Source organism: Tamandua tetradactyla, chromosome 10 (assembly GCF_023851605.1).
Source record: "Tamandua tetradactyla isolate mTamTet1 chromosome 10, mTamTet1.pri, whole genome shotgun sequence".
Taxonomy (NCBI): domain Eukaryota; kingdom Metazoa; phylum Chordata; class Mammalia; order Pilosa; family Myrmecophagidae; genus Tamandua; species Tamandua tetradactyla.
The window spans coordinates 51893256-51949131 of NC_135336.1; the positions used below are offsets into that span (position 1 = coordinate 51893256).

Below are 55876 nucleotides of genomic sequence, written 5' to 3' on the forward strand. Positions count from 1 at the left end.
CAGATGCCTATTGTCAACCTAATTTTTTGTTTTTTTGTTTTGTTTTTAATCAAAGCAGGAAATACCTTTTCCATGTATAGGGAAATTTAAACTCCTTTCTTTTCAAACTCCATTTTCCATGGGGACAGATTTAGTTTGTTGTCTATTCTATCTTATCATGCAATAGGTATTGTCAGGAACATTAACACCTACAATTCAGATCTTTTCCCTATGTCTTTGTGAAATTTTCAAAAGTTGCTTTTGTATACTTCTTGGAATATAAGTATATTTTTATTTTTAGTTTTATATATTGCATGGGCAGGCTCTGGGAATTGAACCTGGGTCTCCGGCATGGCAGGCAAGAAGTCTACCACTGAGCCACCATTGCCCACCCAGAATATAAGAAGACAAATGAACTGTAGCTTATGTAGAGTGATTTCTATAGCATTAAGTTTTAAAAATCTAGATTCTTTACAGTACTTTTTGTAGTATTCAAATATTACAAGATAAAAAAAATTACAAATGAAAGAAGAAAAATAAATTTTTAAAAAATGAAAGAAGAGGACGAAGTAGGGAACTCTTAAGAGAACAGGGCCTATAAAATATAAATTATTTAAATTGGAAGGTAAAATAATATTTAAATATGTATATTTAATTAATATTTTAATTTATAGTGATTCTTCCAACTAGTCATTACCATCAAATGCTAACTGCATGAACAGTCATAAGACACAAAAATTCCAGAAAGGTCTAAACAAAATTTCTATGACCCATTACATCTTGTTTCAGTCTATAAGCTCTAGCTCTTCATGTCCTTATCATTATTTAATTCAATATTTATTTCAATTCATTATCAAGCCTTAAATTAAACTTACCTTGTTTTAACCACCCTACTCTCAAAGCAAACAGCACTGATAGCACTCACCCCTCAAAAAGGCCTGGTTTAGGTTTTGACTCTCCCCTAACTGAGGGCAGTTTTAACTGACACTTCCTTAAGCCTGTGTGCTCCAGGAATGAGCTCTTATTACCCTTCTCCTGGAAAAATCTGCAAATTATCTCTAAATTAATCTGCATCAATTTTCTCACTGTCTCTACCTTGCAAGTCCAAAATGGACCTTTCCTTCTCCCCTAAATAAGGTTAGCTTCAGAAGTCAGTATGCTCAGTTTTTAAATGCTTTTTTAATGATCATTGACCCCAAGTGTTAGCTTTTGTTTTTCCTTTCTTCTCTTTTACCATCGTCCCACCCTCTTTTGTCCCACCCTGAATTCACTTTTGATTCCTTTAGGTTCATCCCCTCTCCTCCCAAAATGCTGAGCAGGCTGCTCCTCGTGTTAGTGCCAGCTAACAGTGACATTGATACATCACAGACATACCCCAGTGGGCTCAGTAACATTCAGAACAGACTAAGAATCTAATTCAAAATATTTGCTTATTAAAGAAACCCGTACAGTAGCTGCACAATTCCCTATAGCCTAGTGTTATGTTATAAATGAATCAATCTCTCTATTCACCCTGACCCTGACCCACAATTACACATGGCTGATGCTCCCCGATTAATGCAGAGCAATAATACAATGCAACTCTCTTCTGAACCTAAGAAAAATAAATTAGTTTGTAATTAATTGATGATATCTGCAGTTTACTGAGACATATCATTTATTTGTATAATAAATGCCTGTGGTAGTTAGGTTCAGGTGTCAACTTGGCCAGGTGAAGGCACCTAGTTCTGTTGCTGTGGGCATGAGCCAATGGTACGTGAACCTCATCTGCTGCTCATTACATCTGCAGTTGGCTAGGAGGCGTGCCTGCTGCAATGAATGATGTTTGATTTAATTGGCTGGTGCTTAAATGAGAGAGTCAATGTAGCACAGCACAAGCAGCTCAGCATACCTCATCTCAGCACTCCCAGCTCAGCCCAGGCCTTTGGAAATGCAGAAAGAAATCACCCCAGGGAAAGTTGTTGGAACCCAGAGGTCTGGAGAGAAGGCAGCAGAGATCACCCTATGCCTTCCCATGTTGGAAAGAACTTCAGATGAAAGTTAGCTGCCTTTCCTCTGAAGAACTAATGAAATAAATTCCCTTTTATTAAAAGCCAATCCATCTCTGGTGTGTTGCATTCCGGCAGCTAGCAAACTAGAACAATGCCAGAATCACATGTTAGTTTAAGAAAAACTTGACTATTGTTGGCAAATACAAGACAATAAGATTTAAACAATTGTACAACTTCTATTGTCATTACCCACACCTAATACTTGGATGAAGCTAGGAAAATTTCTAATCACCCAAAGTATTCAATGTAGCGTCTGAGTGCCAAACAAAACATGTTATTGATCAACCAAATTTTTTTCCTGTTAATTAAATGTTAATATCGCTCTTTGCTCTCCTCCTCACCTCCCTAAAACTAGGATAAACATTAAGAATTCAAATTCCTGAGCCCCACTGAATCATAATCTCTGGAACTAGGTTTAACAAACTTCACATGAGATTGTTTTACACACTAAAATTTGAGACCCACCATTTCATGGTATTCTTTCTATCTGTCAAACTGAGAGATAATTATCTATCACTGTGCCAGGATCTCTGACAACTTGCTTTCTACTGATAGCCCTAATATATTCTGGATCCAGGTATTGTGGAAAATGTAGCTTATTGGATTTGGGAAGTCTTCTTTAAGACAAATAATTCAAAATTATAAATAGAAAATTACTTATTGTTCTAGTTTGCTAGCTGCCAGAATGCACTATACCAGAAACGGAACGTCTTTTAAAAGGGGAATTTAATAAGTTGCAAGGTAATAGTTTTTAGGCCATGGAAATGTCCCAATTAAAGCAAGTCTATAGAAATGTCCAATCTAAGGCATCCAAGGAAAGATACTTTGATTCAAGAAGGCCGATGAAGTTCAGGGTTTCTCTCTTAAGTGGAAAGGCACATGGCGAACACAGTCAGGGTTTCTCTCTCAACTGGAAAGGCATATGGCCAACACAGTGTCATCTGCTAGCTTCCTCCCCAGCTCCCTGAGAGGCATTCTCCTTCTTCATCTTCATCTCCAAAAGTCACTGGCTGGTGGGCTCTCTGCTTCGTGGTTCTATGGCATTCTCTGTTGTGGCTTTCTCATGGCTCAGTTGTTCTTTTCTGCTCTCTCTGACTCTCCCCCTTCCTCCAAAATGTTTCCTCTTATATAGGATTCTGGTAAACTAATCAGGACCCACCTGGAATGGGAGGAGACACGTCTCCAACTAATCCAGTTTAACAACCACTCTTGCTCAAGCCACATCCCCATGGAGATAATCTAATCAAATTTCCAACATACAGTGCTAAATAGGGTTTAAGGGAAATGGCTGCTCCCACAAGGTTGGACTAGGATTGGAACATGGCTTTTCTAGGGTACATACATCCTTTCAAACCAGCACACTTTTGAAAGTCAATATTTTTTTAGGATGATAAAGGAAATCACACTAACATACTCAACAATGGATTTCCAGTTTCCTTCCTCCTGAGATCTCTTCAGGTGATTTACCAGAGTGCTTACATTGAAATGCTTTCTGATTATAACCTGGCTTCCCATCCTCACCTGAGCACTCTGTATTTCCCCACAATTCTCAACATTTGCTGTAGTCCATGTGAGAAAGAAGCTCCAAATCTTCCTGAAAATACTATATAAGCCTTTTTCAATCAGTCCTGAACTAATAATATTGAAGTGGCCTTCCTGTGCCATATTTTGACTGACTTTAACTTGTCTTCTTTTTTCTCTGCCAAAGATTTTGCAATGACTTTTTATCTCAAGCATTACTGGAAAGATGAGAGGTTCTCCTTTCCTAGCACAGCAAACAAAAGCATGACCATTGACCACAAATTGATCAAAAAGATCTGGGTGTCTAATATCTTTTTTGTCCATTCTAAAAGACCCTCATCCATGGAGAACATCAGATACTGTGAGTACACCCCAGTGGAAGCTTCCTCTTCAGTCTCAGGTAAGGAAGGCTGTTGTCTTTGGTTTCTTAATACCACGATGTCTACACCAAAGTTGTTGGATCACGCTTCAGACAAAAATCACAATAGAGTTGTTTAGTGATTGTGTGCAAACAGTTGATATGATTTTTCCTGGTTCTAACATCCAGATCATAAAGAATGGTTTCCTATTCTAAGTATACACACTCTGGGTGAATGTTCAGGAATAATAGGAAATAAGGTTGAATAAGTAGAGTGGAACTGAAATATGGAGAACCTTAAAAGTCTGCCACACAATTTTATAGGTATGCCAAAACTGCTTTTCCTCCTGCTAACTCCATCCTGCCTCCACCTCCAACAAACAGCTTTGGAGGCTTAGATTAGCTAGGTGTTTTCTAACCATCTCATTCATTTTTCATAGGTAGGCATAGCTATCATGCAAGTTATCTCTAATTCCTTCACTTCCTTTTTCCTTTTTAAGAATACAAATAATTCAAGGGTGCATGGGTGGTTAAGTGGTAGAACGCTCACTTGCCATGCAAGAGACCCAGCTTTGAGTCCCAGATCATGCACCCAAAATAAATAAATTAATTAAAATAATTTGTACTGATGTTAAACTGAAACAGTCCTCTATATGAAATATACTGTCTTCTTTTAGCCTGAGACCTGGGCATACTCAATTGTTTATCATAGTTAATTCCAAAAATGTTTGATAATGTCAAGCAATTCCATTTTTTTCATATCCTAGAAATACCAAAAAGATTCTGCAATAGGCTGAAAAATGCCCCTCCCCAAAAAATATCCATGTCCTAATCCCTGAAACCTATGAATACTAGCATTTATAGCAAAAAGGGATCTTCACAGCTATAATTAAATTAAGGATCTTGAGATGGGGATATCATCCTGGATTATCCAGATAAGCCCTAAATGGTATCATAAGTGTCTTTATAAGAGGGAGTCAGAGGGACATTTGACACACAGAAGAGGAGAAAGCAAAGTGGCAGAAACAGATGTGAGAGTAATGTGGCCACAATCCCAAAAATGCCAGCAGCCACTAGAGGTGGAAGAGGTAAAGAAAGGATTCTCCCCTAGAGCCTCTGGAGGGAGCACAGTCTTCCTGACTCCTTGATTTCAGCCCAGTGATACTAATTTCAATTTTTTCACCTCCAGAACTAGGAAAGAATAAATTCTACTGTTTTAAGCCACCAGTTTTGTGGTCACTTCTTGCAACAACAATAGGAAACAAAGATTCATCTTGTTCACTAAAAATGCCTTACTCACATTAGCACAAAAGAACTATTACCAACCATTTCATAAGAAATGGCAAAACTTTTAAAAATGCAATTAAAGAAAAGAACTGCTTCCAATGAGAATTTTAAGTCAGGAGTAACATAGGAGTACTATGAGTATTAAAATGAGGCTTCACTAGGAATCAGAAGCAGAATGGTACCCCAAAGAAAGTTGCTCAACTCCTGGGAGGTAATCACTCAGCCCTGGAATATCCTGCCTGATAAGTTTGTTTGTTTACCTGGGGGCTTTGGACCATATTAGAGAATCTATGCTTCCAATGTGATTTATGGTGAGAGCCTTGGACCATGCAACATTAGCTTGACCTCTGAAGGAGATGGAGACTAAAGTCAGCTGCTTGGGCAATCAGCCACATCTATGTGACCAATTACCCAATTAAAACTTTAAATGCTGAGGCTCAGTTGAGCTTCCGCGGTTGGCCATGCTCCATGCATGTTGTCCATATCATTGCTAGAAGAATTAAGTGCTGGCTGCACAACTCCACTGGGAGAGAACAACAAAATATTTGTACCTCGTTTCTCTTGGACTTTTCCCTATTCTGCTGATTTTAATCTACATCTGTTTTCTGTAATAACCATGTATATAATAGCTTTGCTGAGTTTATGAGTCCTTCTAGTGAATCATTGAAACTGAAAGTGGTCTTAGAGATGCCTGGTCATAAGGGACTCAAAATTGTTGTCTGCACAACTTTTTCCAGTCGACAGCAGAGCCAGTCCAAGCCTGAAAACATTCAGACACCTCCCCACCACCTAAATCCTTGGGTCATTAATTTCTTCATGTGTAATATGAAGGCAGTGAACTCAAGAACTTCAGAGATCTCTTCCAATTTTAAAGTACACCAGAATGACTATGTTTCATTACATGAAGTCATCCAAATACACCCCTGGCTTGGTGTTTTGCTACTTGACTACTGACGGTAGAATTCAGCCCACAGCGGATAGAGGTTCTACCCTCTGTTTAACTCAGCAGCGCCATGGGTAGGAGCATCTGTTGCCTTTGTTTTCGCAGACTTGCTCAGGGGCCTTTTATGAACCTCTGATCTACTATTGTGGGTACCAGTGTTTCCACTTTGAGGCAGGATCATAGTACCACAGCCTCTGCCTGAAGCCAGGAAAATCTAGAAGGATATAAAATTTTAAAAAAATAATCCTCATCAGTATGCAAGCCTTTTGACTGCATTATACATCGTGCACATCGATCTGCAACTAAAATTGTTCTGAGCTTCCCCTTCACTACTGGAGAAGAGAATTTCTTCAGATAGATTTGCTTCCTGAAGGAGTCCTTTACCATGGGTTTTATTACCACCATCCCAGTCCTTTATTATTAGAAGCTATTTAAATTTAGATCTTCCAAAAAGCAAAACATGCTTACATCAATTTAAAAGTCTTCTTATTTTAAGGTGTGCTTTGCTGAAGACATCAAAGTCAGAAAAAACAGAAGGAGCTGACCAGAGATGGTGAGGTCAAAATAATTATTAGAGCTGGAATTCATTCATAAACTCTATGTCTTAAGCAAATCACGAACCTCCCTAGATTTGCTTCATTCCATGTTATTTGTATGTGAAATGGCAATGCCTATTTTGCATTATTCTTGAAAGGCACACAAAACTGGAAAACAATAAGAAAGCCTCAATATTTCATGTTTATTTGGCCATATGGCTGATTTTACACAGTTTTCTTTTTCTTGTTCTTTTTCTAGAATAACTGTTTCAGCCATGTGCTTTGTGGATTTCAGCAGGTTTCTTCTGGACACTCAAAATTGTTCCCTTGAATGAGAACACTGTAAGTCTTACTTCCTAATGGAGTGAGTACATGAGCTACACACACTAGCACATACCTGCATGTAAAAAATATGCTCTCAAGAAGCATTAAAGAGTTGACAGAAATTAAATGGATTTATCTAAAACCATCAAAGTTTTTGTTTACTAAGGATGATGGCAATTTGCCATTCAAATGAGAAGTTTGGGGTGGGGCCAATGCTCTGATAATTGCATATTCTGCAGTTTCCACAGTGTCTTAATGGAACAGCTTGCTAAAAAGGTCTATTTTTACTACTATTAGCATAGACTCACACAGATCTTCCAAATTAGTGAAGCTCTGTGATTTATGTGCCTGTATTAGCTGCAATCCTCCATGAAGTGCACTTGGCCTCCCCAGAATAACCCAGCTCTAGACATAGGCATTCTAATCAAAGCCCTATCAGAGGCCATCTGAGATGGCTCTACATCAATCACTTTGACCCATCAGCTCTTATTGATATGATGTTTTAAAAGCTGACTGCAATTTTTCATAATGTATCTAAAATGCTGAAGATCTCAATAGGTGTTTCCGAACACATACTCTTCCCCAAATCCACTGGAAACTTTCTATACTGTTATTTAATTTTAGAAAAAAAATCAGTATGAGTTAGGCCCATTTTGTAATTACACCCAAGACAACTACAATACTAAAGGGACCTACATATGAATGTAGGACAGTGCCATGATCTCACTATGATCTGAGTCCTGCATTAATATTGTAGGACCTGTATGTAAGAGAGTGCACATAGCTAGAGGAGCATCTAATAGGATAGTTTTAACTCACACATGGACACAAGAAAAGCCTCCAACAGTACACGGGTCATCAGAATCTGTTTTGGAGATAATTTTTTCTTTTTGAAGGTGTGAGTTTTATCAATGTATCAGCAAACTTGTTTGGTGAGCACATAATATATACATGTCATTGAGCTAACCACTTGAGATAGAGCTGTATAGACCTCACAGAACTTCATATTTTGTTATAAAAATGCTATTTTCCTTTTTTTTTAAGATACCGACGGGGTGGGCCACAGTGGCTCAGTGGGCAGAGTTCTCACCTGCCAGGCCGGATACCCGGGTTTGATTCCCAGTGCCTGCCCATGCAAAAAAAAAAAAAAAATATATATATATATATATACTTACAATGAGGAAGACCTAATTCTATACTGGAAACAAGTCCCTAAACATTGATGAACACATCACCCTTTCTCAGTTCTTCATTGAGGAGTTCAATGCATCTAGTGTATTTGCTTTCTATAGCAGCACAGGTACAGCATTTTACTTGATCTATCCGTCACCATTTATTGAGTATCTACAGTATGCAAAGTACCACAGCATGTGAAGAGACCTGAATCCAAGCAAGTGACCCATTTGGCCAGTAGCATCATCCTTCTCCTTTAACAGGCAGCCTCCTCCATCGCTCCAATATATCACTTCTCTCTTCCTTATGCAACTGCCTCTACCTATAGCCCTTGTTGCCCCTCTAGACCTCTCAGTCTCCTCTCAATACATTAAACAGAGTGATTATCTGAAAACATAAAGACCACAATTCTTGTCTGCTCAAAACCCTCTAGTGTTTTCCCATCACACTTAGAACAAAATCCAAGCTTCTCAACATGGTTTACAAGGCCCTACCTAATGCTCTGACTGCACCCACCATCACTGCCCCCTCCACATCATCCTCTTCCCCCACACTGACCTTCTGGCTTGTCCTCAGATACGTCTCGTTCTGCAGGGCTTCCACTGTGGCTTTTTCTTCCATAAGCTCAAAAGCTTTTCCAAGATCTTCTCATGGCCAACTCCCTCATCGATCTGAGGCTTTGTTCAAACACTTCCTCAAAGAAGAATTTTCTACCATCCTGACTAAGACAGGCCTCCATCACCATTCCCTGTCCTCATTTGTCATCACGGTACTTTTCACTACCTGAAATATCTATTTATTTGATTACATTATTGTCTAAGTGCATCACTAAAAAGAAAGCATGGAATCTATCTGTCTTGTTAAACACTCCCCCAGCACCTGGAGTATAACTGTGCATGATAAACACTGAATAAGTATCAGCTGAATGAATCAATCCGTAGCGTGCATCATCTCAAATAGAAAATCCATTCAAAATATACTATGACAGATAGAATGGTTTGGCAGCATTTGACGTGTTCTTCAGTTGTACTAGATCTCTGTGAACTAAAGTTATAAGTAGCTTCCATCTTTTCCCCACCACTATTACCCATCCTCCACCATCATTCTGCTGCTGATTATTAGCATTCTGCATGGTTTCAGGGAGAACCCATCTAAAATACCATTTCAGGAGAGTGAAGCCATGCTCAGACCTGTAAGTGTTCCCACAGGTGGCCCTGAGTTTCAGAACTGCCCTGGCCAGAATCCTTTTATCTGTTCTGCTTTGATACCAGTGACTTTTCTTCCCACCACTGCACAGAAGATGTTCTACTCTGCTCTTAGAACTTGAAGAGGAGTTATCACATTGTTATCTAGAGACTGCATCTTCAAGAGAGAGATCAAAATTTATGTAAAAGAATAGTTAAATGGCTTTCTGGGACCAACAGCTATTTAACTATTTAGATCTATCAGAAATGCTCTATTTCATCCCATTATTTGTCTACATTACTGAGATTCAGGCGATGCTGCTACTAATTTTAATAATGTTTATTGCCTTTTCTGATTACATAAGTAACACATATTCATTTGTCTTATTCACTGATATAATCCTAGGCTTTAGGAGATGTTCAACAGGTAATTGTTAATGAATAAATAAATAGTAGATAATTTAAAAGGATTCAGAATAGTTTAAGGAAAAAAGTCTTTATAATCCCACCTCATAGAGATAAACTCTTATTATTTTGATATATTTGTCTGCTCCTCTTCCTTCTCCTTCTTTGTCCCTTTATCATTCTCCATATAAATAAGTATAAATCTGTTTTTATCAGGATTTCTAATGCTCTTAGTCCTACAAAGGATACAATTAACTTTTAAAAAAAGGAATGCATGCATTGGACAATGACTTATTGAAATATAACTTATAGGGTTTTTTTTTTTTTTGCATTTTACCAATTCTATGATGAAATAACTTTGGCACATGATAAATTTTGAATGGGAATTTGGAATTTTTCATATTGAAATGTGATACACATGAAGCATAGAAATCCAAGAGTATTGTTTCCTGTACAGAAAATATACAATATGTATATTATAATAGTGATGACATTTCTTCAGATTTTGAAGCTCAAGCATCCATGAACATATGCCCAGCTTTTCTGTTAAAAGAATAGGCAAAATTTCATTTCCAAATTTTAACTCCACCAGTAACTCATTCCATTGGTTATAGTTTCTTTATTTAGGCTTGTCAGTCATTTTGGGGCAGGAAATTTGAACACTGACTGAGTGAATATTTAATGATGAAGAATTATCATAGATGTTATTATATAAATAACATTTTTTAATTTAATTTTATTTTTTTACTAGAGACGTTATAGATTTACAGAACAAACGTGCATAAAATACAAGATTCCCATATACCACCTATGGCAGCCAAGGCCCAGGCTCCTTCCTAACTGGAAATGAGCCATTTCCCATGACCCAAGCAAGCAACTGCCTGCTTGACCAACACAGAGGCCAAGAAAGAAAGCAACCTCCCTGGGAGGAAAAGAATGTAATCACAGATGTAAAGGAACAACACTGATTGTATCTTAGTCTTAAACATTAATCCAAGTAAAACGTCACTTTTTAAGCCCCTTTAATGATTACACTAGTGACCAAATGTCCTCATACTGTATGGGACATCTTTGCTCTAAAATCGTATACCTATTGCCCCTTGCACTCCTGCCTCTCTGTGGAGTGCTACCCCTCCGGACTACTACCACAAGAGACTCTCCTATTCGTAAATCCTAATAAATCTATGTCTGCTTCTGTGCCTGCTGTGTGTTTTTGGTCTCGTGGCAGCACAGGCTCGTGTGCTTCACAAACTGGGTCTGGGCCCAAACACCATCCTATTATTAACACGTTGCATGGGTGTGGTACATTTGTGACAATTGATGAAAGCACATTTTTATAATTGTGCTATTAACTATAGTCAATGACTTAATTTAGGATTCATTTTGTAGTGAATTCCATGGCTATTTTTAATTTTTATTTTTATTCTATTACCATAAAGCAACCTAATATTTCCCCCTTTTACCACATTCAGGTATACATTTTAGTGCTACTGATTTCATTCACAATATCATGCTACCCATCACCACCATCCATTTCCAAACCATTTCCATCATTCCAAGTAGGAACTCTGTACAATTTAAGCCTAGTCTTTTTGAGCCCTACCAGGCAGGTCCAATACCAGTTCATTTTTATCTTCTCCTAGTCATGTTTTTTAAGTCTGTCTAAAGCCAGGCCAAGTACTTGTATTGAAAAACTTGCTGCTTAGAAAGATGCTTTTAAGTATTTTAAAAGGAACTACAAATTCTTAACATTCAAGTGTCATTACATTCTTAAGAAAGAGAATGTTGATTTCTAAGAAAAATGAAAAATAATAGAATTGGGTTCAAGTATACATGTTTTATGTAGCATGAGATGGAGAGTCTCCCATAATAAATTAAAATTTTAAAAGGCCAAATTATAGAAGAATGCATAATATAATCCCTTTTTTATTATTCAAAAAGAATTTATTCACATGTGTATATTCTTTTAAAGTCTAGAAAGATTAACTGTGGTTACCTCTGAGATAATATATATATATAGATTAGGAAACTTTAAATTTAATTTTAGCACTTTGTTTTTAATTTGTTACAGTATACTATTGTCAATTTTTTAATAAGAAAGATTAAATGGGGGTCTGAGACTAGAAAAATATATGAATAATGCATGTTGGAAGCTTTATCAAATATCAAAGGAATAATCCTATTTGGGTACATTCAACTATTCATTAGGTTTCAGAAAGATCAGCATTTAGATATTTATCTTACCTCATAAATATGTCATAATTCCACTTTCACACCATCCAAGAATTAACTAGAGTCTCCTGAGACCAAACTCAAGTGTTTTTCATTAAAAATAATTTTTGTTATTTTTCTTCATTGCTGTCATTTCAACTACCTCTTTAAAGGCCACATTCAATTTGACTATAGAGAGTATATAACTCACTCCAAATCACTGTAAAAATGTTCACAATGTTTTAGACCTTAGTTTCATTTTATAGTTTAATCAAAGTGTTCTCATTTTTTTCTTAATATTCACCATCTCCATTGCTGTAGTTCAAAAATCACTACTATCTGGCAATGTTAGCAAGTAGGTGAGAAATTCTGCCTCTCATCACTTCCAATACCCCTCAATTATGCACTGTAGGTTTACGAAGAAAAAATAAATGACTTCTGCCCCTAAGGGATACATCAAACAATTTTATTTTAATTTCCCAGAGCAATGAGAATGAACAATAACTCTTTATCACAGCATGAGGTAGTGGTTAAAAGTACAGACTCTGGAGGGAGACCACCTGAGTTCAAATCTTGACTCTGTCACTTACTAGCAATGTGATCTCGGACAAGTTCCTTAATCTCTCTAAGCCTCAGTTTCCTCTTCTTTAAATGGATTTCATAATACAATACTGTCTACCTCACAGGGTAGATATGAGGTAATGTGAGATGAATGTATACATGAGTTAATACAGTTAAACAGCATAAAATGGACTGCATATAGTAAACTCCCAAAAAATATGATTGTCATAACCATTTTCATCACCATCATCATCATCATCTAGATTCTATCAACATAGACAAGATTTACAATCAACAGGTCATTTAAGGTGAGTTTCCAGGTGTAAAAACCTTGAATTTTGCCTTGGGATTGATGCTCCAGCTGCTATCCCTCTCCTCCCTTTTTCTGCCTGCCAGCTCTTCAGCTCTTGTCTCTTTCATAAATTCCTTATTACCACTGTGACTACCTGGAAGAAGCAGAATGGACTCCCCACCAAAAATTTAGTTCAGATGTTAAAATTGATGAGCCACAACGAGCAACAAGAGGGTATAAAGAGCTTGTGTGGTTTGAACTTTCCACTGGCGCCAAAAAACTTTCTACTTGGTGCTTTCTTATCAGTTTGCCCAGATGTGGGGCAAAAGGGCCAAACTGAGTGGTGGGTCTTTGAAAGCTGTCAACAGACATCGGTAGAATCAGAATCTTTATTACACTACCCAAACCAAGGGCTCCACATCTTTCTAAGGCAGTACAACCTTTCCTGTAGGTAAAGGGAGCTCCTCTGGCCTGTAGCTCCAGGCACAAGACTGCAAGTTAGTCTACCCTTCTCAGAAGAACCACATAAAGCAGCATTTCTCCTACTTGGTGGCCAGAGGAAAATAATTATTCTTCAGGAAATACTAGTAAAGAAAGACTGCTGTTAACTGATTTTGCTTCAAGATATAATAATGAACAGAAAATTATATACATTAACAGTATCTTTCTTTTTGGACTACTTTCAGAGCTTTTTCTCATCTCTTTTTAACCTCACAATAATAATATGACACTATAAGTTCAGAGATGCTATTATCCTCAATCGAAACAGAACTCTCAATTGCACACAATAATAAAGAAGGGCTCTGCCATGGCTAATACAAAACAGCAAGTAATTTAAAATAATGTCTATTTTGACTTTAGTATACATTATGTGAAATAACTTTTCTTACCCTTGGTAATGAAAATATTTGGTATTTGCATGGGTTTGAAAGGATGTATGTCCCCTAGAAAAGCCATGTTTTAATCTAAATCCCACTTCAAAAAGGCAGAATAATCCTTATTCAATACTGTATGTTTGAAACTGTAGCCAGAACATCTCCCTGGAGATGTAATTTAGTCAAGAGTGGTTGTTAAACTGGTTAGGTGACGACATGTTTCCACCCATTTGGGTGGGTCTTGATAAGTTTCTGGAGTCCTATAAAAGAAGAAACATTTTGGAGAATGAAGGAGATTCAGAGAGAGAGCAGGGAATGCTGCAGCACCGCAAAGCAGAGAGTCCACAAGCCAGCAGCCTTTGGAGATGAAGAAGGAAAATGCCTCCCAGGGAGCTTCATGCAACTGGAAGCCAGGAGAGAAAGCTAGCAGATGACACCATGTTCACCATGTGCCCTTCCAGCTGAGAGAGAAGCCCTGACTGTGTTCGCCATGTGCCTTCTTGCTTGAGAGAGAAACCCTGAACTTCATCATCCTTCTTGAACCAAGGTTTCATTCCCTGGATGGATGCCTTAGATTGGACATTTCTACAGACTTGTTTTAATTGGGACATTTGCTCAGCCTTAGAACTGTCAACAAGCAATTTATTAAATTCCCCATTTTAAAAGCCATTCGGTTTCTGGTATATTGAATTCTGGCAGCTAGCAAACTAGAACAGTACTCCTAGAGAATATGGCAACTAATGATGGGAGAGAACCTCAGAAACAAGTAGGGAAAAGTTTCATAATCAGCCACTCACTTGAGAATAGGATACTAAGACTAGTGTCTCTCAATTGAATCTGGATTTTTCAGGTGTATATCTTAGACAGAATGCCTAAATGTTTACCACATATATCTGAGAGGAATGTAATCTTGGGTTTCTAAAGAAATTATTACTGAGACTAGTACAGGAGTTCTCTAGTTTTGTAACACCTATGATTTTGTTTTGTTTTTTTAACCTACAGTTACTGTGTTTTGAATAATTTTGTCTCTTAAGTAAACACAGTTTTCAAAGAAAAATTAATCTTCCCACTTATTCATTAGGGGCATGTTTTCAGTTTTATTCATTTCATTATTCATTGCCTTGTTTCAGTAAAGATTTAATAAGATTGGCATCATGGTTAATGGGAAAATGCAAGATAAAATGAATTCGATTGTGTGATAAAGAAAAATGAAAAACACTTTTTTAAATATTTTTTATTGTGAAATATAACATGTATACAAAAAAGCAATACATTAAAAACACATTATAACAAGTAGTTATAGAAAAGATTTCTGAGTTTTGTATGGATTATAGTTCCACAATTTTAGATTTTTCCTTCTATCCATTCCAAGACACTGGAGACTAAAAGAAATATCGATACACTATCTCAGCATCATACTCATTTGTTAAATCCTGTATTTTCTGTTATAACTCCCCATTCTCCTTTGATCTTTCTCCCAATTTGGACTAAGCTGATTCTAATTTTTCATGTTGGAAAGGGCTGTCAATAATATGGGATAGGGGGATGGAACTAGTTGATATTCTTAGAGGCTGGCCCATTGGGGTTTTAGGACTAATTTGGCCTGGGAACCAATCTGGAAATTGTAAGTATCCAGAAAGAAATCATAGTGCATGGAACCTTTGTAGAATCTCGTTCAGCACCTTCAGCGTTCTCTAGGGTTGGCAAGAATGGTTTTGGTTGGGGATTGGCAAACCATGGTAGATAGCAATGTCTAGCTGAAGCTTCCATAAGAGTAGCCTCCAGAATAGCCTCTAAACTCTATTTGAACTCTCTTAGCCACTTACACCTTATTTTATTACATTTCTTTTCCCCCTCTTGGCCTGGAAGACATCGTCAATCCTACAGTGCCAGGGCCAGGTTCATCCCTGGGAGTCATGTCCCAAATTGCCAGGGAGACTTTCACCCCTGGATGTCATGTCCCACATAGAGGGCAGGGTAATGATTTTATCTACAGAATTGCACTGAGAGAGAGAGAGGCCACATCTGAGACAACAAAAGAGGTTTTCTGGAAGTAGCCCTTAGTTATAAATATAGGTAAGCTTAGCTTCTCTGCTATGGAAATAAGTTTCACAAGAGGAATCCTCAAGATCAAGGACTTGGCCTATTGACTTGGGAGTTCCTAAGGTTTGAGACAGTATCTGGCATTTCCACAGTGGTTAAGCTTAATAGTTCTATATTTTTTCTCCTATCCCTCAAGGGACTTTGTCAATACTTTTAATTATCTACCCAACATACTCTGGAGTGTATCTGGGAATTTCATTAAGCTATACCAAATTACAAGCCCTCATTCCCATTCTGGGCTCCATGTGTTTAAATTGTTTAAATGAGCTACCCAGACAGGATGAGTTACATTATGTGCTACAAAAAATTTAGGTTTGGGACAAAATAACTCTTCCATTGGTATCATACAATAGGTGAAGTTCTGAAACACAATGTCCTCACTCCCCCTGTATTCTGATTTACCTTAGACCCAACACGATCAGCTTCATTCTTATATCTAATTGAACCCTGATCTCTTCTTCAGTTACTTTATCAGTTTTTGTATGTAGCGATGCTGACATTCAGAGATGCATAATTCCAAATCTGAGTCTTAGTGTTCTCATAGGTAGTCAAAGTTCCAGGGAGATACCAGGGTATACTTATATAGCACAGCATCTTAAAATAGAAATAACATTTACAGCTCCAGACTAAATGTGACTGTTGTAAGAGCTTATAATCTAGGCCTCAATTATCTTATAAATATTTTCTAAAAGACACCATAAAATATTAGGTCTCGGGCGGGCCGCGGTGGCTCAGCGGGCAAGAGTGCTTGCCTGCCATGCCGGAGGACCCCGGTTCGATTCCCGGCCCCAGCCCATGTAAAAAAACAAACAAACAAACAAAATATAATAAAACAAGAAAATGTTTAAAGATGTTTCCCTTTCTTCCTTCCTTCCTTCTCTGTCTTTCCTTCCCTTCCTCCCTCTTTCTAAAAAAAAAAAAAAAAAAAAATATTAGGTCTCTTGGAGTTCCGGGCCAAGATGGCAGCTTATAAGGTACGCGTGTCTTAGTTCCTCCTCCAGAGCAACTACTAGGTGACCAGAAACAGTGCAGAACAGCTCCCAGGGCCACAGCAGGGACCGGACACACAGCATACCCCAATCTGGACTGGCTGGACCAGCTGCGAGACTCCGCTGCAGTGAGCTCCCCGAGAGGCGCACGCTTCCCCGGGCCATGGCGGCTGGCAGCCAGCGCCCCTCCCTCCCTCCTTCCCAACCAGCTTAAAGTCTCAGAGAGGTAAGTTCCCCAAGCCGTGGCGGACGGCAGCCGGCACCCCTCTCTCACGGGCGGCTTCCCAGACCGGCTACGAATCTTGGATCAGCGAATTCCCCAAGCTGTGGTGGCCGGCGACCGGTGCCCCTCCCCCACAGGCGGCTTCCGGTCCAGCGGTGAGTCTCAGATCAACGAGTTCCCCAAGCCGCGGCGGCCGGTGGCTGGCGCCCCTCCCCCACAGGTGGCTGCCCAGAGGGAGAGGAGGGAGTCTCTGACAGGGGCAGGGACTGGGTCCAACCAAACACCAATAGTGGCATTAATAAAGGAGCCATAACATCTTTTGCTGGTGGGACCCGCAGACAGACAAGCGCCACATATTGGGCAGGATAAGAAAAACAGAGCCCAGAGACTTCACAGGAAAGTCTTTCAACCTGCTGGGTCTCACACTCAGGGAAATCTGATTAAATGTCCAGACACCAGCAAAAAAAACAAATCACACCAGGAAAACTGAAGATATGGCCCAATCCAAGGAACAAACCAATAGTTCAAATGAGATACAGGAGCTGAGACAACTAATTCTGAATATACGAACAGAAATGGGAAACCTCTTCAAAAACCAAATCAATAAATTGAGGGAGGACATGAAGAAGGCAAGGGATGAACAAAAGAAGAAATGGAAAGTCTGAAAAAACAAATCACAGAACCTAAGGGAATGAAAGATACAGTAGAAGAGATGAAAAAAACAATGCAAACCTACAATGGTAGATTTCAAGAGACAGAGGTTAGAATTAGTGAACTGGAGGATGGAACATCTGAAATCCAAAAAGAAACAGAAACTATACGGAAAAGAATGGAAAAAATTTGAGCAGGGGCTCAGGGAATTGAATGATAATATGAAGGGCACAAATATATGTGTTGTGGGTGTCCCAGAAGGAGAAGAGGAGGGAAAAGGAGGAGAAAAACTAATTTAAGAAATTATCACTGAAAATTTCCCAACTCTTATGAAAGACCTAAAATTACAGATCCAAGAAGTGCAGCGCACCCCAAAGAGAATAAATCCAAATAGGCGTTTTCCAAGACACTTACTAGTTAGAGTGTCAGAGGTCAAAGAGAAAGAGAGGATCTTGAAAGCAGCAAGAGAAAAACAATCCATCACATACAAGGGAAACCCAATAAGACTATGTGTAGATTTCTCAGCAGAAACCATGGAGGCAAGAAGACAGTGGGATGATATATTTAAATTACTAAAAGAGAAAAACTGCCAAACAAGACTTCTATATCCAGCAAAATTGTCCTTCAAAAATGAGGGAGAAATTAAAGCATTTTCAGACAAAAAGTCACTGAGAGAATTTGTGACCAAGAGACCAGCTCTGTAAGAAATACTAAAGGGAGCGCTAGAGTCAGATACGAAAAGACAGAAGAGAGAGGTGTGGAGAAGAGTGTAGAAAGAAGGAAAATTAGATATGATATATATAATACAAAAGGAAAAATGGTAGAGGAAAGTATTACCCAAACAGTAATAACACTCGATGTTAATGGACTGAATTCCCCAATCAAAAGACATAGACTGGCAGAATGGATTAAAAAACAGGATCCTTCTATATGTTGTCTATAGGAAACACATCTTAGACCCAAAGATAAACATAGGTTGAAAGTGAAAGGTTGGGAAAAGATATTTCATGCAAATAACAACCAGAAAAGAGCAGGAGTGGCGATACTAATATCCAACAAATTAGACTTCAAATGTAAAACAGTTAAAAGAGACAAAGAAAGATACTATCTACTAATAAAAGGAACAATTCAACAAGAAGACATAACAATCATAAATATTTACGCACCGAATCAGAATGCCCCAAAATACATGAGGAATACACTGCAAATACTGAGAAGGGAAATAGACACATCTACCATAATAGTTGGAGACTTCAATTCCCCACTCTCATCAATGGACAGAACATCTAGACAGAGGATCAATAAAGAAAGAGAGAATTTGAATATTACAATAAATGAGCTAGACTTAACAGACATTTATAGGACATTACACCCCACAACAGCAGGATACACCTTTTTCTCAAGTGCTCATGGATCATTCTCAAAGATAGACCATATGCTGGGTCACAAAGAAAGTCTCAACAAATTTAAAAAGATTGAAATCATACACAACACTTTCTCAGATCATAAAGGAATGAAGTTGGAAATCAATAATAGGCAGAGTGCCAGAAAATTCACAAATACGTGGAGGCTCAACAACACACTCTTAAACAACCAGTGGGTCAAGGAAGAAATCACAAGAGAAATTAGTAAATATCTTGAGGTGAATGAAAATGAAAACACAACATATCAAAACCTACGGGAAGGCAGCAAAGGCAGTGCTAAGAGGGAAATTTATTGCCCTAAATGCCTATATCAAAAAAGAAGAAAGGGCAAAAATTTGGGAATTAACTGTCCACTTGGAAGAACTGGAGAAAGAACAGCAAACTAATCCCAAAGCAAGCAAAAGGAAAGAAATAACAAAGATTAGAGCAGAAATAAATGAAATTGAGAACATGAAAACAATAGAGAAAATCAATAGACCAGAAGTTGGTTCTATGAGAAAATCAACAAGATTGATGGGCCCTTAGCAAGATTGACAAAAAGAAGAAGAGAGAGGATGCAAATAAATAAGATCAGAAATGGAAGAGGAGACATAACCACTGACCTCACAGAAATAAAGGAGGTAAAAACAGGATACTATGAACAACTTTATGCTAATAAATACAACAATGTAGATGAAATGGTCAAGTTCCTAGAAAGGCATGAACAACCAACTTTGACTCAAGAAGAAATAGATGACCTCAACAAAACATCACAAGTAAAGAAATTGAATCAGTCATTCAAAAGCTTCCCAAAAAGAAAAGTCCAGGACCAGACGGCTTCACATGTGAATTCTACCAAACATTCCAGAAAGAATTAGTACCAACCCCGCTCAAACTCTTCAAAAAAATTGAAGTGGAGGGAAAGCTACCTAATTCATTCTATGAAGCCAACATCACCCTCATATCAAAACCAAGCAAAGATATTACAAAAAAAGAAAACTACAGACCAATCTCTCTAATGAATACAGATGTAAAAATCCTCAACAAAATTCTAGCAAATTGAATCCAGCAACACATTAAAAGAATTATACATCATGACCAAGTAGGATTCATCCCAGGTATGCAAGGATGGTTCAACATAAGAAAATCAATTAATGCAATATACCATATCAACAAATCAAAGCAGAAAAATCACATGATCATCTCAATTGATGCAGAGAAGGCATTTGACAAGATTCAACATCCTTTCCTGTTGAAAACACTTCAAAGGATAGGAATGCAAGGGAACTTCCTTAAAATGATAGAGGGAATATATGAAAAACCCACAGCTAATATCATCCTCAATGGGGAAAAATTGAAAACTTTCCCCCTAAGATCAGGAACAAGACAAGGATGTCCATTATCACCACTGTTATTCAACATTGTGTTGGAGGTTCTAGCCAGAGCAATTACACAAGAAAAAGAAATACAAGGCATCAAAATTGGAAAGGAAGAAGTAAAACTATCACTGTTTGCAGATGATATGATACTATACGTCAAAAACCCTGAAAAATCCACAGCAAAACTACTAGAGCTAATAAATGAGTACAGCAAAGTAGCAGGTTACAAGATCAACATTCAAAAATCTGTAGTGTTTCTATACACTAGCAATGAACAAGCTGAGAGGGAAATCAAAAAATGAATTCCATTTACAATTGCAACTAAAAGAATAAAATACTTAGGAATAAATTTAACTAAAGAGACAAAAGACCTATACAAAGAAAACTACAAAAAACTGTTAAAAGAAATCACAGAAGACCTAAATAGATGGAAGGGCAGACCGTGCTCATGGATTGGAAGACTAAATATAGTTAAGATGTCAATTCTACCTAAATTGATTTACAGATTCAATGCAATACCAATCAAAATCCCAACAACTTATTTTTCAGAAATAGAAAAACCAATAAGCAAACTTATCTGGAAGGGCAGGGTGCCCCGAATTGCTAAAAGTATCTTGAGGAAAAAAAACGAAGCTGGAGGTCTCGCACTGCCTGACTTTAAGGCATATTATGAAGCCACAGTGGTCAAAACAGCATGGTACTGGCATAAAGATAGATATATCGACCAATGGAATTGAATAGAGTGCTCAGATATAGACCCTCTCATCTATGGACATTTGCTCTTTGATAAGGCAGTCAAGCCAACTCACCTGGGACAGAACAGTCTCTTCAATAAATGGTGCCTAGAGAACTGGATATCCATATGCAAAAGAATGGAAAAGGACCCGTATCTCACACCCTATACAAAAGTTAACTCAAAATGGATCAAAGATCTAAACATTAGGTCTAAGACCATAACACAGTTAGAGGAAAATGTAAGGAGTATCTTACGAATCTTACAATTGGAGGTGGTTTTATGGACCTTAAACCTAAAGCAAGAGCACTGAAGAAAGAAAGAAATAAATGGGAGCTCCTCAAAATTAAACACTTCTGTGCATCAAAGAACTTCATCAAGAAAGTAGAAAGACAGCCTACACAATGGGAGACAATATTTGGAAATGACATATCAGATAAGGTCTAGTATCCAGAATTTATAAAGAGATTGTTCAACTCAACAACAAAAAGACAGCCTATCCAATTACAAAATGGGAAAAAGACTTGAGCAGACACATCTCAGAAGAGGAAATACAAATGGCCAAAAGGCACATGAAGAGATGCTCAATGTCCCTAGCCATTAGAGAAATGCAAATCAAAACTACAATTAGATATCATCTCACACCCACCAGAATGGCCATTATCAACAAAACAGAAAATGACAAGTGCTGGAGAGGATGTGGAGAAAGAGGCACACTTATCCACTGTTGGTGGGAATGTCAAATGTTGCAACCACTGTGGAAGTCAGTTTGGTGGTTCCTCAAAAAGCTGAATATAGAATTGCCATACGACCCAGCAATACCATTGCTAGGTATCTACTCAGAGGACTTAAGGGCAAAGACACAAACGGACATTTGCACACCAATGTTTATAGCAGCATTATTTACAATTGCAAGGAGATGGAAACAGCCAAAATGTCCATCAACAGAAGAATGGCTAAACAAACCGTGGTATATACATATGATGGAATATTATGCAGCTCTAAGACAGAATAAACTTATGAAGTATGTAACAACATGGATGGACCTACAGAACATTATGCTGAGTGAGACTAGCCAAAAACTAAAGGACAAATACTGTATGGTCCCACTGATGTGAACTGACATTAGAGAATAAACTTGGAATATGTCATTGGTAACAGAGACCATTAGGAGATAGAAATAGGGTAAGATAATGGGTAATTGGAGCTGAAGGGATACAGACTGTGCAACAAGACTGGATACAAAAACTCAGAAATGGACAGCACAATACTACCTAATTGTAATGTAATTATGCTAAAACAGTGAATGAAGCTGCATCTGAGGTATATATTTTTTTATTTTTTTATTTTATTTTATTTTTTATTTTTTCTCTCTATTATCGTTGTATTTCTTTTTCTGTTGTCTTTCTATTTCTTTTTCTAAATTGATGCAAATGTACTAAGAAATGATGAATATGCATCTATGTGATGATATTAAGAATTACTGATTGTATATGTGAAATGGAATGATTTCTAAATGTTGTGTTAGTTAATTTTTTTAATTAATAAAAAAAAATATTAGGTCTCTTGTTTCTGGCTTGTTTTGCACCATGTAATGTCCCCAAGGTTCATTTACCTCATTGCATGCCTCACGACTTTGTTCATTTCTGTAGTTGTACAATATTCAATTATGTATACATCACAATTTACCATTCTATTTCTCAGTCAATGTATCCATCAGCCACCTCTATCCACACTGGGCATCATGGATAACATCCAAAGTCACCAATCCATGTCTCACATTATCCTCACTTATATAATCATCAATACTGATTGATGAGTATGGAATAATCATCAATACTCTCAATTTTAAACAATTTTTATTGCTCCAAAGAGAGAGCTAGCCAATAAATACACCCTCATCAAATAGAAAATCCAAACTTAACTCTTCTCCTCTCCCTGCAATTATTTACTCCTAATATTGCTTGTGGTACTTTTGAAGTGTTCCTGTTAAATATAGATCATAGAATTCAATTGTAGTTTTCTCCCGATACCCCTCTATTACTGTCTCTGTACAAGATTCATACCTTTGAAGTAGTTCATGCAAGAACTTATTTATATTTGTAATGTTAATCGGTGAGATACATGACTCTATACAACCCCTTTCAATCATGTTCACCTTCAAAACAGCAATATTACTTATAAATCCACTAAGGAACTGCCTTCACTTCTATCCATTCCCTTACATTTAAGTTCAACCTCAATAGCTAATCATTCACCCATCTTTAACTTCTGTGTATCTCTAGGTTCCCTATATTCTACACTATAAGCCTCTGAGTTTACCTCTACCAAGGTCATAATAGAGAAATCATGCAGTATCTAGCCTTTTGTGTCTGGCTTATTTCAAGCAACATAATGCTGAGGTTCACCCACGTTGGCATATGCTTCAGGACCTCATTTCATCTCACTGCTGCATAATATTCCATCATATGTGTATACTACATTTTGTTTATCAATGCATCTATTGATGGACACTTGGATTGTTTCCATTTTTTTTTTGGCAATTATGAATAAGGCTGCTATGAACATCAGTGTGAAAATGTCTGTCCATGTCACTGCTTTCGGCTCTTATGATTATATACCAAGCAGTGGTATTGCCAGGTCATAAGACAACTCAATATCTAGTTTGTCAAGAAATTGCCAAACTGTCTTCCATAGTGGCTGTACCATTATACATTCCCACCAGCAGTACATAAATATTCCAATTCTCCACATTCTCTACAATATTTGCAGTTTCCTGTTTGTTTAATAACAGCTATTCTTATAAGTGTGAGGTGATATCTCATTGTCTTCTTGATCTTCATTTACCTTATAGCTAATGAAAATGAGCTTCTTCGTGTACTTTTTAGCCATCTGTATTTGCTCTTCTGAAAAATGTCTATTCATATCTTTAGCCCATTTTATAATTGAATTGTTTGTTGTTTTGTTGTTGAGTTGTATGATTTATATATGCAGTATATAAAACCTTTGTCTGGTATGTGATTTCCTAATATTTTCTCCCACTGAGTTGGCTGCCTCTTCATCTTTTTGACAAAGTCCTTTGAGGCATAGAAACATTTTATTTTGAAGAGTTCCCAGTTATCTATTTTTCCTTTCATTGTTTGTGCTTTGGGTGTAAAATTTAGGAAGCTACCTCCTCTTACTAGGTCTTGAAGATGTTTCCCTGCATTTTCTTCTAGGAATTTTATGGTACTGGCTCATATATTTAGACCATTGTTCCGCTTTGAGTTAATTTTTATGTTAATTTTTATGATGTAACGTAAGGGTCCTATTTCATTCTTCTGGCTATTGATACCCAGTTCTCCCAGTCCCATTTATTGAAAAGACTATTCTGTCTTAGTTCAGTGGATTTGGGGACCTTGATGAAGATCAATTAACTATAGATTTAGTGGTCTATCTATACACTGTCAATTCTATTCCATTGGTCAATCTTCTGTCTTTGTGTCAGTACCATTCTGTTTTGACCATTGCGGCTTTGTAATAAGCTTTAAAATCAGGAAGTGTTAGTCCTCCCACTTTGCTCTTCTTTTTAAAGATATTTTCAGCTATTTGAGGTCTTTTTTCCTTTTCAAATGAATGTGATAACTAGCTTTTCCAATTCTTCAAAGTCAGTTATTGGAATTTTTCTTGGTACTGTATTGAATCTCTAGATCAATTTGGGTAGAATTGACATCTTAACTATATTTAAACGTCCCATCCATAAGCAGGAAAGTTTTTCCGACTATTTAGATTTTCTTTGATTTCTTTTAGCAATGTTTTGTAGTTTTCTATGTACAGTTCCTTTACATCCCAGGTTAAGTTTATTCCTAGATATTTGATTCTTTTAGTTGCTATTTTGAATGGATTTTTTTCCTTAATTGTTTCCTCAGTTAGGTCATTGCTTATGTATAGAAACATTACTGATTTGTGCACTTTAATCTTATGTCCTGCCACTTTGCTGAATGTGTTTCTTTGCCTGAGAAACTTTGTCATAGATTTTCTAAGTATAGTATCATGTCATCTGCAAATAACGAAAGTTTTACTTCTTAATTTCCAATCTGGATGCCTTTTATTTCTTTTTCCTACCTGACTACTCTACCTAGAACTTCCAATGCAATGTTGAATATCTGAGGTGACAGAGGGCATACTTGTCTCATTCCTGATCTTAAGGGGAAGGCTTTCATTTTCTCACCATTGAATATGATGCTGGCTATGGGTTTTTCATATATGTCCTGTATCGTCTTGAGGAAGTTTAATTTGATTCCTATCTTTTGAAGTGGATAGAAAGGTCTTGAAAATGTTTCCCTGCATTTTCTTCTGGAATTTTATGGTACTGGCTCATATATTTTCATTAGAAAAGGTGCTGAATTTTGTTGGGTCATCAATCATGATGATCATATGATCTTTCCCTTTCAGTTTGTTAATGGGCTGTATTACATTGATTTCCTTGTGTTCAACCACGCATGTATTCCTGTTCTAAACCCCACCCCCACCCCCTTGGTCATGATGTGTAATTCTTTTAATGTGTCATTGGATTCAATTTGATAGTATTTTGTTGAGAATTTTAGAATCTATATTCTTTAGGGCAATTGGCACATAGTTTTTCCTTCTTGTAGCATCTTTACCCAGTTTTGGTATTAGACTGATGACAGCTTTATAAAATGAGTTAGATAGTATTCCTTTTTCCTCAAGTTTTTGGAAGAGTTTGAGCAGGATTGGTATTAGTTCTTTTGGGAATGTTTGAAAAGATTCCCTGTGAAGCCATCTGGCCCTGGGCTTTTCTTTGTAGGAAGATTTTTGATGACTGATTAAATTTCTTTACTTGTGACTCATTTGTTGGGATCTATTTCTTCTGAAGTCAGTGTAGGTTGTTCGTGTATTTCTAGGAATTTGTCAAATTCGTCTCAGTTTTTTAATTTGTTGGCATACAGTTGTTCATAATATTCTTTTATGATTTTTTTTTTATTTCTTCAGGGTCCTTGATAACAACACCCCTCTTGTTTCTGATTTTTTCTCATTTGCATACTCTATTTTTCTTTATCAGCCTAGCTAGGGGTCCTTCAATATTATTGATTTTTCTCAAAGAACCAGTTTTTTGTTTTATTGATTCTTTCTATTGTTTCTGTTATTGTTATTGTTCTCCAATTCATTTATATCTGCTTTAATCTTCATCATTTCTCTTCTTCTGTTTGTTTTGGGTTAGTTTGCTGTTCTTTCTCTACATTCTCCAAGTGAGCAGTTACATCCTTGAGTTTTACAGTTTCTTCTTTTTTTTTTTTTTTTTTTTTTTTTAAAGGAAAGACAGAGAGAAGGAAGGAAGGATAGAAGGAAGGAAGGAAGGAAGAAAGGGAAACATTTTTAAACATTTTCTTGTTTTATTGTATTCTGTTTCTCCGTTTTTGTTACATGGGCTGGGGCCGGGAATCGAACCGAGGTCCTCCGGCATAGCAGGCAAGCACTTTGCCCGCTGAGCCACCGCGGCCCGCCCCAACTTCTTTTTTAATAAGGCACTTAGAACAATAAATTTTCCTCTCAGCACTGCTTTTACCACATCCCATAAGTTCTAATATGCTGTATTCTCATTTTCATTTCCCTCCAGATGTTTACTGATTTCTCTAGCAATTTCTTCTCTCACCCACTGATTGTTTAACAGTGTGTTATTTAATCTCCATATATTTGTGAAAATTCTGGTGATTTGGTGGTTATTGACTTCCAGCTTCATTCTGTTGTGATCAGATAAAGTGTTTTGAATAATTTTACTCTTTTAAAATTTATAAAGGCCTGTTCTGTGCCTCAGCACAGAATTATATATATATATCCTATTATATAGGATATAATTATATAGGAATTAATTATATATATCCTATTATATAGGATGTAATCTATCCTGGAGAACATTCCATAATTATTGGGAAGAATGTATATATTCTGCTGTTTAGGAATGTAAGATCTATATATGTCTGTTAGATCTAATTCATTTCTCAGAATGTTTAAGTTCTCTGTTTCCTTATTGATTCTGTCTCTGGTTGTTCTGTCTATAGACGAGTGTGATGTATTGAACTCTCCCACTATTATTGCTGAAACATCATTTGCTCCCTTCAGTTTGCTAATTTTTGCCTCATGTACTTTGGTACCCCTTGATTGGGAGCATAAACATTTATGATTGCTATTTCTTCTTGGTGAATTGTCCCTTTTATTAATATGTAGTGTCTTTCCTTGTCTCTTATGATGTCTTTATATTTAAAGTCTATTTTGTCTGATATTAGTATAGCTCCTCCTGCTTTCTTTTGGTTACAGCTTGCATGGAACACCTTTTTTCCATCCTTTCACTTTCAATCTATTTGTATCCTTAGGCCTAAGACAAGTCTCTTGTAAGCAGCATATAGATGGATCATATTTCTTAATCCATTCTGCCAATCTGTATCTTTTAATTGGTGAGTTTAGTCCACTAATATTCAAAGTTATTACTGTAAAGGCATTTCTTGTATCTACCGTCTTATCCTTTAGTTTTTATTTATTAGATATATGAATTCTTTTCCTTCTTTCTCTTTTTGTCCTTTTAGTTACCCTTACTGGTGCTTTTCAATTCTGTGCCCTGCTCCAGACCTCTCTCTCCTGTCTTTTTTTTCAGCCATCAAAACTCTGTTTAATATTTCTTATAGGGCAGTCTCATGTTGAAAAATTCTCTCAGCCTTTGTCTGTCTGAAAATTTTAGTCTCTCCCTCACTTTTTATGGACAACTTGGCTGCATAAAGAATTCTTGGCTGAAGTCTTTCAGGATCTTAAATATATCATACCACTGTCTTCTCACATCCATAGTGCCTGTTGAGTTGTTTGAACTTAGTTTTTATGTGGATTCCCTTGTATATAGCAAATCACTTTCTCTTGCTGCTTCAGGTTCTCTTCAACATTTGACAGTTTGATTAGTTTGTGTCTTGTAGTAGGTCTATTTGGAGTTCATTAGGCTCCTTTGATTTGCATAGTTATGTCTTTTATAAGTTTTCCCCAATTAGCTCCTCAAATAATCTTCCTAGACCTTTACTCTTTTCTTTCGTTCTGGGACACTGACGATTCTAATATTTGTGTGCTTCATGTTGCCCAATATTTTACTGATATCCAATTCAAATTTTTCCATCTTTTAGGCCATTAGTTATTTTGTGTATTCAAATTCAGTGGTCTTTTCCTCTAGTTCACTTATTCTTTCTTCTGCCCCTTCAAATCTGCTGTTTTGTGTCTCTACTGTCTTTTTGACTTGGTCTATAGTATCTTTAATCTCTGTGATATCTGCTATTTTTTTATTTATTGTTTCAAATTCTTCTTTATTCTCTTCTAGTATCTTCTTGATATCCTTTATGTCATTAGCCAACCCACTGGATTTATTTAGGAGATTTGTATGAACATTGTTGGTTAATTGTTCCAAAGGCTGTGTCTCCTCTGGTGTTTTAATTTGGTCATTTGGCTGGGAAATATCTACCTGCATCTTCACATACTTTGTGATTTTCTGTTGGCTTTGAGACATATGATTGCCTTGATAGGGTTAATTTGAACATTGACTACCTTCAGTTATATAAAGTTTTGTATTTGCTTGGGTTTGCATTGAAGGTCTCATTTTGCAGTTGTTTTGTCAGTAGTTCCCATTAAACTAAGGCGCAAACCTCATACATGAGCTGCAGCTCTACCTGAGGAGCTGTTGGAAGCTAGACAGATAGGCAGTTTGCCACACTGCACTTTCTATTTCTTCCCAGAAGATGGTGCTCCTGGGCCTCCTTTTCCCCTCAGGTCAGCCTCTCCCCAACTGCAACAGTCAGTTGAGCTGGATGGAGACCCAGTGCAACTCTAGCCAAGTCCACTTGTCACAGTGCAAACCCAGGGATGGGGAGTGGGCAGTGTATACCCCAGTTGAGATTCTACTTGTGGGGCTGATGGTGGCCCCAGGCTCTCACTTGGAATAACCTTGGGCTGTGGGATTGGGTATGTCAGCTTCTCCTGTCTGCAGCCAGCCCCAAAATGTCTGCCAGCTAGGCATGCAGAGTGCATGGGCACAGGGTGTGGTACAGGGCATGGAGGCATGGGGCATTGTGGGGCATGGGTCACAGATGATATGCATGGGACAAGGGGCAAGGGGTGGGGCACAGTGTGGGATGTGGGGGGTTGTGGGCTCAGGTTGAAGCTTGGTTTACATCCTTGTCTCTACCTCCCTGCCTGTGCACTCCTGAGGGTCTGGGCCTCTATATGGAAAGGGAAGCAGTAGGTGCTGTGCATTAGCTGGATGTTCTCTGTGAGCTCAGGATGCAAGTTTATTGGTTTCTGGGTTCCCCAAGTGAGTGCCATACTTCAAAGCTGAGGGGGCTGATATCCCAAGCTAGCTGTGGGGGCAGGTATTTTCCTGGGCATAGCTTCTTGTCCCTATCATAGTCCCAACTGAGCCTACTCACCCCAATCTCTGCATCCCTTTTCCTCAGCTTTTTCATTCAGGACCTCCCTGTATAGTATAGAAGACTCTCTCAGGTCACTTGTACCCTGGAACTGCTGTCCTGGTAATTTTTCTGTCACTTCTGTAGTTATTCCTTGGAGCAGAGGTGTGGTAGTTAGATTCAGTTGTCAACTTGGCCAGATGAAGGTGCCTAGTTATATTGCTGTGGACATGAGCCGATGGCATGTCAACTTCATCTGTTGCTGGTTACATCTGTAGTCAGCCAGGAGGCGTGCCTACTACAATGAATGATATTTGACTTAATTGGCTGGTGCTTAAATGAGAGACTCAACGTAGCACAGCACAAGCAGCTCAGCATACCTCATCTCAGCACTCGCAGCTCAGCCCAGGCCTTTGGTGATACAAAAAGAAATCACCCTGGGGAAAGTTGTTGGAACTCAGAAGCCTGGAGAGAAGGCCAGCAGAGATCACCCTGTGCTTTCCCACGTAAGAAAGAACCTCAGTTGAAAGTTAGCTGCCTTTCCTCTGAAGAACTAGCAAATACATCCCCTTTTATTAAAAGCCAATCCATCTCTGATGTGTTGCATTCCAGCAGCTAGCAAACTAGAACAAGAGGTGAAGTCAGTCTATCCTATTCTGGAAGTTGCAAAATAGTAACTTATTAAATGTAGTCTGATATGAGATTATTTTAGATGGCATCCAATGTAAATCTATAGATGGTCAAAAAGCTTGGGTTTAAACTCCTTGCAGTCAATGTGAAAAGGGAAATCTGAAATATGTATGTGGATGTGATAACAACTGGTACTTTTGATCAACATGACTTAATCCATATTACCAACATGAGTTTATATAATTCCAACAAGAAAAACACCATTCAGTTAATTTTTGCAGATTTATCATAGACAGATGATGGTGCCATAAGACTTTTGATATACTTAAAATAGTGTCTGATTCTCTTTCCCCCTCTTTGAATCCCTGGGCTGTCTGGACACCAGGGAAGTTCAATGACCTACTATCTACTGTGGATTCTTGCCTTCAGAAAAAATGCTGCACTTGGTTTATCATTGCTAATAAATAGTTTGTTGGTTATTGCAAGTAGTTATGGATCATTTATTGAAGACTTGTCCACTTTCAGAAACACTGCAAAGACAATATATTGCTGAGAAAGGTCTTTAAAAGTCATTCTGCAAAATATATTTACCTTTCATCCCTAAACAGCAGTCATGGAATTTTAGGAGGAACTTTGAGTTACACATTTAAGCAATTGCAGTTCAGTTCAACAAACATTTATAAAGTGCTAGGTACAGGGCCAGTACCAGTGCTGGATAAACAAAGATAAGTATGTTAAGTTCCATGTGCCCTAAGATCTCAGAGACTAAAGAAGCAGATCATTCACTAAGTGTGGCATTTCCATGAGGAAGCCTATTCTAATGAAAACTTTGGCTTTTTCTCACAGGTTGGTACAATAAGCTTTTCATCAACTCTGTGCTAACTTTTCATCTTCTTTGTGCTGCAAACGTATTTCCCAATTATGTTGATAGCCATGCTTTCATGGGTTCCATTTTGGATTGATGGAGAAGCTGCTCCTGCAAGAATTTGCCTGGGTAATCATCTCAGACCTTTGTGGAATGTTAAATGGGACGAAAGGTCAAGAAGAGGAAGGTAAATAAAAAAGGATGATAAATGGAAAGGAAAAGAGAGTCATGGTTTAGTAGGGATAGAGATGTACACTCAAGTTAAAGTATTTATCACCACAGTATCAAGGGCAAATTGCAACGGGGCTCCTTTCTTGGGAACAAAGACACCAGGTATTCATTTGCAAGGGTTGCCATTACAAAGAACCACAAACTGATTGACATAAAACAACAGAAATTTGTTGTCTCACAGTCTGGAGGCTAGAAGTCTGAAATCAAGGTGTCAGCCATGCTTCCTCTGAAGTCTGTAGGGAAGAATCTTCTTCACATCTCTCTCCTGGCTTCTCTAACTGGTTCATTGGCAATCGATAGTGTTCTGTGTCTCAGTTGTCATGTGGGGTTCCCCCTTCTGTAAGTCTGTTGTGTTCAGATTTCCTCTTCATATAAGAACACCAGTCATTGAGTCATACTGGATTATGGTACAGTCCTACCATTAATGGCCAGCAGGACTTCATTTTAACTTTCCTAATTCCAAATGTAATGACCACATTTCCAAATAAGTTCAGATTCTAAGGCATTGGAGATTATGAATTCAGTTTATGTTTTGAGGGACACAATTCAAGATACTTGAATTTGGAAACATGAGTGCAAATTAGAAACAGGTGCTTAACCCAGAGGCCTAAATTAAAATCAGCCACAGTGGAATTTTAAGCACCATGGCACTTCAGCTAGTGGGAGATGTCAGGTGGAGAGATGTTGCTAGCCTTCATTAAATCACCATAGGTGTAATTATCTACTCCATCTAGCATGTTATATGTTACGGTCACACACACAGATTTATAGGAACCATTTCAGATCAACTTAGCAGTTATTGAATCCTTATGCAGTGGAAGGTGCCAAGCTAAGCACTTTGATAGCATGTTACTTAATGAGAATCCAAGAGTCAATCCCACTACCTTCTTGGCTGATTCAGGGCAGAACTCCCTAATTTTGTCAGATTTTGTTCTTTCAGCTGTATGCTCTGTCTAGAGAAAAGATTGTTATAAGTGGTTCACAATCATTATAATTATCACACAATTCATTCCAGAAAGAGTGGTTTCTAAGTTAATGTTCACAAATTATATTCATACTTCAAACGATCATTTGAAAGACATAAATTATTACTATTAATAATTTGTTCACTCTCTTCCCTATTAAAAGCTTCAATCTGTACGCATTTGAGTTTTAACTGTCTTCGAGGGAAAAAAATACTTTTCTGAATGCATAATTAAATTATTTAGACTGTTTCCTTGCATCAGAGCATCAGTGCTCTGACATAGTGTTGCAAGGGGACCAGTGCAGGCCAGAAGAATAGGCTAAAGAATAGACATGTTCCCAGCCCTCAGGAGAGGATGAGAAAGACCCCCAATCTTTAAACATTTTTGAACATGGTTTTTAATTGGGTTCCTGAAGCTGATTACTCAGCTGTTACTCTTTTAAAATGACAGCAATAAAAGCTGGTTTTGCAGCAGGTTAAGGGTGAATGGAAAACACTGAAATGCACTTAGTCGCCCCCAAAATTCTGTGTTTCTTGCCTCCATATCTGATCTCTTAAGGTTAGAAAATTACTATGCAGATTAATGTAGAATAACATACAAATCAGAAGTGCTTCCCTCCCCGTTTTTTCAGTAAAGAGACTGCAGCATTCCTAGCACACTGCTATTTTCCCAGGCTTCTGCCTCCTACCGCCCTCTTGTTTTCTCAGATAGTTTAACTTCTGCTAGCCTCACTCTCCCCTAATGCTTTGCGACTTGATTCTCTAGAAGATTCCCATGACTACTTGCCTATTTCACTTGCTTTTTCTCACATGCTCTCCTCCTTCTCTCCCTCTGCAGCATTTGACACTATTAGGCATCCTTTCCAAAATCAGAACCAAGTACAGCAGCTAAGAGGCCAGCCTCATCCTCCTCATTTGCAAAATGAGGTTATTAATATCACCTTAATAAGGTTGCTGTAATAATTAAACGAGAGAATTCTTGTCAACTGCTTAGCCCAATACCTGGCCCATACTTAGAGTATGGTAAGAGCGACCAAACAAACAATAAAATAGTTTTTGTTACTCTGCATTAATCTAGTTTTTCTCCTCCTTCAGCTTTTTCTTCCATTTTTTCTATTCTTTCTATTTTTTTCTTCCACTATTTAAATACAAGTAACTCCGTAGCAAGGCTTTGCTCACTGTTAATTCTCTAATCAAATGGAATAAGCTTCTTGGTTCCATCTATTGTACAAGTGAAAATAAAAACTAAATCTGGGTCATTATCTCAAATCTTTCTCTCAGTTTCCAGATGTATTTCCAGCTGCCTGATGGACTTCATCTTCAGTTACTGATATCACTCAGCATGTTCAGAATTGAACAAATTATCATCTCCCCCCAATCTTACTTATTCTCTTGACCTTTCCCCTTCTCTTAATGGCACCCCAATTTGTCAAGTATTTTATATTTGAATCTCAATTACCTTCTTAGTCTTTGGCAGTGTTTCTCAAATTCTGCTCTGAAAACCCATTTACACTCTTAAAACTTATTGAAGGCCCCAAAGAGCTTTATTGTGTGAGGTGTATCTATCTTTGTTAACCATTTAAAAATTAAAACAAATGTTTTAATGTATTTATTCATTTCAAAATAATAATAATAAGCTCATTACAAATTAACATGATAACATTAGATGAAATATAAAAATGAAAAAACTTTAGTGAGAAGAGTGGCATTGTTTCAACTTTTTGCAAACCTCCTTAATATCTGGCTTTATAGAAGACAACAGTATTCTCATCTCTGCCTCTATGATCAGGCTGTTGTAATAGATTTTGATAGAAATATAGAAACCAATCTAGCCTCACAAAGATACTTGGTAGGAAAAGAGAGTAGTATTTTAATAGCCCTTATTTTTTAAATGTTTTTATTATATAATATAACGTATATACAAAGCAAAGAAAGAAAAAGCAATAGTTTTCAAAGCACTCTTCAACAAGTAGTTACAAGACAGATCGCAGAGTCTGTCATGGGCTACCATACCATCATCTCAGATTTTTCCTTCTTATTGCTCCAGAACATAGGAGGCTAGAAGGAATAAATATTTTTTTATCACCACAATTGCCTTTTTTTGTGTGTGTGAAAAATAACATATATATTTAAAAAGCAATAAATTTCAAAGCACAGCACCACAATTAGTTTCAGAACAGATTTCAGAGTTTTGCATGGGTTACAATTCCACAATTTTAAGTTTTTACTTCTAGCTGCTCTAAGGTACTGGAGACTAAAAGAAATATCAATATAATGATTCAGCACTCACGCTCATTTGTTAAACCCTACCATCTCTGTATAATTTCACCATCACCTTTGATCTTTCTATCCTGCTCTTTAGGGGTATTTGGGCAATGGCCAGTCTAACTTTTTCATGTTGGAAGGGGCTGTCAGTAATTTGGGGTAGGGGGATGGAACCAGCTGATGTTCTAGAGAGGCTGGGCCCTGTAGGGTTTCAGGATCTGGCCCAGGGACCCATTCTGGAAGTTGTAGGTTTCTAGAAAGTTACCCTACTGCATGGGACCTTTGTAGAATCTTATATATTGCCCTATTTAATATTTTTTTGAGATAATTGTGGATAGTTTCTTTTGACATTACATGAAAGCTCAGCAAGTGTTAGTTTCTTAAACGTTAGTTGCAAAGTGGAATCTGAAAACATATCTATGGATTTTTAATTCTTGATTAGATTAAATCCATTGGTCTATCTTGCACTTTGAATAGTACTTTTTTACCCATGCATAGATCATTTGGAAAATATTGGCTATACAGGTCTTCAAATGTTCACACAATTCATTATACCATATCAAAAAATCATGCTTATAAATAGCACCATTAATTTCATCAAAGCCTCTTTAAGTAATGGGAAGCTGTCAAGCTCCCAGGGATGGACACAAGTTTTTAAAAAATCCTAGTTTTGGCTTGAAAGCTCAAATTTTAACATTGGCAACAAATATTCTTAGTTGTTTTCCTTGAAGTAATAGGCTTATTTCACTCTGTTTTGAAAAAATATCTGTCACATATCCAACTCTGAACAACTATAGTTTTTCTGTTGTTATTTCAAGTACAAATGGTGTTCCATTTTAAAAAATTGATAATTCTAATCACAACTCAGTTACTTAAATGGTTTTCCATTGTCCTTCAGTATTTGCAAGTACCTTGTGTATATTGCTCATCTCATCAAACAGAATATTAACAAAGCATGTACTTGAGGGCTGCAATCTATAAAAAAGTAATAAATTTCACTGTTTTCACTTTTAACTGAATGCTTCAGAGATGAAGAATATAGTGATTGCTAGTTCAGTTGGTGCTAAGGCATCCACAGTTTACCAACCATTGCTTTTGTACCACCAGTGCAAATGTTAATAACGTGAAAACAGTTAATAACCTGTTAGAATTCTTACTGAACTCATTTTCACCACACAGAAACTCTGGAAATGTTTTGGAGATCCCCCAGGGGTCCACAGACATTTTGAGAACTGCTGCTCTAAGAGCTAATCTTCTCTATAAAAAGTCTTCAGATCTGCTTGTCATCTCTTTTCCATTCCTCCTGCTCTGACCAGAGCTGTGACCACCCCTCCCCTCCATTAACTTTCACCTAGGTCACCTCAATAAACTCTTACCTGCCCAGAGATGTCTTGCTTGGTTTTCTGGCATCCGGCTGAGGCAGGCAGTGGGGAGTTACTCCATGAGATTTGGGGGGATGGCATTTCCCAGCACCTTTTGCTGACATACACAAAGCTGTAGAAGGGACTTGTAGAAACCATGTAACCACTCATTTCATCTCTGGCTCTTCTTACTGAAATTCAACACTGCTACCAGAGTAATTGTTCTAAAATGCAAATGTGATCATAACATTCTCCTAACCTCAAAATTTGAAGAAAATGCTCTCAGCTTAAAATGCAAGCTGACTCATGAGGATTTCCAGATGAAATACAGGACACCCTGTTAAATTTGAATTTTAGATAAACTACAATAATATTTTAGTACATGTATGTCCCAAATTCTTTGTCATTTATCTAAAATTCAAATATAACTGGAGGTCCTGTATTTTTATTTGCTAACTCTGGCAACCCTACCTCTGCCTGACTATACTTACTGTAAAAGTCAGCCAATTTGGATATTTGATATTTTCAGTCACTGTCCCTAACTGCTAATCACATCTCTGTACATTTGTTCCAGCTCTCACTCTCCCTAGAATGCCCTCCCTACATATCTCTCTCAGTCAAAATTTTGCCATAGCTCAAATGGCCCTGAAGCCTTTACTGTTGGCTCCAAGCAGGCATGGTCTTGCCCACTTTGAACTGCCACAGTACTTTGTATGTCTCTAAGGTACCTTACTTACTCTTTTTTCGTGTTTAGCTGTGGCATGGGGATAGCTTGGGTGGCTTATCATCCCTCCTCTGTTAGAATATGAGCTCCTTAAGAACCAGGATCATTACTGACATTTTTTCCTTTTCTTCAGTGACTGTCACAGTGCCTTGTACATACTTCCAGCTCAATATGTAGTTGTTAAACTAAGCAGTGTTCAGCTCACCATGTTTTTTCCTTTAATAACTGTATCTCATTACTAACTGAAAACAATAAAGGATGATTTCATTTGCTGGTTAAGATCCCTCCACATCTGTCATGTTTCAAAATACTCCTCTTTCATGGTAAAGAATGATATAGGCTGAATAGTTAAGAAATTATCAAATATCACCCATATGATAGAGACATTCTCATAAAAGATAATCGCTATCAGAACTTGTGATGTGTGATGGCTTAAAAAGCTTATTATATCTTTCTGTTCAGTGTGGGAAGAGTGTAAGAATTTCCATTCAGTGAATATCTATATTCATCTTTAAATGAGTAGAAGTGTGGGAACAGTGTAAGACTATATAAAGTTGTTCAAGGATGTTTAAACCTTATGTAGGGAGGAGTAATAGTGTACTTCCTCCTCTCCCTTTTATCACCTTTCTTTTCCTTGGTGTGGGGTATGCCATTCACCATATGGTGTATTAAATAATAGGGTCATTTACTTGGAAACAGACATGGCAGGGAAAGGCTGCCAAAGCTTTTGAGCCTGCAGTCACTCATAAAGAAAAACATCTCCCAATACAGGATATGCAGGTTCTTAGAACTGCCACTCTCTGTTCTGATAGGCCATAAGTCTGGAAAAGTGAATATTTAGGGAATTAGACAAGAGCAGTTCATTTAACCATCAGAGAGGCCAACAGAACTTCTAGTGATGGTTCCTGGGGTCTGACACCGTTTTTTGTGGGAAAATAGTTGTTTGTTACTAGCCATAGGGTCTAGCCCACTTCCTTTCCATCACATCACTTATTATCTCTTTGCCTAGGCCTAACAGGAAAAGTTTTTACTCATTTTAAAGTGACTATTGGGGCAGGGCACAGTGGTTCAGTGGCAGAGTTCTCGCCTGCCATGCCGGAGGCCTGGGAACACTTCCCGGTGCCTGCTCATGCCAAAAAAAGAGTGACTATAGGTATTCTTCCCTTCAAAATTACTACCCCAACAACTACTGAAGGGGTGAAAAGACTCAGTGATTGTGTAAGTGATGCCTGTTTGCCCTCCCTTTATTATACCTGTCAATTAACCTCTTCATAATTTATGACCAAAAATGGTGAATGGAAACACCAAGATGAATAATTCTTCTCAGACCAAAGGATTCTTAGGACCCTATATGTGTTCTTAGGAGTTAATAAGGTAAATCTGCAAGGACTCAGGGAAGGTAAGTCAAATGACCAGACAAAATATTTTCTCCTAACACTTTCACCAAGCATTTATCCTAATTATGTATAGCAATATATCAGTAGGTGGGAAGATAATTTTCTAATCCAATGCATGACTTTTCTTTGTCTAAAATGATGGCTTCATATAATTTGAAACTCCTTTATTGGGATATTAACTTTAACTGGTTTGGAAGGAATGTTATTTGTCAAAATTAATGCATTTTTGAGAGATGGGCTTAACACATAATAAGTGTGTTTAATGTAGCTGTAATACTCCTGAGTTCAAGTTCTTTGTTTTAAGAATTTATGTACCAGTTTTCTCATCATTCACTCCCCCCACCTCCTCCCCACTCTAAAATTCTTTTTTTTTTTATTGCTCACTTTAAACAAGGAAAACCTTTTATGCTGGTTTTAGAATAAATAAAGCTATATAAGTTAGTTGTACTAAGCATCCTTTTAAAGATAATGACTGGTGTTTTATTTCTCTCTGGGAAATATAGATAGTGCAATTCCTTTTTATTAGCCAACAGTCATCAAATTAAAATATGTGACAAAACTTTTCTGGCATGTAAACTAATATGTTTTTTCCACACGCTTATTTTTTCAACTAAGTCCCATATTGCTGTCTATTGAAAAAAAATCAAGTTCTATCTTGCATATCTTAAAAAACAAGTACAAGACATTTTTAAATTTTTGATCTAAGAAGTTAAGAATTAAGCTGGAATGATAGTTTGGGATTCCTTCCATTGTACCAATGAAATCTTAAAGGGAATGCGACTTTGGCCAGTTGAGAAGCACAAAATACCTTCATCCCTTCTGACATAATTCCACACTCAATTTTGTAGCATCTTGTCTCAGAGATGCTCCTATTAGAGATTGATTTATAATCTTTTTTTTTTTTTTTTTTTTTTTTTTTTTTTTTTTTTTTTTTTTAGAACAATACTTTCCTTTATTTAGGTATGATTTTGAACAAATAGAATATTTGTTCACATGTTTTTTTTTTTTTTTTTTTTTTTTTTTTTTTTTTTTTTTATTTTTTTTTTTTTTTTTTTTTTTTTTTATTAACGGAAAGAAAAAAAAGAAATTAACATAACATTTAGAAATCATACCATTCTACATATGCACTCAGTAATTCTTAACATCATCACATAGATGCATGATCATTGTTTCTTAGTACATTTGCATCAGTTTAGAGGAACTAGCAACACAACAGAAAAAGCTATAAAATGTTAATATAAAGAAAAGAAATAAAAGTAGTAGTAATAGTAAAAAACAACAACAACAAACAAACCAACAAGCAAACAACAACAACAAAAAAACCCTATAGCTCAGATGCAGCTTCATTCAGTATTTTAACATGATTACTTTACAATTAGGTATTATTGTGCTGTCCATTTTTGAGTTTTTGTATCTAGTCCTGTTGCACAATCTGTATCCCTTCAGCTTCAATTACCCATTGTCTTACCCTGTTTCTAACTCCTGCTGAACTCTGTTACCAATGACATATTTCAAGTTTATTCTCGAATGTCCGTTCACAACAGTGGGACCATACAGTATTTGTCCTTTAGTTTTTGGCTGGATTCACTCAGCATAATATTCTCTAGGTCCATCCATGTTATTACATGGTTCACAAGTTTATCTTGTCTTAAAGCTGCATAATATTCCATCGTATGTATATACCACAGTTTGTTTAGCCACTCTTCTGTTGATGGAGATTTTGGCTGTTTCCATCTCTTTGCAATTGTAAATAACGCTGCTATAAACATTGGTGTGCAAATGTCCGTTTGTGTCTTTGCCCTTAAGTCCTTTGAGTAGATACCTAGCAATGGTATTGCTGGGTCGTATGGCAATTCTATATTCAGCTTTTTGAGGAACCGCCAAACTGCCTTCCACAGTGGTTGCACCCTTAGACATTCCCACCAACAGTGAATAAGTGTGCCTCTTTCTCCGCATCCTCTCCAGCACTTGTCATTTTCTGTTTTGTTGATAATGGCCATTCTGGTGGGTGTGAGATGATATCTCATTGTGGTTTTGATTTGCATTTCTCTAATGGCCAGGGACATTGAGCATCTCTTCATGTGCCTCTTGGCCATCCGTATTTCTTCTTCTGGTAGGTGTCTGTTTAAGTCTTTTTCCCATTTTGTAATTGGGTTGGCTGTCTTTTTGTTGTTGAGTTGAATAATCTCTTTATAAATTCTGGATACTAGACCCTTATCTGATATGTCATTTCCAAATATTGTCTCCCATTGTGTAGGCTGTCTTTCTACTTTCTTGATGAAGTTCTCTGATGCACAAAAGTGTTTAATTTTGAGAAGCTCCCATTTATTTATTTCCTTCTTCAGTGTTCTTGCTTTAGGTTTAAGGTCCATAAAACCACCTCCAGTTGTAAGATCCATAAGATATCTCCCAACATTTTCCTCTAACTGTTTTATGGTCTTAGACCTAATGTTTAGATCTTTGATCCATTTTGAGTTAACTTTTGTATAGGGTGTGAGAGATGGGTCTTCTTTCATTCTTTTGCATATGGATATCCAGTTCTCTAGGCACCATTTATTGAAGAGACTGTTCTGTCCCAGGTGAGTTGGCTTGACTGCCTTATCAAAGATCAAATGTCCATAGATGAGAGGGTCTATATCTGAGCACTCTATTCGATTCCATTGGTCAATATATCTATCTTTATGCCAATACCATACTGTTTTGACCACTGTGGCTTCATAATATGCCTTAAAGTCAGGCAGCGCGAGACCTCCAGCTTCGTTTTTTTTCCTCAAGATGTTTTTAGCAATTCGGGGTACCCTGCCCTTCCAGATAAATTTGCTTATTGGTTTTTCTATTTCTGAAAAATATGTTGTTGGGATTTTGATTGGTATTGCATTGAATCTGTAAATCAATTTAGGTAGGATTGACATCTTAACTATATTTAGTCTTCCAATCCATGAACACGGTACGCCCTTCCATCTATTTAGGTCTTCTGTGATTTCTTTTAACAGTTTTTTGTAGTTTTCTTTATATAGGTTTTTTGTCTCTTTGGTTAAATTTATTCCTAGGTATTTTATTCTTTTAGTTGCGATTGTAAATGGGATTCGTTTCTTGATTTCTACCTCAGCTTGTTCATTACTAGTGTATAGAAAAGCTACAGATTTTTGAATGTTGATCTTGTAGCCTGCTACTTTGCTGTACTCATTTATTAGCTCTAGTAATTTTGTTGTGGATTTTTCTGGGTTTTCTACATATAGTATCATATCGTCTGCAAACAGTGATAGTTTTACTTCTTCCTTTCCAATTTTGATGCCTTGTATTTCTTTTTCTTGCCTAATTGCTCTGGCTAGAACTTCCAACACAATGTTGAATAATAGTGGTGATAGTGGACATCCTTGTCTTGTTCCTGATCTTAGGGGGAAAGTTTTCAATTTTTCCCCATTGAGGATGATATTAGCTGTGGGTTTTTCATATATTCCCTCTATCATTTTAAGGAAGTTCCCTTGTATTCCTATCTTTTGAAGTGTTTTCAGCAGGAAAGGATGTTGAATCTTGTCAAATGCCTTCTCTGCATCAATTGAGATGATCATGTGATTTTTCTGCTTTGATTTGTTGATATGGTGTATTACATTAATTGATTTTCTTATGTTGATTTATAATCTTAAAAACAAAAGTTAATTCCTTTTATAGGCCAGAGTGAGAGGCAGCAGTTTGAGTATGAAAAGCACGATTTCTGCACTGATAGAACGATTTGAATCCTGCTTCTGACACAACTAGAGCTAATTACTCAGCTCCTCTAAACTCATATTTCTTTTCTGCAATGTGCGGCTAATATTTACCAAAGTATGCAGTGGTAAACATTCAATATAAGGAAGTAGGTTTTACTTAATAATTTGGCTTCAGTTACATGCCTGTAATATTAATAAAGATTTCACATCTCTATGTTTTTGATGTAGCAAGTGTTTTGGGGGACAAAGAAATGCAAACAGTATCCATTGACAGGCAGATTGTTTGTTTTACCCTTGTGGGCCAAACCTGGGTCTCAGTGGGATAGTGGCCTGTGTTTGATGGTAAAAGCTAAAAACAGCACTTAGGTTTCTTACTCTTGAGTTCAAATCAGTGAGATCTTGGGCCTCCCATGGTGACTGTCATATTGCCAAGTTGTATTGGTCTTAAACCCACCAACAAAAAAACCTTTAAACTGAAATCGAATGGCTCTGTAGAGTTGTCATTGTCTTTGATATGGGGTCCCTTGGATGAGAACCTCACAGAATTATTATAGAAAAGATACGAATGTATTGGTGAAAGCTCTCCATGTGCTGAGTCTGTACATTTACGAGTAAATCACAGAGCTCTTCCTGCTGTTTGGGGTCTATTGGCGTTATTGTCCCCACAACTTATAAAAATAATTAAGGACTCCATTTGTACCTCCCTGGTGGGAAGTTAAGAAATAAAACCAAGCCAGCCAGAATCCATTTCAAATATTTACAATACTATGCTTTCTCTCCAGGCAATACTCTTGCAATTTTCCTCTAAGAAATTAGCATAGACATGGAATAGCCTTCCAAGACCAGTATTTTATCAAGAAAACCTCTGAGTCACTTATTCTTCCATTGTCTCTGCAACCCTGATATCCTCACCTCTGATGCTCATGCCAGAGACCAAAGAAGGAAAGGAAAGGGAAAGGAGAGGAGGCAAGGAAGAGGGAATGGAAGGAAAGGGAAGGGAAGGGGAAGGGTAAAGGAAGGTGAAGAATGCAAAGGAAAGGGGAAGGAAAGGACAGGGCAGGAAGGAGAAGGGAAAAAACTGATGTATTTTTTGAGTTGCTCACTAAATATTTAGTGAGCCGAGTTTCCACTAGCACACTGACACCCTGAATCTCGATTGAACTGAAGGTTCTGTAACAAATGACAAAGAGATAGCAATGTGATGGCTTTTAAATATTCTCTACAGAAACATAATATAGAGAATAGCAATCTTTAATGCCACTAAGAATCACTGAAGTAGAAATAGGCTCACTGAGAAGCACCATAATGTACCCTTAAACAGACATAAAGACAATTTCTTAACAGCAAAAATTGTGAAATAATGGGAATGGTTAGTAGAAACAGCTTTGGCATTTCTTTTCCATAAGAAATTTAAAAAATAGAACACTTTTTTATTTTAACCTCTCTAGCATAGTTAGAAGAGGTGCCCTCTGAGGGCAGGAAGCAGATGAGTCTTGGAAGGCACATCCAACTCTCTGAAGTAGAGCTACAAAGTCTTTAGGTGGAAAAAGGAAACATTATGGACAATAAAGGTGAGAGCAAGTAAAAGAGGCGGGGAAAAATCCAATGAGCGCTTCTTACTGGGGCTCAAGATGTGTACCAGGTTAATATTTGGTAATTTCCCTCTACCCCCCATTCCTTTGATTGCCAGATTGCTATTGTTCAGAAATGTGTCAGCTGGTGTAATATAACCCCAGATCTCAGAACCCGAGGTTACATCAGTGAGCTTGTGACTCTTCTTCAATGGCAGTAATCTCCACTCCACTCACCATGTCTGCCGAAGTCGCAGGCACGAGTGCCTCCATGCCCCAGGCGTCCTCCGTGAAGGTCGTGCCATGTACTTGTGGGTCAGCTCCCTCTTGGGTTCCTATCAGTCACCGAATATGAACTACCTCACCACAGTGCAGGAGCAAAAAAGATTCAGGAAGACAGGGAAACAAGACTGCTGGAATAGAGATAGCTTTTACAATGCGGCTGTGTGATTGTGAAAACCTTGCATCTGGTGCTCCTTTTATCTAGGGTAGGGATAGATGAGCAAAAAATATGGATAAAAAATAAATAATAGGAGGGACAAAGGTCAAATTAAATCGGGTAGATGGAAATACTAGTACTCAATGAGAGGGGTGGTATGTGTGAGCTTTTCAAATTTATTTCTTTTTCTGGAGTGATGCAAACGTTCAAAAAAATGATCATGGTGATGAATACACAACTATGTGATGATATTGTGGGCCATTAATTGTACATCATCTATGGAATGTTTGTATGCTTAAGAATGTTTGTATGCTAAGTTTTATCAATAAAATATTAAAAATAATTCATTGACCATTTAAAAAAAAGAAGAAGACAAGGGAGGTACTGCCTGACTTTGACTGTCTGATCCCATTTGGACTATGAAACACTGAAAACCTTTGTATTAAGCCCATATGTCTTGGCAAGATGCAAGTTTACAGTATGGTGGGAATTTAATAATGATTTTTAATCTCGGCTCTGTGCTGACTTCTTTCCTCAGCATCCTTATCACCATCACCAGGAGATTTTTTGTGGGAAGAATTTCCCCTTTGGGCTCCTCTCCCCTGACTCTGCCCCTTTAGTCAAGGGGCTGATGTACAAATCACACCCTTTCAAGTGGTTGATGATAATAATAATAAATAATAATAGCTGCTAACATTTAATGAGTGTTCGTTATATAGTCTCATTACACTAACTACCCAACATATATTTTGTCATTTAATTCTCATAATAACCCTGGGACTCAGTAGTTTATCATCCTCATTTTATAGAGGTGAAGCTGAAGCATGCAGTGGTAATTTGGCCAAAATCACACAGCTAAGGAGAAATCGGGTCTGCCTGATGCCAAAGGCTGTGCTCTCAGCCAATAAATGATACCATGTTTCTCTCCACCAAGAGCCAGCATTTATTTTTCTATTCTTGTCACTTAGAAGGATAGTAGAACATAAAGGGAGAATTTTCTGTCCGTAGTACACTGGAAATAGATGGCTTCTGGGCTCTAAATGTTATCACATGTTTTTTGTGACATTGCCTAAAAAATATGGATAGCTTGATCTCTACCTGCTTCACTTCACAAAGGATTTAGGCACCAGTTCCCTGTTATTATGAAAACTGACAAAAGACACTTGCTTCAATAAAGCTAACTGATCACATCTATTCACTTGCTAGCCTAACTAGAGATACCAAATATATTTGTTTTGTTTTGTTTAATGAATTGTATTCACTTTTTGTTTAAGAAATTCTTGTATGAGCATTTATACATACCCAAAACACTATTTCTCATTTTTAAATACTTCTTGGGAGGGCACTATATACTTTTCAGAGTGCTTTCATATTCTCTTCTCTCACCTAACCCTCATTTAGGCTCCCTGATGTTGGTCTTGCAGAGAGTATTGTCTCTGTTTAGAAACAAAGAAGTTGAGTTGGAGTAAAGTAGAGATTTGTCAAAAGATTCACAACCAGCAGAGTTGAAATTACAATTCAGAACTTCTGTAATGCTAACTTCATTCTTTTATTTTGTATATCCTTTGAGTCAAAGCTCTAATTGGAGCTGATCTTGTTCTTTTGCAGAATATTCCTTTTTTTTTTTTGCCAACAGCATTCCAGTATGTGTCCCACTCACATACCACAGTGACTGCTGTGCAGGTGTGAGAAAAGTGGGAGCTTTTAGACCAGTACACACCAATCAGTACCCAGGAATCACCTGTGATCTTGTTTAAAAAAGCAGATTGTGTTTCAGTTGGCTGGTAGGGGACCTGAGATTCTGCATTTCCAACAAGGTCCAGGTGAGGTTGATGTTGGTGGTCCATGGACCACATTTCGAATAGCAAGGATTTAAATCATCTGTGAAGTGATTGAAGTGAAAGCAGAAAAAACTGTGGAAAGAGGAAAAGGATTTGTTAGTGTTTAGTTTTGTTTTGTAGGTGGGGAGGGATTAACCCAAGAAGAGGTGTGAAATAATCTTGGCCCACCTTTGTCTGGTCCCTTGATTCCAAAATATTCATGTCCCACCACCATCCACACAACACACCGGCTCACACTATCTGAAATTTTTCCCATTTGATTCTGTTGTACACAACCTCTTTTTTTTTTAATAACTTTTTTGCTTTTTTATCTTTTTATTTAGTAATGTACCTATAACTTGAAATTTCCCATTTAAACTCTTTCAAGCATACAATTTAATAGTATTTAAAGTACTTTCAAAATATTGTGCTCCCATCTCTAGTATTCATTGCCCCAACTTTTTCAGACTTCTCAAATAGAAACTCCGCATCCATTAAACAATCATTCCCTCTTATCCCTCACCCCTTAGCCTATATACAATCTTGTGTTCCACTAAGAAGGGATTATGTCTGTAAATAAGCATCTTCTTTTAGTAGTGCAGATATTTCAAGAAAATGTCCTATCTATCATTTAGACATTTGTGAGACAAAATGGAAAAACATAGGATTTGGTGTCAGAGAAATGACAACAAAACTAACTCTACTATTTCTGAGCTTTGGGTTCAGACTTTTGAGTTTGAGGCTTCTAAACTGTCTTCAGCTTCTGCATCTACAAAATGATATAATTTCTGCCCTACTGACCTCAGAAGTGTGTAGTTAGAAGATCAAATAAAATAATAAATGACGTGAAACTTTTGCAAACTGAAAAGTGCCATGCACATGTAAGTTCTTAGAGTGGTTAGTGCCCAGAGCATGTGCTCTGAAGGAATAGGGATAGTGGAAACAGGCCACTGAGACTGGAGTCCTTTGTAGGGATAGGATGCCCTAGTAAGAGGCAGGGTAGAAGGATATGTCTGTGGATTTAGGGGCTAACCAATGACATCTTTCTCCTCTATACCTGAATTAGAAACCAGTTTTGGAAGACAGATGTGGAAGCCAGACAGACAGATATAAAAATAATAATACCACCTGTCATGGTCAGGGACATGTGTCAACTTGGCCAAGTTGTGGTACCTGTTTATCTGGTTGGGCAAGTGCTGGCCTGTCTGTTGCAATGAGGACATTTCATAGAATTAGATCATGATCACATCAGCTGCATCCACAGCTGATTCCATTTGTAATCAGCCAAAGGGGAGTGTCTTCTACAATAAGCGATGCTTTATCTAATCACAGGAAGCCTTTTAAGGAGGACTCAGAGGAGAGGTTCCATTCCTGCTTCACCTGGTGAACCTCTCCTGTGGAGTTCATCCAGACCATCCATTGGAGTCGTTGGCTTCACAGCCTGCCCTGTGGATTTTGGACTCTGCGTTCCTGCAGTCAAATGAGACACTTTTTAAATAGTATATTTGCAAGTGTTCCCTGTTGATTCTGTTTCTCTAGAGAACCCTAACTAATACATCTTGGTACCAGGAGCAGTTCTTAAGAAACAGAATCTTAAAAATAGGTTTTTATGAATGGTTTTCTAGTCTGACTGGACTCAGAGACACTAAGGACTCTGATTCCTGTAATCAGAATGACACTCCCAATTCATGGAGTGAGTTGGCAAAAGAGATAGTCAAAATATCATCATTCGATTCTCCTAATGCTTCGCTTGTACGAAGCCAGACTCTGGGGGATAATGTTTTTGACACCTTTACAGAGTTTTGTAGAAATAAGAGTTATAGAGATGTCGGTTGGTTGTTGTTAGATACACTGTCTACATTAAGGGGTGAAAGGGATGGGCTTAAGGCTTGAAACGAGAAGCTTAAGTGCCGTCTGAAAGATGTGGACATTTCTATGAGTATCCTGAAGGAAAATCTTATTTCCTGTAGCCATAGACTTGAGATCTCTGAAAATCAGACTCAGAATCTTATTGTTAGAGTAGCAACTTGACAACATAAACTGAAATCTCAGTCTTGCATGGTGTCTGCTGTTAAAATGAGGGCATTGATTGGAAAGGAGTGGGACCCTGAAAAATGGATGGTGACATATGGATTGATAATGATGTCGGGGTGAGGTTGAAGCCCTAGGCCATGCTGAGTCTTCTCTAGATAACTCTTTAATAGTTTGCCCTGGAGGAAATAACTGCCCCACCTCCAGCCTGCCTTGAGGAATTGGCCACCCAACCCTCCTGAAGGGATTAGCCCTAGAGTGATTAATCCTGTTTCACCAGATGAAACTGCAAATGAAGGCCCTGAAGCAAATGGCTTGGAAGATATTTCTAATTCTTTTCATGGCACACCCCCACCACCTCTCATTTCTTCTAGACCTATAACTAAAGTCCCAACAGGCCCCTAAAGGTGAGGTACAAAGTATAACACATGAGGAGGTATGTTATACTCCAAAAGAACTGTGTGAGTTTTCCAATTTATATAGACAGAAATCGGGAATATGTGTGGCAATGGATTTTAAGTGTGGGAAAATGGTGGGAGGAATATAAGGCTGGATCAGGCTGAATTTATTGATATGGGCCCATTAAGCAGAGATTCTGCATTCAATGTTATAGCTCGAGCAGTTAGAGATGGTGTTAACAGTTTGTTTGGATGGTTGGTAGAAACATGGACTCTAAAGATAGCTCTGACCAGGCTCTAGACAGAAATGAGGCACGTGTTATTGCAAACTGGAAGAAAGGTGATCCTTGTTTTAAAATGGCAGATAATCTGACAAAGTTGACTAATGGTTTGGTCTGGAAGACAGATTTTAAAAGCCATGAACTTGGATATTTAGTAGAAGAGATCTCCAAATTAAATGTCAAAATTGCAGCCTGGTTTCTCCTCACAGCTTATAGTGAAATGAGACAGGAGAGAGATAAGCTGAGAACTGAACTCTTGGGATACAAAGAAACCAGAAATTGATGTCCTAGAAAATTCTGGACCTGCAGAAATGGAGACCCCAGAGAATAGTGCCCCACATGAGGTCTTGGCCAAATGTGGAACCACTCAGCCATTTCAGAGAAAGCCAGGATCGAACATGGAGTTATCCAGGAAGGATTTGTGGAAACTCCTTATGTCTGATGGGCATGATCCAACACTACTGCATAGAAATCCAACGAGAGTACCATGGGACCTGTATAAACAGAGCCACTGCCAGGCTGGACTGGGGAGTTCAGAGAAGGGACACATTGGAGGAAAAATAACATCAGAGGCAAAACCATGGAGGCTGAGGTCTGAAGTCAAGAAGCCTTGGGCCAGGAGAGCGGACCCACCCAAGTCCATGAAGAGGGTGAGTTTGCCCCAAAGGCAGAGGATGGGCCTTCTACCTCATTGCAGTGGAAGAGTCATGCTACCTCAGGCCTTGGAGAGGGTCAAGCATGTTCCTTGGGGTTTGGGGAGAACCTGGCTGCCACCACATGGAGGGGTTGAACATGTGCCCCCGAGAAGGCAGAGAGCCCAGGTGCAGCCCCAATGCTGGAAGAGGGTGGAGCCGACAAAAAGGTGATCTCCCCAATGTCCCCCAAGGTTGTATTCAGAGAGAGGCAGGCCTCTGCGTAGGTCATTGGAAAGGGTGGGGCTGTAGCTTTCTAAAGCCCTGAGGATAAATGATTCTCAGACTTTGAATTCTAATGGACTTTGCCCTACAGGTTTTCAAAACTGTATGAGTCTGGTGACCTCTGTCTTCCTTCCTCCCTGTGGAAATGTGTATATGTATCCTATGAATGTTCCTCCTTTGTATGTTGGCAGCATATAACTTGTTATGAGTTTTCAAAGGTCCAGAGCAAATGGAGAGAATTTTGCCTTAGGACAGACCATGCCTGTAACTGACTTGATGAGATTTTATACTGTCTCTAATTTTGTACTTCATTGTTTTGCTACTGAAATGTTTAAGGTTTCTGATATTGTTATGAAATTAACAATATATGGGAAAAACATGTCCTTTTTAGGGGCCAGAGGGTGGAATGTGCTGGTTTGAAAGGAAGTATGCCCCCTAAGAAAAGCCATGTTTTAATATAAATCCCATTTCATAAAGGTAAAATAATCTCTATTCAATACTGTATGTTTGAAACTGTAATCAGATCATCTCCCTGGATGATGTGATTTAGTCAAGAATGGTTGTTAAACTGGATTAAGGGATGACATGTCTCCACCCATTTGGGTGGGTCTTGATTGGTTTATTGGAGTCCTATAAAAGAGGAAATATTTTGGAGAATGAGAGATTCAGAGAGAGCAAAGAATACTGCAGCTCCACGAAGCAGAGAGTCCACCAGCCAGCGACCTATGGAGATGAAGAAGGAAACGCCTCCCAGGGAGCTTCATGAAACCAGAAGCCAAGAGAGAAAGCTAGCAGATGACACCATGTTCACCATGTGCCCTTCCACTTGAGAGAGAAACCCTGAACTTCATTGGTCTTCTATAACCAAGGTATCTTTCCCTGGATGGATGCTTTTTACTGTACATTTCTGTAGACTTGTTTTAATTGGGGCATTTTCTCAGCCTTAGAACTGTAAACTAGCAACTCATTAAATTCCCCTTTTTAAAAGCCATACATTTCTGGTATATTGCATTCCAGCAGCTAGCAAACTACAACAAATTTGGTACCAGAGAGTGGGGTGCTGCTGCAGTTTGCAAATACCAGATATGTTGGAACGGTGTTTTGGATGGCTAAGGGGAAGACTTTGGAGGAACTGTGAAGAGATTGATGAATAAGTCCTGGAGTGCTTAAAGAGACTATTGGTGTAAATGAAACCACTGCCAATCTTGGCAAAGGAGGACACAAAAGGGTAAAATTGGAGTTTGCAGAGTAAGAACCATGGAAACTCGGGTCTGAAGCCAAGAAACCTCGACCAGGAGAGTGGACCCACCCATATACATGGAGAGGGTGAGTTTACCCTGAAGGGCGAGGATGAGCCTCCCACTTTGTTGCAGTGGAAGAGTTGTGCAGCCTCAGGCCTTGGAAAAGGCATAGCACGCTCCTTGGGGGACTGGGAGAGCCTGGCTGCCACCACATGGAGGGGTTGAGTGTGTGCCCCAGAAATGGCAGAGAGCTCAGGGGTGGCCCTGATGCCTGGAGAGAGTGGAGCTGAGAGGTGGTCTCCTCGATGTTCCCCAAGGTTGATTTGGAAAGAGGCAGGCCACTGCATAGGCCCTTGGAAAGGGTGGGATTGCTGCTTTCTAAAGCCGAAGGATGAATGACTTTCAGACTTTGAAATCCAATGGTATTTGCCCTACAGGTTTTACATCTGTGTTCTTCCAATTTCTCCCTATGGAAATGAAAACCTGTATCCTGTGAATATCCTCTTTTGCATATTGGCACCGGACTTGTTTTGAAATTCACAGGTCCACAGCCTGAAGAGAATTTTTTGCACCTTAGTATTGTTTAGGGTGATGCGTGTAATTGCCAAGTTGACAAGGGGTGGACATGTGGTAGTTAGGTTCAGTTGTCAACTTGGCCAGGTGAAGGCACCTAGTTTTGTTGCTGTGGACATGAGCCAATGGTACATGAACCTCATCTGTTGCTAATTACAACTGCAGTCAGCTAGGAGGTGTGCCTGCTGCAATGAATGACGTTTGACTTAATTGGCTGGTGCTTAAATGAGAGACCACAATGTAGCACAGCCTAAGCAGCTCAGCATTCCTCGTCTCAGCACTCACAGCTCAGTCTAGGCCTTTGGAGATGCAGAAAGAAGTCACCCCGGGGAAAGTTGTTGAAACCCAGGGGCCTGGAGAGAAGGCCAGCAGAGACCATCCTGTGCCTTCCCACATAAGAAAGAACCTCAGTGGAAAGTTAGCTGCTTTTCCTCTGAAGAACTAACAAAATAAATCCCCTTTTACTAAAAGCCAATCCGTTTCTGGTGTGTTGCATTCCAGCAGCTAGCAAACTAGAACACTACCTTTATTATTGATAAATCAGTTTGGAGAATGTGGCTTAGATCACTAGTCTACTTTGTCACTGAATTATATATACTTACTCTCCTGGTCACTGACAAACCTAGACAATTCAGGACTTTCCCTCTGGGGACAATCTCCCCTTACCGGATTACAGACAACAGACCTGGACACCAATGCAGATCCCAAAGGGAGGACTCAAATGGAGTTAAACCACATGTGCCAGTTCCTTCTCTCAAACTCCTAAAGTAGGGTGATGAGAAAGCCAAGGAATATGACTCTAGTCATATTCATGAAAACATGAAGTGAGGGAAACTCAGTGTCTTCCTCACACCGCCACAATCACACACACATCTCAACCACCCCTAGGTACCAAGAGCTGGAAGAATAAAAAGAGTCATGGAAAAAGATAAGCTAATACAATTTAAAATGTGTGTGTAGTGCTGATCTTTCCCCAAAAGGAAGAGAAAACATTTTTTTCCTTATCCCTTCATCCAAACGTTTTCCTAATTCCAGGATTCAGTCTAAAACTGAATTATACCAATATAATACAGTTATATCTGTAGTTTAGATACAATATATTTTAGCCATGTACTTATGAGAAGGCCAGACTGAAAAGTTAAAGACCAGTTCTAAAACTGTTGTTGGAACAACCAACTTACAAGCATATAGAAAATAGCAGCATACTGATAAATTGAGGCTGCCAGTAATTGGCTGTAAGATTGAATCTATTTACATAGTTTTAGATTATCATAATGGAGAAAGAAAATGACATCCTTGCTGTACAAAGAAGATATATCTTCTTTAACACACAAATGACCTTTTTGTTAATAATAATGTAGTAACAGATGGTCAGTGAAATGACTCAGCAGTGTTCTGGGTGTCGAGGGAAACCACTGAAGAAACTACATAGCTCATTCCATCCTCAGATCAAGAGTTGAATATATTATTATTATTACTAGCTATCTGAGGCTAGTTATTCAGTTTTGATCTCATATCATGTTTGTTTTGCCCATTTTCATTATATTATGGAAAATCCCTAAAATTAAACCAAAGGAGACAATATAAGTCATATATGGGTCACCTGGTTGGTTAACTTATTGCATTCGAGTCTCCATTTCTTTTGAATTCAGTAAAACATTAGGTTTCTAAATTGCTATGAACCAAGTATATATTTTGGCAGAATTTACTCTGCAATCTCCAGTTTGAATTTTTAATAATTTCATCCAGTAGTAGCCTTTCCATAATTGTTCATTCTTCTACTTCCCTATAGATCAAAATGTGATTTTGCTTTCTCAGAAAGCAATTAGTAACAGCTGCTTCCTAGACATAGCTCTACACCACTGAGAATCCCTATCTCCCTCAGAATAAAACCTTAAAGGAAAATTTTAGTTTAGATTCTAAGACACTGGAGGCAGAAAGCATTGATCATTTGCTCCTTCAGAAATATAAGCCCATCTCAGGTTATTTAATTTGACTATGTAAGCATCATTCATAGATGCTTTGCAGCAAAAATGGGAAGGCCTGACTTAATTTGCATTTTAAAAGAACAACTAAAATCATTCTCTACCCTTACCTCCAATTTAAGCATAGATAGATCACCAGATAATACTGTTCTGCTATTAAATAAAAAAAGCATGGTTCATACTTCCTGTGTTTTCTCTAAAGAGGAAAAATGAGTTGAAAAGCAAATGCAACTGGATGATTTTGATGTTCTAATAAATCGAATTTGCCTTCAACTCAGAAAGTTATGGCAAACAATTCATACTCCTCAGAAACAAACAGGGAAACTTGAAACCAAGTTCCCTTCTGGGTAAACATGCATTGGATGGAACAATCTGTCAGACCAGGACTAAACTAGAAAACATGGACATTACAGTTGAGTAACATTTATTTGTATGATGCTCAAATATTTTTACTGAAATAATCATAAATCTTGCTAAATCCCTATTAAAATCAGGATTTCTAAGATGATGTTTTCCATTTATTATTAAAATGACTTGTAGTCAAACACCAGAAGCAAAAACAGGCTTCTATTTCTTAAAATAAGCATTTATTAAAACTCTCTATTAGTTCGATCTTATTGTTTACATATTCACTGTAATTTCTAGTCATAAAAGCATATTCATGACTTACTAACAAAAGTCTTTTGACAGATTTCTGGAATGTTTAGTATTGATGCAGTTCAAGCCGTGACTTTCAATGGTTCTTTCCATGACGTGGACCAGACTTCCTTTTCTCTACATTCAGATGAGGAGCCCATGAGCGGTAGATCTGTAGGTAGCCCCAGCACAGATTCATCTCGATTAAAGAGAAGAAAATTCTAGGACATATTGGTAGAATCATTCTAGAAAACAGTCAAGTTGTTGATACGTATTCTAGGATTTTATTTCCCAGGGTGTATATTATATTTAATTTGTTTTTTTTTACAGGGGTATATAAGGATGAAGAATTCCTAATATATAAAATTGTTTTGAAGTCAGATTATGTTAAAAAATAATTTAAAAACAACTCAAATATGAGTTAAACAGCACTAGACTGAACTAGGAGTGAGCAGTCATGACTCCTGCTTCAAAGAAGATTAGAGAATTGACCCGATTTTACATCTAGGAAATAGTTTAAGGTCCTGGGAGACTTTGACCTCAATAAATAAGTCAAAGGCATGTGTATCATGGAAAAGCAATTTCTACAGGGAAGGGTTTTGTAATGACTTTATCTGGACCCCCCTTGCTTTCTAGCTGTAAATCCTCTATAGTTAATAAAGCTGGACTGTTACAATAATGCAAGGAGATATTGCTTCTATTGCTTGCCAAGTGCCAGATTATCTAGACCTGAATCTTCCGAAGGAAGAAATCACAGATGTTCTGCAGCATCCAGCTGGGACCATGCACATTCACACAGCTGAGATTCCAGTAAAGTGCCTTCCTCCCCCACCTCCCATCAAGTCTTTATTTATTTATTTACTTATTATTTATTATTTATTTACTTTATTTACTCAACAAATATTTATTGATTACCTATATGTGCCAAGCACTTTATTAAGTGTTAAAAATACAAAATAACACTCCTGTCAAAGTGATTTCACAGCCTAACAGGAACAAATGACCTGATAGCTATTAAAAATGTGATAGATGTTAAAATAGAGGTATGTACATGGTGTTGTGTGAGTTCTGAAAAGGGGATACCAAAAAAAAAAAAAGAAAGAAAAGAATATCTGCAAAGGGTTGTGGGTACTCATTCTATAAACAACTAAAGATGCTTCCAGACATGGCATTGGATAAAAACTTGAATGAAATTTATGTATCCCATAGTAATCCATACTAACATTGGTTGAATCAAGGAAATCAGGTCAAGTGGGCATTAAATAAATGTTTAGCAGAAAAATCTCCAGTAATCAGCATTCACTTTGCAGATCACCAGTGTACATGCTTTTGTGTTGAATATTCTGGGGAAAAGATTCAACTTTTAGATAAGCCCTTTGGCAGGAAATATGAAATATTCTCTTTTCTATTTTGATTGTTGTGATTGAATTAAGGGAAATAAATTAGAAGGTATATTGCTTTCTGTGTAGTTTCTTTATTTTACCATAAAGCAAAACAAATTTTTGAATTATTTTATGCCCAGTGTAGAGACAACTATTTATTGTTTGCCTTCCTAATCTTGGTTCCGGGTCTTTAGTGTAAATCACAGTGTTCTAGAAACGTATCTTCCTCTGAGTGCAAAAGATTAAAAGGAAAATTCTTTGTCTAGTAAGTAAAAGGCTACTTTTGGGATACTTCATTCTATTTTCTTAATGCAACAGTTCTGATTCTTTCAAAATTTTCTAAGAATTATATTTTACTAGGAAAGTGTCCAAATTTGCGCTCATATAATTACTTAAAATACTCCATTTAATTTTAGATTGACTTTTATTTAATAGTTTTTAAGCTTGATTCAATAGGGATAGTAATTTGGTAGGATTATGTTTTCAGAATAAACACAGATTAATCCTAGGTGGTTTGGGGGGAATTTGTATTTCTTATTTAAGCAGAATACCACAGTTGGATTAACATTTTGGATATTGATGTACTCAAGTATCTGACAGATACTTTTTAAAGGAAAAATATACAAAAGAACAGAATAAATCCATACAGTTCCCTTCTCCCAACTCTGGTTCTTCAGATATTGCTGTTTTTCAACTAGTTTGGGCTATAACATTCAGGACTCCTAATGCTTCCCCTGAGCATCTTCATTTCACAATTTCAGTACAAATACATCACTACAGAACACATTTAGTAGCCGAGGCTAGAAGAATAGGTCTCTATCACACTACATATTCACTCAGCA

At 37.7% G+C, this 55876-nt stretch overlaps 1 pseudogene; it reads left to right on the forward strand.

Moving 5' to 3' along the window:
* The first annotated feature begins 1287 nt into the window (after nucleotides 1–1287).
* LOC143647668 (gamma-aminobutyric acid receptor subunit rho-3-like) lies at nucleotides 1288–54050 on the forward strand (annotated as a pseudogene).
* Nucleotides 54051–55876: the final 1826 nt, after the last annotated feature.